At 39.9% G+C, this 72,089-nt stretch overlaps 2 long non-coding RNA genes across 2 annotated transcripts in view; both read left to right on the top strand.

Annotated features, from left to right (window-relative positions):
- Positions 1-25,949: 25,949 nt before the first annotated feature.
- LOC124257528 lies at positions 25,950-37,144 on the top strand. The gene is made up of 3 exons (XR_006893294.1): positions 25,950-25,959; positions 35,823-35,825; positions 37,055-37,144. It is a non-coding gene; the product is annotated as an uncharacterized LOC124257528 (long non-coding RNA).
- Positions 37,145-55,986: 18,842 nt separating this feature from the next.
- The window catches only part of LOC124257522, a 22,724-nt gene continuing 6,621 nt past the window's right edge, over positions 55,987-72,089 (top strand). The window contains exons 1-2 of the long non-coding RNA XR_006893292.1: positions 55,987-55,997; positions 66,412-66,428. This is a non-coding gene — a long non-coding RNA (uncharacterized LOC124257522). The remainder of the gene's footprint in view (positions 55,998-66,411; positions 66,429-72,089) is intronic.

The following is a 72,089-nucleotide window of genomic DNA, read 5'->3' as shown; positions in this document are numbered from 1 at the left end:
CTAGCTTGTTGATGAGCGAGCTCATCCTCTGGTGTTATATGCATGGGGGCAGGGTCCAACAAAGCTTTCCTGAATTTTTCTCTCTTCGTTTTATAAGTACGTGAGAAATGTTTCAGCTGCGTCGTGGCCTCGGTAGATCACGGGCTCTTTTGTTTGTCAGTCGCATCGGACGACCACGTACCCGAACCCGCAAGCTTGATGTTCCTGCATTTTGTACATGAAACTTTGTTCAGTCGTGTTCGATATTTTTTATGAGTGCTTTGAAGTCGGAGTAGATGACTTAGGGCACGGGCATTTGATGTTGATGATGGATAAATTGGAACGTGGCATGTCGAACTTGATTGTGGTCTCTTCCAAGGCTTGGCAGTCCTCTCTGTGCGCTTCCAGCAGGTCTTCCCGACTGTACCTGTGCAGACATCGTTCACATAAATGTTTCTTTTCTCTATGCATCGATTGATCGTACAACAGTTGGCTCAAACTTTTGAACGCCGTGTAGTGATACTTGCCCTCTTTTTCGATCAGGAATAGATTGATCCTGCTCACAGTTTTATCTCTCACAGGGATTATCCTGTGCATGATGACTCTCTTCCCCTCATTTCCGAACACGTTGACGGCTAAATTGTTTTGCTTTTCGAATCTCGTCCAGTAGGAGATGGGTGTGAGGCGTTCTACACCCGTGAAGGCGAACCCAGGTGCCTCCAGCGTGGGTTACCTGGAACGGCTGCACGGATTACGTTTCGGTTCATGCGAGGCAGCTATGACCGCCACCACCGCACAATAATTATTATCATCATCCCCTTTGGTTTCGGGGTTGAGGATGGCGTGTTTATCTCTGAAATGCTTCGGCACCGGGAGGTCCGATCCACCTTTGAATGGCATGTAGTTCGCTATATCCAAATAGATGATGTCGATACTTCCCACCACCCATATGGAGCCCATGTGCGTATATTTTTCTAACGATTCTTGCATTTTTTGTAATGATGTATCGATGGTCCAAGGGATAGAGTCGGATTGGGTGATGACCTCCTGTTTGCCTCTGAAATAAGGTTCGATGAATTCGGTACTACCATCCATCTGCTGTTTGTTGAGCGACATTTTAATGGTGAGCTGATATTTGATACTTTTCAAATTGTCCAACTCCTCGTCGATTTTGCTACCGATCAGGAGTTTAACGTCGTTAACGTCCATGTTTTTGTCGACGGTCATGTGCCACCCTCTCAGATACTTACCCATGGCATGCTTTGTGGGCACAATTCGCAATTCGACTGGCTTGGTGTCTTCCAGCAACGCCAACAATTCTGTTTTCCTCATATGAGAATAATTTTTTAATCCGTGACTATTTGAGCTTTGAGCTCTTTTACGGTGTGGGGTTTAACATTCGGTAACATTCGTTGAGATAATCTTTCTTCTTGCTATAAATAAGTTGGTTTCGAGTCCTGTCTGCCCCGTGGGCTTTGCACAAACGATAATGACATTTGACCCCTATTCCACATACTTTACATGCGTATTTGACATGACCCCTTCTCGCACAGTGGGCATGTATGTGACAATATTCAGTCATACAGCGTTTTCCACATGTCATGGGTTTGGCCAGCAATACCCACTTACAAAAATAAGTTCCCAAGGTCCACATGTTGTATACCATATGCGAATTCAAATGTAAAAACGCCCACGCACATTCCATTCTTAGCCACAGCACTATATACAGGAATGTTTAACCACTGAGCTGACTCGAGTCCACAGAGCATTATAAAGAAAGTAGGTCAAAGATATCGAGGCAGGCTATCGCTTTGCTTGGATTTGCTTGCAGTTTGGCTAGTTTTCCTGGGGAATTCCAAAACCATGGGGAGGAACTAGTTTGCCTAGGTTCTCCCTAGTTCGCACCTAGTTTCTACCTAGTTTGTCTAGTTTTGCCTAGGTTCTGCCTAGTTTGTACCTAGCTTGTACCTAGTTTGCCTAGTTTGCACCTAGTTTCCACCTAGTTTCTACCTAGTTTGTACCTAATTTGCCTAGTTTGTACCTAGTTTGCACCTAGTTTCTACCTAGTTTGTCTAGTTTTACCTAGGTTCTGCCTAGTTTGTACCTGGTTTGTACCTAGTTTGTCTAGTCTGCCTAGGTTCTGCATACAGACAATTTTTGATATAGATATATAGTACAAACAAAATGCCTCCGAAAAGACACCTATCGCAAGACCAAGTGGAAGAGATTCGCAAGATGCATAGAAAAATCTCTGCACAAGAAACGAAACAACGATTTGGATTCTGTTCGACTACGCAAAATATGGAATATAGAAGAAGAAGATATGCAAATAGCTATAAATCCGAACTCCATCACATCCGTATTGCCAACCGCAGAACCGTCTACCAACACCCTCTTGCCTGCTGGCGAGATAGCTCCAAATCCGAAGTCGACCTCCAGCACAATCGTATTGCCTGCTGCAGAACCATCGACCCTCTTGCCCCCTCCAAATCTGACCATCCAGGACATCTACGATCGCCTGGGGAAGATCAAGGCTTGTGTGGAGCAAAACGTGACGATGTTGGTCGACATCTTGTCTAGGCTGGACAAGGACGACAACGACAAAGAACTCCAGGAATAAAAATAGAAAGCGTCGAGGAGGAACATGAAGAGACACGTCTGGATATCAAGAAAGTGCGGCAGATGGTAGATTCGATCCAAAAGTGGACCTACCTTTCGATAGCCGCCATGATTCTCTGGAAGGTCGTCCACAAGATCTGGAAGCACTGCATGCCGGCTAGCACACCGGCCCACATACCGGTCGACGAGAAGACAGAAACGCCCAAACCAGTTTCCACGGTCCATCCCCGGGACCCCTTCCACATGGAGTAGAGAAGATGATGTGTGGAATGCAGCCTATTTGGAAAAAAGTATTGTAGTAGGGCATACCAACCATGCCTTTGGTTTTTTCGTCCTGGCGTGCGCCCTACTTTCCTTACCACGAATTCCATAAAAAAACTGTTGGAATACAACAACTAAACAAGTGTACGACTCCATTCCTCCTTTGCAATCCCAAGCCTGCGATTGTGCAAAAATAAAAGGCAAGCTGTTGGAGGGTCTGTCTAGAAAACTATACAATTGGGGCAAGACTAGACTGTTTGCTGTCGGCTATGGAAACAGTCTGTGGACTTGTACTTCTAGAGGTGGCGTTGTGTTGTAGTCATTAGTATAGAAGGACATCGAACGATTTATTACACATACGGGTGAGGAGATCCCGTGTAATATCTTTTTGATATTTGCACAGTGTGCAATTTAGTGATTCTCGACGTTGATTGGTTGATCGTATATTTGTACATTTTCATTGGATGCCGGAACTACTTTCACACACTACGTTTATTTATAAAGTTTCATCGATTCATTGATAAATTGAACGTGATGTAATCGCACTTATTCGAGATTTAAAAACAGAACAAAAACAACATACAGGATTGCGATTTTGATGCTAATTTAATGTTTTATTTCATACTTCATTAACAATACAGCGTCGTCTACTTAACATGTTTTGTAATAAAAAAATGTCTAAAATTGATAATCATAAAGTCGACTTTGTAAACAAACATGGCTACCCAGTTAACGCCAATCAAAGTCAATTATGACCTGGTCAAGGTGGACGGAGACATTACAGGACGTGTAACAAGAATAACACAACCGCTAAATTCCTTTCATGTGAATGTGATAAACACGGAATATGGAGAAATGGAAGTAGCAAGGTACAGACTGAAAGTGTTGCCGGAAACAATCTCGAGCGAGTCGGCCTCTCACCAAAGTCCCTACCTGCCCCAGAGTGTCATAAATGACTTGCTACAAGATGATTTTATTGCCCCCCCCAATCGAAAACAAAACATTTGACAGGTTTGTTCCTGTTATGACCATGACATTGATAACTTCTTGGCTGCGAACGAAAACGAAAACACAATGAAAAAGACAAAATTGGACATGAATCTTGTTTATAGATTTCTTCGCGAGAGTCTTAATGATCCAAGACAACTTGAAGACATTGCCCCCCATGAACTGAACACTATCCTATGTAAATTTTTCATATCGGCAAGAAAATCTGATGGTTCGGAGTATGAACCGTCTTCCCTCCGGGAATAAAGGGTAGCGTTGAACGCTATTTGAAGCGTAATAGGTACTCACATGTGTTAGCCGAGTCAATGCATTTCATGAAACTGGGGGAGGTTTTGAAATCAAAACTCAAGTCATTAAAAAAACAAGGTAAAGGAAACCTACCATTCCGTGCTGATCCTGTATCCGACACTGAATTAGAGAAACTCCGTGAATGTGGCCAACTAGGCACCAGCACGCCAGATTCCATTTAAAACACATTATGGTGGAACAACACGGTTTATTTTGGCTTGAGATCGGCGACCCCGCACAGGCGTATGCAATGGGGTGATGTAACACTAAAAGTTGATTCCGAGAACCGGGAATATCTCCAGTATATTGAACGGCAGTCAAAAACCCGTCAGGGTGACCAGTCTCGCGATCTTGCTCCTAAAGCATGGGCACAACCTGGGGATCTGTGTTGTCCAGTCGTTGTTTACAAGTCGTACCGTGCCTTGAGACCACTAAACTTCTCCAATGATGATCATCCATTCTATTTGGCAACAAACACCCAGTTTGGGATACCGAACCGGCAATACTTGGTTTAAACGTCAACCGGTCGGCAGAAATAAACTGGGATCACTGATGAAAACAATGGCAAGTAAAGCAGGGCTTTCTAATGACAAACGGTTGACAAACCATAGCGCCAGGAAACGCATGATTCAAACTTTGTCTGACAAAGGTGTTCCAGCTCACCAGATCATGCAAGTGTCAGGGCACAAAAACGTTCAATCCATCAACAGTTATTCCACAATGAATGAAAAACAACACCAAAACATCAACAGACTTCTGTCGTCCAACTGTGATTCCACACCACGTGACACAGGCCTGTCTCTCCCTTGCCTACAAAATGCACCAAAGCCTCAGTCGAATCAGTCCCAATCAGTCATGTTCCAGATGAATTCAGTTTTCCATGATATCCATGCTGTTCATACTCTTTTTTCTGGTCAAAATTACGGTGGAGGATTCAACTTCACTATTTCAAATGATTCTTCTTTCAACCAACCACCTGCACCGAAAAGGCGTATTTTGCCTGTTGTCGACTCGGACTCGGACTAAAGTTGGAGTTATCGTTCCTGACAAGGGCACTGACGCGAGCCAAAACTAGGTCAAAGTCAAAATGTTGACAAACGTTAATAATTGTGAACCGTCTCCTTAGAAAAAAGTTCACCATTCCTGCGATTTATTCTTCTCTTGTAGATTTTCACTGTTGTATCAGTTAACGTTGAAACAAATTGACAGGTTTTTGCTGTTTTGTATCCAACCACAACCACCCACTTTCTGTCACGAGTAGATCTAGGCTACACATTTGCGATCTACGACTAAATATTAAATATGCGAGTGTACTCGTTTAAAATAAACCAAATTTTTATAGGGGTGTGTGGGTAATAAAATCGTCATGAAACGAATTTGGAAACTGATGAATTGTGTTGTTTTTCATTCCGTTTTCTACAGTACTATATATTGGGGTTCGTATGCGATTCCATTAGGCGTGGGCCGTTTGGTTTCCTCTGCGCATCAATACGGATCAGCTGATTACGTTGTAAACACATAACGAGGTGCGGCTTTGAGTTCATAAATATTGGTTTCTCGGTTTAATTACAGAATGGGTAATAAAAAAATAACCCACGAGGTACGAGTGATTACGGGAAATATGTCCAGAGTGAAATTAATCTTCAAGTCCCTCGCTAAAGCTCGAGACAGTAAACATTAATTTCACTTGGGACATATTTCCCGTAATCACTCGTACCTCGTGGGTTATTCTCTAAGTCTCCCGCTAGGGGATCATCATTTTTACTGGGCGCTGGGAGTGGAATTGGACAGAAATAACACCCTAGGAGGACCTGTAATAGAACCTGCAATAATATAATATATATATACTACTAACATGTCTCCTTAAATGTGACTGTTTGTCGTCAGTTCGTCCCTGTCGTTATCCGCGATGAAATACTTATAATTGACAACTAGAGTCTTATTATTCCAATGTTCGTTACCTTTTAACAACTAGTCATAGGTGCCATCCGCGATTAAATACTAATCACTGATAGCTAGACATTAATTGCATTCACACGTCACATTCAGGGTAATATTTGGGTTTTCTCGGCCTTTTCATGATGCTATCTTCGTCATATGTAATTTTATTTTATTCCGCGTAATATACTTTCTTTCCCATTTATCAGTGAAGCCTTTTTCCTTCAAAGTCAATACTTGCCTGTTTATGATTGAAACTTCTGCACCAGAATCTATTAAGCACCCGTATTGCTATTTTCCTAATGTTTGCAACAGGAACTTGTTTAGCCTGATTGACTGGATGTACCTGCTTCCCCTCTTTTCAATCAGTTTCTGTGTGTGCTTGATCCATTGCTCTTATATAGTCCCGTACTGGACTGGTAGACAAGTTTGATTTTGTCCTGGTCAGCGTTAGTTAGTTCTGTGTACCTTCTAACTTATTATTCAGAACAGAACAGAATTTTATTTCAGTAACAGGCCTCCGGCCCAAAATACATGTACATAAATTGATGCTAAGTAGAGCACATATATATTTCATTTAGATTTGTGTTTCTTGTCAACAAAGTATAAAAATAGACATACATCCTTGATAATATTAACATTTTTACTCTGTAATATTGATATAAAATTAATAATTGATGGACATTTACTAAAATATTTTGATATGTACTTATTTCTGATGTGAGAATATGCATCACAGATATAAAACACATGCCATTCATCTTCAACAACAAAGATACCATTTAATTGACAAAACAGGCAATGCCTTTCATTATATGCAACATCAGTGTATCTGCCCATTTCAACTGCTAGTTTAAAATTACAGCACCGAAATCGGGCATATAGTTTTTAAATATTGAGGGATATCATTATTTATCAAGTAGCTCTCAACATTTAACAAAGATTTGAATTGCTTATAGTAAAGACATTTACGGTTACTGTCCAAAGATGAATGCCATGATTGAAATAAATTATCACGTAGTCTCTGTTTAAATGATTCAATAATTATTTTGTGATCACCAATTTCCTGACTTATCCAAACAAATCCAAAGCCAAATTGAAAAAGAATATTTTTAATTCTAGTTGCCCATGAGTTTCGTCCTACCCTGCCTAAAGATAATAGCATAAAATAACATTGTTTTGGTAATCTATAGTCAGGCATGTTTAGAAGTCTGCACCAGTATTTCAATGCATTGGTTGTATAAGTAAACTGTAAAGGCACTCTTCCACATTCACCCAAGACCATATTGTTACAGGTGGATTTCCCAAGTTTCAAGACATATTTACAGAATTTAATATGGACAGATTCAATGGTATTACAGTAGGATGTGCCCCGGATTTCAGACCCATAACAGAGAATGGGTGATATCATACAATCAAAGATTTTAAATAAATCTGTACAATTAATGCTGCCAAGTTTCCTTTGGAAATTTTTAACAGAGAATATTGCCTTACTAGCTTGTGATGCAAGGCAAGATGTAGCTTTACTCCAGGATAATTTAGGAGTGAACATAATTCCAAGGTACTTGTAAAAAGATACAGTGTCAATAACATTGCCATTATAAAACCAATTATCATATGAGCGCAAGGGACCACCATTTCTAAAAACAATAATCTTAGTTTTCTTTAGATTCACGCTCATACCAGTTTGCTCACAAAATTTACCAAGTACATTGCTATACCCTGCAGATGATCACTAAATTCCTGGCCAGCCATTTTGAATAATAGAGAACTGTGAACAAACTTGGTAACTTTCCTGAGTTGGTCCAGCTCTCATTTCAAAGTTTGGCTTCTCCCGTTCTCACTTTGGGAAGGGAATCAGTGATACAGACTACCAGGGGAAGGCGGCGAAGTCGGGCTGACTCGTGGGCAGCAGATGGGTTGGACTTGGTGGTCAGTGTTCGTCCCTCCTTGCCCCTGGTTTGCCTTCTGCTGGTCCGCGTTGGCCAAGTTGCCCTTCCAAGTCCACCCTACAACCTCACCCCCCACCCTCCACCAACGTACCGTAACTAATGCGTGTCGATTTCGGTGATGTTCCTCTCCGTGAACTTACTGACCTCACATATGGCAATACTTTCTATGTGACTCCCACCAAGTATAGTCACAGTGATGCTTACATATAAGTGCTATTGGAAGCCTTGTCAGGGGAAGGACCGCCTGTGTGGTGTAGTGGTTATAGCCTTCGCCCGGAGAGCGGAAGGTCGCGGCTTCGATCCCCGGCGGCGTCATACCAAAAGACGTTAAAATATGGTACTTGTTGCTCGGCATTAATGGGTACAACAAGGACTGGTCGGCTTGGAGTCAGTATAATGTGTCTGAGTGGGGTAGTCATGCTTAACTGCCGCATGGTATCCCAGTGAGCTAGCACTATAAAACCAGCTAAGTCGGGGCTAGTACAAGCAGCCACACGCATGCACGTCGTCATATGAGCGAAATAATCTTAAATACGACGTTAAATCCCATTTCACCTCATGTCACCTCTTCCTGGTGGACGACACCAGGCTTGGACACGAATAGGGGTATTCAAGTTCTGCTCCTCGTTTTATGTTCTCCCAATGACAACATTAATCACACGCTGAAAACAGCGGTCACTAATTCACTCAAACACTGATAGGATTCAATATTCCAGCTATGGACCTGACAATCCACATGAGCATGAGCATCAATCTACCCAAATAGGATACGATGATGAAGAAGACTACCCGATCACATTAGTCACCTCTTACGACAAGCATGGGTGGCTGGAGGCCAATTCGAACCAGGATCTTCACGGGTCAAAGAAACATAGCGTAACTCTTTTACATTTTGGAGAAACATACTGCATTTACATTGACAATTATGAAAATACTGTACAGCACAATAAGATACTCATCTAAAAATTAAAAACACCTTTAGAAGCAAAGTAAAACACACTGAACTACAAACCTCGTTAAGATTGGTAACAGGAACACGTAAATGTTACTAAGGAACGGGTATTTATGAATATTGTACTGTCAATTTACCAGCTCTTGGCACAGGCTTGGCAGCTGCACTTCAATGTGTACTGCACTGACAGCAATGTGACAACAAATCAATACCAGACATTGAAGGGGGTTTGGTCTGAATGTTTCCCCGGTTCATACGTCAGGTGTGATGTACAGAACGCGATCTAGTGTCGTGTGTTGATTCCCAAGCTTGAATACAGTCGAGTAAACTATCAACTCGTATGACAATCCTGTAATCGGTAGTTCTGATACAAGGTCATTCGGCATCTAAACAAGTTCAGCCTGTGTTCTCCTAGCACTATTGTAACCCGACAACACTAGAGTGTTCATTAGTTCATCTTATATCCAATGGTACATATTTGCTCATTCTGATATTTGTAGAAAATACCCAATGATCGTTATATTTTGATTAAATCTCCTGGCAACCGGTAAAGGATGCAATGATTACATGTCTGATGACGTACAGTTTGGATTCGTAAAGAGTAAGTACTTGTATGAAGTGACACTCTGTTTGCAATGGACACCGTCTTGACATCGTTTCATCAAGTACAGTACATACTCATATACCCACGCCAGGACTGACCATTTACATTTTGCATGGCTGCGTTTATTGTCTAGGTTTATAAGTACTGTAGACTAACACGTTTGAGCTAATCATAGACACTTTCATTATATGCAATAATGAATGGAGCATAACCATTTATCAGTTTAAGAAATAAGGAAGCTTCAAAGAGTACCAACTTGCAACTCGCACACACATAAATTTGATTTTTTAATGTTTTTACCCATATTTTCCACAACGGAGGAATAGTAACACGTATTTCCATTCATTTATTTGACTTCATATTTACACTAACAGCTATCCAACATCCAGCTGTATCCCGGAAATAAACGAGGGACCACAGAAGTCTGTATTTGCTCAACAGAGTGATACAAGCTGATATCCTTGTCCCACCGCATGAGTAAAATACTAATGGCTGAATAGCAACCATTTCCGGTATATTAAAAATACAAAATATTCTTGCGGCAACTGGCACATAAGAGACCGTTCATAATTTATGACTAGGGGGTGATGATGGTTTTAAGGAGGGAGGACCCATTTTGTCCTGGGATAGGTAGGGGGGTCATCAGCTTTGTACACATGTACTTGGGGGTGGGGGTTTGGGGTCATTGATTTTGTACATGACATACGGCGGGGGCACTTACTTTTTACATAAATTTTTTTTTGGTTGGGGCACTTAAAACTTTACCACGGTCCTTGGATCCATCTCTGAAAATTGTAGGATGAGTGTCATATTTAGTTCGCAACTGTAAATATCCTGTTGACATATTATTGGGAGAGATTGTTTAAACTTAGTGAGAGAAAGGACAACTTCAGGCCTGACTAACTGCCATGGTGGAGTTGAAACTGCTGGTATGGAGAGCTTATATCTTAGTCGATATCAGCGTTTGTTATATGTTTCTTGATCCAAATCCCGAAAAAGGCGTTACGAGTTTCGAAAAGAGGATGAAAGACAATTATGATCTGGATTGGATGGGTTTCGACGTAACTTGGTTCTATACTGAAGGGATATTTTAAACGCCGTTGTTTGAGGAAAGGATCTTCAGCCTCTACGTACAAACTGGAGAAGTTCTAAAAGCACTAATACAAGGCCTCAGACCTTGATGATGAAGCTTCTCCCATATATATTGTTTTGCTACATATATTCACAACATACTTGTTCCCACATGGCGACAAAAGCTGACTGTACCTGCTCTAAGTGATTATGCTAGCATTGAGCATTAAACCATTGGATTTGTTATTAATATATGACTGATCTATCGCCGCCCATAATCACATACCCGTTTACCAAGGCGTCTCTCCAAACATCATCACACTACATTCCATACAACGAGTATATTATATTTTCATATTTGGACATGTTTCTACAACTAAAAGTGACCAAAGTGATGACTGGGGAATCATGCAGGAGGCCAAAGCTCTGTAAGTCCCCATGATCCCCAGTAAGGTGGTCTAGCTTTGATTGCTGGTGGTCTATAGCTCGTATTTTGATGTAATGTTGATCTTTGTGGTGAGTAGAATATCTGAATAATTAAAACGGTTAGGTTTTAAACTCAAATTGCGATATCTTGCTAATGTATCACTATCCTTTGTGACAAATATTGCTTAAATAGTTAACGTAACTCTTCCCGTCACTATATGGCTGAAATATTGCCGATGTGACGTTAACCTTTATCTCACTCACACTCACATGTGACACTAACGTTTATTACCAGAGATGAACAGTTAACGCAAAGAACTGGGGATCCCCGACAGTTATCAGGCTGAAGCCTGTTGACGGTATTGGGACAAGCTTTTAATCCGACATTCAAGGGTGAATCTTCCTGTTTGTTGTTTAATGCCGCACACAGCAATATTCCAGCCAAGTCAGCGAACCCGACGATCCGATCCCGTTAGTCACCAGCATGGGTTGCTGAAGACCAATTCTAGCCCGGATCTTCACAGGTGAGTTTCCTTCAAAGAGGCGAAAGTTTTTCTGTTGGAGTACATACGGCTTCTGTTTATGACATTTTGGGGAAACACTTATTAATGATTGATTACTCAGACATCGATTTGATCAAGTGCTTCTGCAATGTACAAGTTAGTCCCAAATGTTAATTAATGTCGACAACATTTACCTCCCTTTGACAGAAACTTTATGAAAGTTCCAAGTTAAGATGATGCAAGGAATTGAACATGGATTTGGAGTTCTGCTACAAAAACAAAAAAAGATTAACAGGCAACAATGTATGAGGCAACAAAAAAGAGTAAAAATCATATTTTGGGCCATTACACCCTACTTTTTCAGAAAAGGATAAAACGTGCTGTCAAGGTTCATTTTGTCGTCAACGATCATATTGAGGTATTAATGGGCAAGCTAAACGTTTTGACGACTCTCATTCCTGTCACATATCCGTTTAATCCAAAATGATAATTTTTGTGTGTATATTGATATATGATTACACACGTGTTTTCGTCAAATATATGAAATTATGTACTAGTGCATGTAATCTTAGAGGATTTTTATGTTGGATGTTCTTTAATGAGTTGACTACGAATCTGTCAAGTTAAAACATATCTTCCACGGTACAAGATATTCATTTGGAGACTCAAGATACCAGCAAGTGAAATGCGCTTCCATATTATGTTGCAGGGATGAGTTTGAAGTTCTTGGATCATGATCCCCCATTGGCCTTGTTTTTATCTTTGGTTCTTGGTTGATCAACACCATTTTCCCGTTCCTGGGTTCCAGCATATTGGTAAACACAAAACACCAACATCTCTGGTTTGCTTTCCTCCATGTGATGTAACTGTCTCGGCTTACTCCGAAAGTGTGGGTTTACTCAGAAAGTGTAATCCCAAATATAACATATGTTACATTTGACCACTGTCTTCATGGCATTGTGTATTCGCTGCTTCGGCTAGTGGATCCGTACCAATTTACGCATGTCAGAAATGAAGTGAGATGATCACTAAGTAACACTGTTTCTGTGTTATCCCTGAGTGTAAATTCAGATGAAGGTATTCGTCACGATATGGCTGAAATATTGCCGATGTGACGTTAAATAATAACTCACTCACTCACTCAGATGAAGGTAAACTCTGCTACCAGTATAACCCTTAAAACCTGAATTCCCCCCGAGGATTGTCAGAATGGCGTAATCAAATCTATTTAAGAGTTTGTGAAAGTCCTTAACCCAGCTTGCCTAACTGACAAATATTAATTAATCACGAATGAGTGTATGCAACCTCTTTATTACAATGAACGTGACTCTCTCTGTGTTATATATATAGACAAGTGATTTCTCCAGGTACATAAGCAATAAATATAAAACAGATATCCTTGCTTGCCAATGCTTCTTTATAAACACAAGATATTTCGCCGTACAACGGTTCATCACATACACACAATTATTGTCTGTTCATGATTATGTAATTCAATGAACACCGTTCGTTTTTTTAGATGTAAAAACATTGTAACTAGACATGTAATATTCATAACAGACTGAGTGAGTGCGTGACTGGTCTGGTTGCGGAAAAGCCATAAAAATTGGTCCATATCAGGAAACGGCTTGTTCAATGTGACGATATGACACCACACAATGTTTAGTCTCACCAATGAACAGTTTTTCTCTTGTACAATGCCGACCCATGTGCAGCTACAAACGGTGGCAATGTTTCCGTTGGCAATGAATGAGTGAGTGAGTGAGTGAGTGAGTATGATTTTACGCAGCTTTTAACAATATTCCAGCAATATCACGGCGGGGACACCAGAAATGGGCACGACACGTTGTACCCATGATGGGCATCGACCCGTGTCTTCGGCGTGAAGAGCAAACGCTTTAACCACAAGACCAGGAGGTTTACTTCAATCGGCAAATCATCACGTTAATGATGCAACTTGTAAATAGCGCTGTCATCGTGAACAACTATTTTCGTAGCTTCGGTGACCAGTGACTGAGAGCTGGTGGGGTAGCCTCGAGGTTAAAGCGATCATTCGTCATGCCGAAGTCCCGGGTTCGATTCCCCACATGGGTACAATGTGTGAAGCCCATTTCTGGTGTCCCCAACCGCGATTTTGCTGGAATATTGCTGAAAGCGGCGTAAGACCTAACACACTCACTCACCCAGTGACTAAAGAAGGTCAAGTTCAGCCAAATCAAAGTTTTCAATGTGAGTGAATCTTAACTCACTCACTAACTCTGTGTATGTATTTCTGTTACCGGCTAGTTGTTTCAAGCCAGCTGGTACATAATTAAATCTTCAAAATGACATCAATTATTAAAGAAGTTATTAAAAAAAATACATTAGCTCAATGGCAATTTTGTCAATCTTCCTACAACCAGTCACCCCTACCACGGAACATGTGATATTGATTTTCAAGAAATAACTTTGCATCCAAGCAATGCAAGTATGCATCAGTTTAGACACCTATTATATACACCTGGAAAAAAGATAAGCACCCCTAAATATGTTGATCGCTAACAGTGTGAATGGTGGAATGTGTCTCCCTAACACACCTTGTGGGGCATGTCCAGAAGCAAACCGACAAATTGCAGCTTGTGCACGTGCCTGATGTCAGTATTTAATCTGCATGTGTTTCAATGTTCAATCATCTTTCTGCCACAGTGGAACCAAGAAGATTGTCTGATGGTCAGAGAAGAGTAATTATTGGTATGCATAAATCCGGTATGTGCTTTAAAACAATTGGTCGGGAATTGAATGTTCACTTCAAAGTTGTAAGTTGTGTGGTCAGTGTTTCCAGGAAGTGCTGGATCCAGTTGTTGTTCCCCATATTGATAACCAACCTCTTGCTACAATACCTGTATTTATGGATGTCAACGCTAGACTACACTGTTCTCGTGTAGTGACAGCTTTCATTCAGAATAATGCAGTGATTCATCTTAAGTGGTCCGCCACGATCCCCGACCTTAAGCCTGAATCACATTTGGGACTTTATCGGGCGAAGGATACAAGCAAGTGTGCAACGTGTTCAAAGTCTTGTAGCGGCTTTGCAACAAGAATGGCGACAGTTCCCTTTGCATCGGATACGACGACAGCTGTAGGGTACAGAGAGTCGTCCAAGTACAACGCTAGGAAGGTACACTAGATATTGATTGTACAACGTTCCAAGGTTACAAATATCCCAGGTTGTCTTATCACATACACGCCATATTGCCCGATCCTCTCTCTACCCCATACTTGTAACACGTGTGATTTGGAGCAAAAACAAGGGGGTGGGGTAGCCTAGTGGTTAAAGTGTTCGCTTGTCATGCCGAAGACCCGGGTTCGATTGACCACATAGGTACATTGTGTGAGGCCCATTTTGGGGGTTTCCCCGCCGTGATATTGCTGGAATATTGTTAAAAGCGGCGTAAAACCAAACCACCCACTCACTCACTTTGAGCCAAAACAGATGCTCTATGCATTGTGCCTAATCCATTATGAAAACGTTGAAGGAAAGTGTCGTTTTTGTGTTTTCTTTTAATCAAGACAAGATCGTACAGAAAAGCATGCAGCTTTACCAACGTACTGTGCGTGCACACCAATGATGTCACTCCACACAAACAACTTTGTAAAAAATGCCTGGAGTGCCTAATCCTTTTCCAGGTGTACATGTAGCTATAGGTGGTTATTTTGTCAATTCCTTTGGAATAATTATTGGAACCATTATTGTAATCCAGAATGCTCGTTCCACAACAATCTGGAAACGTACATGCATCCCTATTACAAATAATATTCGCAGAAAAAGTAATACCAGTGATTACAAGGTGCATCATGTTGACCCGTGCTGTCCAAGGCCATGCAGTCCTGTCCCCTGGTAGCCCCGTTTGGCTGACCTGGTGACCAGTCAATGAAGGGCATTGGCCGGCTGGTCCCTTCCTCCCAGTAGGCCCACTCTCCTGTTGCAGGGATCCGGTCTCCTCGGATGTAGGCTGTAATGGTGGAAAACTGAATTAACATTTTTCGATTATGATTTAAAATAGTGCACTTCTATCTCTGTTTTCCGACACGTGTTTTTACTTAGTAAGAACTGTACTTATTAGTACAAATATCAACAATGTAACGTCAATAACACGTTCCAATAATAATTTCTTTTTTTATGCTGATAGATGATATTTCGGGGGTAGATTGGATATTCGGTCTCAGAAGGAAGTGCTTCCCTTCTAGCGGAAAAGCTTCTTTACTCATAAGAATTTCTGCATGGATTGGCGTTGTCAAAACATCCGTGATCTGCTATATGATATATATTCAATAACCATCAAACAGCCTATTCCCTTCCGCTGATTTACCAACATGAAACAGAAGAGGCAAGTGAGATCGCCTCACCTGTTTCAATTTTATACCTGGTCATGTGTGAGTGAGTGAGTGAGTGAGTGAGTTAGTGAGTGAGTGAGTGGAGTGAGTGAGTGAGTGAGTGTGAGTGGTGAGTGAGTGTGGGTTTTTACCAACATGAAACAGAAGAGGCAGGGTGAGAGATCGCCTCACCTGTTTCAATTTATACCTGGTCATGTGTGAAGCACTATTCCACCAATATCACGGCGGGTGACACCAGAAATGGGTTTTCACACGGTGTACCCTTGTGGTGACGCTTTTACCACTGGGCCATCCCACCGCCCCCATAAAGATTCAGACACTAAACACACTCAACAACTCTCAAACAGTATGAACCACACGGATGACATGACCTTCCAAACCTTCTCTGTAACTCGAACAATGGTCTTGCAGCTACAGCATCTGGTGTTGACATTTCGCAACATTTGAGGTACAATCGATAAAAACGATTGCAAAGAGCGACTCTTGCTCTGAAAGGTTCTGATCAAGTTTACAAGGTAACACGGGCCTCAGTAAAGCTTTCAGATAGTTTAGACACGATGGTTAGTGACAAGAACGATATCAGATGCAACTCCTTATCTTAACCTATACATTATGTTCCTGTACTATTTGCCAGGTGAACAATTGACCAGCCTTTGCTTGTGTTTATGACGGGTGCCACCGGTGGGTGAGGATACGTCCACCTTATTGTGAACACCTGGTATCATCGTTATTTTATAGTGATTTATAAACACATGCTCATAAAGAAGTCGAAATCGTACAATCGATTCCTAAATTTCTTATTGAATTTTCTTCGCGTTTTCTTTCAATAAATGACAGTTCACTCAATGGACATCATCAGATTCTGATGAATAATACATTCAATTCAAAATGGTTATGAAAACAATGGAAATTAAAGCAAGTTTCGAAAACAGGAAAGAATATTCATGTATAACTGGTACATTTGCAAACAAATCGATTTATCATCACAAACTGGCTTCCACAGGAGAGATCACTTGATATTTCCCAAGAGACAGCAGTGCAATACAAATTTACTACAAAGCTTTGTAGACAACTGTGACCTGTTCGGTTACCTTGACGTTAAAATCGATAAAAGGTTAATGGAGATAAAAAACGTAATTTCCCTGCCACTGATGTGGTATGTTATACCCTTAATACTATTACAGTTTCAAATTTAGCTGGAACAGTTGGAAGATTATTTGGAATGGTAATAGAATATCACAGTCTGTTGATAGCAGTTGCTTCTACGCGAATAGAAAAGATTCATCGAAAGACTCAGTCTGTAAAAACCAAGTCATGTAAAATTCTCCATGTATATAACCCATGTTATATTTGGGATTACACTTCCTCAGTAAAGTACAGATTCTAGTATCTTTGTTAGGTGAGTCTCATGCGGGATTCGAACCCACACCCTCAGCGTCAGGCACTAAGAAAGTGTAATCCCAAATATAACATATGTTACATTTGACCACTTTCTAAAATGGCATTGTGTATTGCATAGCTTTCGGCCGTGGGAGCCGTGCCAATTAACATTTATCAGATTTATTAGTCAGGCACCTAATCGCCAGCACACAAAGTCAGCCGCCTAACCCGCCTCCATGTATAGTTTCAAATAATTGATCAATGCGACTTTTCTAGTCACCCGATGACGTCACATTGCTGCCAATGGGGCTGAAAATAAACAATAAACATTTACTGGATGGTAGGAACCAAAAATGTTATAATTACTATAGTCGGTTCCAGGAATCTTAGGTCCGAAGAAGTCCTGCTTTTCCTGTGTGTCAACCGTCAGAAGATCAGAACCTCCTTCCTGGATACAAGTATCCTTGCCCGATCGGTTGGTTGAGTAGAGGCGTTTGTAACATATGTTAAAGGTGAGTTCATAGCTGTAACCGCTGCTTATAGGACAGACCCGAAATGCTACAAATAAACAAATTTGATCATGCTTAGACACAGGTTTCAAATCTGAAATCAACGAATTGTGTTGCAAGGACATACTATGCATCATCATATTTAATAGTATTCACGCTATTTCCTTTACCCGTGAAGATCTAAGAATTGTTTTTCAGCAACCCAAGTTTGCTGAAAGAGGAAACTAGCGGGATCAGGCCAGGTATTCAGGCTCGTGACTTGATGCACGTCAGCGTATCCTAATTACATAGATCGATGTTCAATATATCATTCACTAGATTGTCTGGTCCAAGACCACTGTCATTCAGCTGGAATATTGCCCCTGAGTGGAGCTAAACAGCACACACACGGTCACTTTCATTCTTTAACATAGAACTGAAGGCGTTTAGCTGTTGCTTCAGCTAATTGGACCACCTGGAGCTGCTTTATACTCAACACAAAAAGAAAGTATACGTTTCAAACTTGGCCTTTTCTTTGCTGTCTTCTGTTTGGTGTTTCATTGGGTGGAACTATTCATTAAACACAACAAAGCACACAAGATGTGCAAAACATGCTTGATGCATCGGTTTGGTCCGGAGTAGGAAAATACGAGAAAACAACGAAAACATATATCAAATACCATACACGGGATGTTCAGTGAACACTTTAAGGAACCAAATGCATGTAGATAGATAGATAGATAGATAGATAGATAGATAGATAGATAGATAGATAGATAGATAGATAGATAGATAGATAGATAGATAGATAGATAGATAGATATATAGATAGATAGATAGATATTTATAGATATATAGATATTTATTCGTATTAAGGCCATGCGACCCATTGTACATATTCATGAAAACATTCAAAGCAATTTAACAGTAAGTTAGAGTTTACAGTTCTCGTTGTTGGAAAATATATTTAGCTAAATTTTCAATGGTTTCGGAGTTTCGAGAATTGAAGAGTGAATAAATAGATATGTAATGTCCATCGTTTTTCTTTGGAATGAGTTCTTTTCTTATATGGACCGCCTCCGTGGTGTAGTGGTAACAGCGTCCGCCCGGAGAGCGGAAGTTTGCGGGTTCGATCCCCGACCGCGTCATACCAAAAGACGTTAAAATATGGTACTTGTTGGTCCCTGCCTGGCGCTCGGCATTAATGGGTCCAACAAGGACTGGTCGGCTCGGAGTCAGTATACTGTGTCTGAGTGGGGTATTCATGCTTCACTGCGGCATGGTATCTCAGTGAGCTAGCACTATAAAACCAGCTTAAGTCTGGGCTAGTACAAGCAGCCGCACATACACATACACATACACGCATGCACGTCGTCATATGAGCGAAATATTCTCAAGCACGACGTTAAACCCAATTTTACCTCACCTCACCTCTTTTCTTATATCTGTAAATATGGTGCAGTCGTACAATATATGGCTCTCATCTTCAAGGGATAAACAGGTCCTACACAATATATCGATGTCATTTACGGTGCTTTGTCCTCTTCTTAGTTTCATCACTCCAATGTTCACATTGCCACTTCGAAATTTAGTTAAGATCCGTCTTTGAATAGGTGATGTTACTACAGATAAATAAAGTTCACACTCTAATAGAGATTTAAAAGAAGAGTAAAATGTGAGAGAATTACTGTCAAGGCGTTCATGCCACACAAGTTGAGTTGAGGTTGTTTGAATATGTTCATGAATAGTTCCTCATTACTAACTTCTTGACAAAACCATACATGCCCGAATCCGTACCTAAATAGAAGATTCCGTATGTTGTTTGTCCAATTGTTACGTTTCCGGGCTGATATCAATAAAAGCATATTATAACACTGGTATGGGTATCTGTTCGGGGGCAGTGTTATCAAACGGAGCCAATACTTTACACATTTGCACCAATATTGCATATATATCAAATGCATGTGTGGCAATAAAACAACCATACAAGGACAGGAATTTTACTCTAAAGAAGGTGCCATGACCATTACAAAATCAACGTAAACTTAAGGGCTGTTGGACAGGAATCTGACAGTAAATATGTGCCATGGCTATTACAAAATCAACGTAAATGGGCTGTTGTACAGGAATCCGACACTAAAAAGTGCCATGGTTATTGCATAAATTTACGTAAAAGGGTTGTTGTTGTAAGATTGACCGTATTTCATCGTTGCCAAAGCAACCATTCAGTGCCTTATGAGGTGAGGTGAAATGGAGTTAAACGTCGTACTTAGGAATATTTTGCTCATATAACGACGTGCATACGTGTGTATGTGCGGCTGCTTGTACTAGCCCAGACTTAAGCTGATTTTATAGTGCTAGCTCACTGAGATACGATGCCGCATGAATACTCCACTCAGACACATCATACTGACTCCGAGCCAGTCCTTGTTTTACCCATTAATGCCGAGAGCCAGGCAGGGAACAACAAGTACCATATTTTAACGTCTTTTGGTATGACCAGTGCCTTATGAATCACCACAACAACACTGTTTTGAGTGTCAATATATTGTTTCTGGGAATGAATGTCTTTCGGTAGACGATGTGAAACATTCATTGACGCCAGAGTACGTCCTGCTGATCTGTTTCATCAGGTTTCAGAATGGTGCCATTGAGTACATGTGTTCTTCTCAGGGAGCACTCGTTTGACGGCACGTCGTTTTGACCGTGACACATGTAAACTGAACACACTATTTCATTGCAACAAAATCTAGAGTATATTTTATACATTGGCATTTCCAGTGCAATATACTGATTGCCAATGGTGTATAATTTCTTTTGTCATCAGCATCCCCATGTGTGTCGTAGGAGGCTACTAACGGGATCGGGTGGTCAGGCTTGCTGACTTGGTTGACACATGTCATCGCATCCCAATTAAATAGATCGGTGTTCATGCTGTTGATCGCTGGATTCTTTGGTCCAGATTCGATTATTTACAGACCGCTGTCACATAGCGTCCGGCGTTAGACAGTAAACAAACAAATAGTTTTGTTGAGTTTTGTTACAGGAAATGACCTTCATACGAAGGTACAAACTTCTTGCATTCAAGAACTTAATACCTATATATACCATTCCATACCAACAAGAAAAGTTTACTAAATGAATTTGACCTGATATTGCAACAATTGATTACCAGGTAAGTGATGGAGAACTAAATAATCTGCCATCGCCCAAAAATGTTATGAAAAACACGGAACAGGCATAATGAAACGAAAAGTATTACTGTTTCATGGAGCAGTACAACAGTTTACCATTAATAAAGCGCTACTCGGTTAACCAGGGCCCCGTTCCACGAAACTGTCGTAAGCCTATGTTAAAGTATGAGAGATACGATAAAGTTAGCTTAAATGTACAGTGTAACACCCTCTGTTTGTTAGAATTACGCACACGCACACACACACGCGCACACACACCAAGAGTATCGGCCAAGTACACACACAGGTATGGTACAAATATTTCTTGCTTTAAAATGTAATACAGATTTCATAGTTTTCCCCAACGGCAATGTAATAATGGTACTGTAAACTCACCAGGTCCAGGAACGGATCCGATAGGTCCACTGCACTCAGTACCTCTGTTCAAGTTATATTTCAACATCTCCATATCCACCGGAGCGGATGGATCCGACTGAAAGGTTTCCTGGTATATATAACACATCAAATACAGAACATTGAAGGCCATGGCCTCGCACGTTGCCTGCCGCATACACACATGGGTGCAGTCAGCTAAACTACCAACTTTCATCACCGTCATGAAGTTAGTAGGAAGGGTGTTAATCTGTACCAGGTGAAACGTCATTTCAAACGTTGCCATGTTTAACGTGAAGTGTCAGTTCTGTGTACAGCGAATCAAATATTAGATTATCCTTCCACAAGCATCGTCATAATAATGTGGATGTTCCGCGACTGCCAGGGAAAGCAACCAGTCAACTGATTACTTGATTAATGAACACCGTAGAAAACGCCCCTCCCAGAGCGACTTCTAAACGATGCATTGATTTCAGATCTATATTGTCAACAATGGCTTTACTTTAGCGGGCGATATTTTGAAACCATCGTTCCGTGTGTCCAGGATACACAAATAAATATTTTGTCAGTTTTGTCATCTCTCGAAGGAAATCACTTCAAGTGTACTTCAGCTTCACTATATCTGTCTTCATGTACAAAATGTTATGTACAACATTGTGTGTCGAGATGTTGTCCATAAAATGTTTTAGCAGCTCTGTAAGTTACTATTCTGTTTGATCTTTAGTAAGTAGGATGAAAATATATTTTTTTAAAGTTGTCTAGAATGAGGTTTTGCAATGATATTGCAATAATAGAGTCCAATAAGTAGGTCACGACACTTCGCAAGACTTTGGTACTTCCGGTGACAAACAACGTTTCATACCTTTTCGAATGGTCTCATGGTTGTCAGTTGACACTAAGGAACTGATAATCCTTGCAGGAATAACAAATTTCCGATCAAACCATCCCTAAATTAGCCAACTATTACGACGGTCAACAGCAGTGACAGCCAAGCGTGGTTGTACACTTTGTCCGGTGCAGTAAGGTCATATTTGTCGGTCGCGCAATTTGGAACCAGTACTGGGTCTTGAATATACGCTTGTCACCGGAAATCTGGTACCGGAAGTAAGCTGGACCCCGTCTCACATATCGCAAGATGGTGTGCGCAAAGGGAGCCGGGGACCAGTTCAGTACCGGAAGGAGCGCCTCGCGAGACTCCCAGGTCATATAAGCTTTATGAATGAATGTCATAACATGTTGTTGATAATTCTACGTTCCACGTTCTTTTATGAAATTACCCAAATAGAACTATTTAACGAAGAATGAAGGCACAAGATAGAAAACATTATTTAGGTTTTTACATAATTACAAAAGATATTCCATCTCATAAAGGAAATGGTCCATTCCATAAACTATAAATCTGTTCGTGTATGTACCATTAATTTATTGTTTTATAATTGTGAGTAATAGTATTGTAGCACATATTTTAAATCGTAAATAACATCATTTCAGTCCATATTGTTTAGTGTTTAAAATGTCATTAACATTGAAATGTTAAAATATTTTGTGTTTATAATGGAATTCTGTATTTGTGTCTTAATCTTGTTGCTACTTGGCTTAACTAAAGCTAATGTTGTAAAGCTTATAAGTTGCAAACCACTCATTCTATGATGGGAATGAGAAATGAGAGGGACATTTGCGAATTCTAGGCATTTAGTAACGTTAAGGATGTCCGATGCAATTCCCTGCTTAGACCTGAGCCATCATATTTATGTTCCCCTGTATTTAAGATCATTAACTGTCTTTTCCCTGTTCGTGTCGCCCGTGTGTGGGGAAACGTTCACCTTTCGCGAACACCTGGTATCATCACTATATGATGTGTTGTGTTGGTTTGTTGTTTAACGCCTTACATCTTACATTCAGCTATATGGCTACGGTCTGTAAATAATCGAGTCTGGACCAGACAATCCAGTGATGTACAACATGAGCATCGATCTGCACAATTTGGATAGAATGATTTGTGTCAACCAGGTCAGCGAACCTGACCATCGTAATCATATAACTGGAATACTGTCCAGTGAGTGAGTTTAGTTTTACGCCGCACTCAGCAATATTCCAGCTATATGGCAGCGGTCTGTAAATAATGGATTCTAGCCCAGGCAATCCAGGGATCAACAGCATGAACATCGATCTACACCATTGGGATATGATGACATGTGTCAACCAGGTCAGCGAGCCTGACCATCCGATCCTGTTAGTCGCCTATTACGACAAGCATTAGTTACTGAAGATCAATTTTAACCCGGATCTTCACGGGTAAGGAATATTGTTCAGAGCGATCACTTAACGGTTTTGGGTTTTGATGCTTGTGCAACTGTGTCTTTTCTTTCACCCCCAAAAATAAAAAAAAAAAAAAAAATGTGAAAATACAAGTTGACCAATTGAAACGTGTTTATTTCTCAAGACATCAAGATATATACTCAAATACAATTAACATTATATTCCATAGCATGGACACGAAGAGCGTGAACATAAATATAGGCAGTGTAGGAAAGATGTAGAAAATCTAGCCTGTCCACAGGACTGGCAGGTCAATATATTTACCAGTCCTGCCAAAATCTAGCCTGTCCTCCAAATATAAATAAAACACCTTCGGCAGTAAATATTCAAAAAGGTTATAATCATTATATATATGTCATTGGTTTGCTAAAATTGACCCGACATGAGGACGGACTAGATATTTTTTTAACCCGTCCTCCACAAAATTCACCCGTCTCGGACGATGGGACGGGCTATCTTTCCTACACTGATATAGGTCACTTCAAAGCCATTATATTACATACTGTAATCTGTCGATCGATAACTACTGTGTCAGTCAATGAACAAAGCTTCTTTCAATCCTGAGTAAAAGACTTCTTTCACTGGTATTCTAAAAGTTTAGGAGACGAAGAATGAGGGCAATGTTTATGGATATGCAACTTCTTATTCTGTATGAATGTGGATGAATTTGAAACATACAAAATCCTGAATCCAGGATCAGGATTCCATTTGTTACTATCTGCATTGTACACCAGGAGGATTGCAACAAGTACCTGTTTATGAATTTTGTAAGTGGCGTTTATTACCGGAAGAGCAAGACCTGTTTGTCCTTTTTTCGAGAGCACATAAGAATTGCCCTGTGTTTTCAGTTCATTAAAGTATGAATCGACAATTCGATAACCTAGCGGATTCTTGAAATGGTTTGCATATCGGGTTTTTTCCATTCATACCCAATTAAACCGTAAAAATACAGTCAAGCCTTATAATTAAATTCGACAAAAATATATCTACCATCTTTGATGTTTTCATAAAAACGCAAATTAAAGTAATATTAAAGTAATTAATTAATTTAATTAAAGTAAACAGAAATTACGAGATTGATAAACATTCAAAGTGAAATAATACATAAAGTGACAAAATACTTTTTCCGAAGTATTTTTTCCAATACAACTGAAGAAGGTGCGAGACAGAGATTATAATATACATAGCAATAATATCTCAACAAAGAACTAATCCCCAATTCCAAAGAACATGTATACACATGCTTAGTTCAAAAGAATTTCGCAAAGAAATCTATCAAATTGACCGCAGGGTGCATCATGTTGACCTGTACTGTCCAAAGCCAAGCAGTCCTGTTTCGTGGTCGCCCCGTTTGGCTGACCTGGTGACCAGTCAATAAAGGGCATTGGCCGGCTGGTCCCTTCCTCCCAGTAGACCCACTCTCCTGTAGCAGGGATCCGGTCTCCTCGGATGTAGGCTGTAATGGTGGAAACCTGGATTGACATTTTCCGGTTATGATTTAAAATAGTCAGTGCATTTTTGGTCTCTCTGTTCTGATACACATCACCTCATATACATGTAGATATCACGATCATAGATGGTTTGAGAAAAGCAAGCCTTATTTCATTTTAACGTATCGATGCAAAATTTTAAAGTCGCTTTTAGACATACTTTGCAACAACATCAACGACCAGACAAACCCCCCCCACACACACACACACCGAAAAACCCAAACCATCCCCCCACTTCTCCCCCCAAAAACAAACAACAACAACAACAAACAAACAAACAAAAACCAAACAAGGTGCAACTTAAATAACAAACAAACAAAATACATGACCCTCCACGGTAATTAGATGAATTTAAACTTGAGAAATATAGTATCGATGTGTAATTTGCACATCAATATGACAGCTGGCAACCTTCTGCGGATACACTTTTTGTCGGAATTGTGGCTGTGTGGGTAGCCCTACGGTTAAAGTGTTCGCTTGTCACGTGGAAGAAGGTTCGAATGTAGTTTTGCTATGCCCTGATATTGCTTGTGTATTGCTAAAAGTAGTATCAAAACATATTCTTCCACTCTTAATATCTTTGATATATGCTTTTTAAAAAAAGAAACTATACATAAGTAAAAATTTAATTTTAGGACGGGAATAGCTGTAATATTGCTGAAACCGCTGTATTACATTTCATCATCCACAAGAAGATAGAGGTAGGATATACCAGTGTGAAAACGGTGCGCCTTAAGTGATGTTTGCACTAATCTACATACGATCGCGACTTGTATATCTTATTACCCACATGTTATTTAACGATATACAATAGGAAACGCACGCCTGACACTACTGAAACATGGTAGATAAATGTGATAACATCCAATTACAGAAAAAGACCAAAGCTTCACACTCAATATACCATGCATGCGATAATTGATGTGATTAAAGAACCGGAAATGCCATATTTACTGTATTGTTCTCTTGGAATTAGTTTCATGAAGAAGTCTTGCTTTTCCTGATTGTCAATCGTCAGCAGACCAGAAGCTCCTATCTGGAAACACGCATCCTTGCCTGATGGGTTGTTTGAGTAGAGGCGTTTGTAACAGACGTTGAGGGATGGTTCATAGCTGTAATCGCTTCCAAGCGGACAAACTCGATACACTTAACAAGAAAAAGACCTATATAGCTAAATACTTATGTAATCGTCCATAGCAATATATACACTGTAAAGTCATTTGTTTTAATACAGATCTGGTTTGTTTCCTAACCAAACTGTAATGTTACGCTCATTTTGTCCTTTGTGGACAGGTATTTACTTATGATGACTCTTTCTCCATCTCAATATTGCTGCAGTGTAAACTTTTATCTTACGTGTGGTTCTGCTATAAAATAGAAAGCGTTCATGTTCGTATTCCTGTAAAGGAGACAGACAAACAGACAGACAGGCCTATAGTACATACAATGTAACAATTAAACAATGTTGACCAAAAGGGCTTGCATGTTTTGTACAAAAGTAACCTTTACAAGAAGGCTTACTTGTTTATAATAGTTATTATAGTATTACTTGAAATAGACACACAGCTTATGACGATAAAGGGTTGTTTCTCATGATTTGTAAATGACACAAAAAAACGTCCAATGAACAACAACATATCAAAATGTTCACTTGACATAGCCTGAATGAAATTATCTTGTGTATTGATTTTAATACATGTAGTAGGAAGCATAATTTCATGTTACACTGCTTCATACCGCTTACGTATCAACAGTACATGGAATTCGTCTTCAACAAAGGACATATCATCATGGGTACAATAATAAAACCTCCGACCATCCTATTTCTTCCTATGTCTCAGCCAATCTAAAGTTATAACATCTAAACTGTGACAAGAAGTTTGCACTATATAATGCTATCTTGAGTAAGACAGTCTTTGCTTTAAAAATGATATGAAGACATTTACATGTCCAATATCTTTGGAAAGCCATGTAACACCAAATCCATACTGACATAAAATATTTCATGTTGCCGAAGTAGTCCTTGCAACATCATCCAGACATTTTACCATTGACGAGGCAATCTATAGGTATGTAACTACAGCCGTCTGCACACGTACGTGACACACTTTGGCATGTACTTATATTGCAATGGGACCCTTCCGCACTCTCAAGTGCCTTCAGAAACCTTTTATAAAAATGTGTTCGAAAATTTTCAATTAAGTTACAATTGGCTGTGCCCCAAATCTCAGACCCATAATAGAGTAGAGGTACACTAGGTTTTAAACATATCTGTACATGAGATGGCTCCAAATTTCTGTTGATAGATATATATATTCACATACACTGGGCAAAAAAAGAAACGCAACAGGGTAACATCAAGGAATGTTTATGTTTAATTCAAAATCAATTTACTCAATACATATTGAATGCACAAATATAGCATTTCACAGGAATATAAGCAAATGTATCATGAGTCATGCAGAGGAATTTCAGAGGAGGAGTTTCTTGGACGTTTGAATCTGTTACAACATCATCTCAAAGTCAGTATCTCGTATGTGTCCCACCAGCAGCAATCACATCTCTGCATCTCCTGGTCATAGACTGTATCAGTGTCCTTATTTGAAGCTGTGTAAGCTCCATTCCTTATCCAGTGCTTGGCGTAACTGTTGAAGTGTCTGAAGTTGAGGTCGCCGTAGTCGTACACGTCTATCGAGCTGGTCCCATATATGTTCGATAGGGTTGAGATCGGGTGATTTTGAGGGCCATGGGAGCACGTTTACGCTGTTGTTGGCAAGGAAATTCATTGTAGCATGTGCGACGTTTGGTCGTGCTTTGTCCTGTTGGAACATATCACGTCGGACGTCGATTGAAGAAAGAAGATTGCGTTGAAGAACTTCGTCACGGTAACGAAGTGCAGTTAAATTTCCCTGTATGTTCACGAGATTTGTCCTCCCATCAGCGGATATGGCTCCCCACACCATGACACCTCCTCCCCCGAATCTGTCACTCTCAAGAACGCAGGGACGACTGTAACGTTTATTCCGCCCCCGGTAAACACGTATCCTTCCATCATGACGAAACATGAGAGAACCATGAAATGTGACTCGTCACTGAACCAAATCCTCCTCCATTGTACGCAGGTCCATGGTCGAACGTTTCGACTCCATCGCAGTCGTGCACGACGACGGTGGTGTCGTAGAATAGGTCCTGTAAAGGGCCTCATCGGTCTGATACCGATTCCTGACGGTCTGTGCGTCGCTCTACGGAGTCCAGGAATGGTGTGAGCTGTGTACGCTGCAGTGACAGTTCGATTCCGCAGACCCGTGAAGGTCCGGGTTAGAATGAGCCTTCAGTAACCCATGCTTGTCGTAAGAGGCGACTAACGGGGTCGGGTGGTCAGGCTCGCTGACTTGGTTGACACATGTCATCGGTTCCCAATTGCGCAGATCGATGCTCATGCTGTTGATCACTGGATTGTCTGGTCCAGATTCGATTATTTACAGACCGCCCCATATAGCTGGAATATTGCTGAGTGTGGCGTAAAACTAAACTCACTCATTCACTCACTCGATTCCACAGATGGAATATCTTGATGAAGAGGTCCTGAGCAGGAGTTGTCACCCTTGGTCTGCCACTTCTTGGTCGGTCTCTTGTCGAATTAAAGCGTCTGTAACGCTGCCAAAGTCTTGAAAACGTACTTTTAATGGACATTCAGGAGTCGGGCTAATGATGACTGTGTTTCTCCGGCCTCTAAACGTCCAATGGCTCTGTTCCGAGCATCTTCATTCAATCTTGGCATGTTGTTGTTGGCGTATTCCGAATAAATGTGTATATTTCAAAAGCACGGGACTGCCAGTTGTTATAGCCACACATATCAACCACAAGCAGCCACACTTTCACGTGCACCATGCTTTCAGATTTTTCTCCACACATATCATGACATTATTTTTTCCAGTTCCAGTATTTTGGCGAAAAATACGCAACTGTTGTGTTTTTGTGTTAGAAGTCATCGTAGAGACAATAGGTAAACTTATCCATAACATTAATATCGATTTCACAAAAACAGTGTATAAAAGTTTTTGTTTTAAAGATCACACTTGGTCTTGCGTTTTTTGGGGTCCAGTGTACATGCCATCTGAGCCGTAAAACAACACTGTTCCTCTTGTAGTGTCATTAATTCATACTGACGAAAATGTCCACCTTTACAGAATACCATTATTTTTGTTGTACTCAAGTATATATTCATACTAGTACTTACATAAACGTGTTCATGCATATGAATCTATTTTGTAAAAAAGCAGCGTATCAGATACAAGTGAAACATCATCTGCAAAGAAAGCAACTGTAACTCTCGGAAATTCAATTAAAATAGATATACGTTTCCCACCATTATTATCAAACATTGGTTTAGGTTTATGAAAATGAAAATATTTACGGACTGATTATGCATCCCTGACTGGTACCAGTGTCACACATAAATTACTTTGTCAGGTTAAAATTACCTCTAATACCAATGTCAATTAAACTCTGGAACAAAAAGACATTTAACACTATCAAATGCTCTTTTAAAATCAACGAATATAAAAACCTTAAATAAAACAAATATTTCTGTTTTATCATGTGTAGGCAGAATAGCTGGTCTTTAGTAGAATACTTTTAAATAAGTTCTTGAAGTCGTTCTGAACCCTCTATAAATTTCAAAGTTATTTCCCAAAGTTCTATTTTGTCTCAAAGCTGCCATGTTTCTCAGTTTAAGGCCGCCAGTCATATGTTCACATGTATGTTCCATACATACCTGATCCAAGGTTGGCATGATTGTCGAGATACATAGTCCTTATCATGGGTATATCATTCACTGCTTGCACATTTGTGATCATCAAGTTTCCTTGTACAGGCAAGTGGAAAATGACAAGAGTAATCCCTTTCAAAATATTTATAATCTGTGAAATATTGGAATAAGCCATCAGAGGTAAGCATATGTGTACATAGTACTGTTAACTCACAAGGTCCTGGAACTGATCCATCATTTCCGCTGCAACCGGTTGCCCTATTAAAGTTGTATGCCAAAACCCCCACGCCACCAGAGGCTCCAGGATCTGCCTGAATGTCTCCTTGGTATATACAACAGACCAAATATAATGTGCTGAATACCATAGCATCACATGTTGACTGCCGCATACATTCATTAGCGCAGTCTAGTACACTGTCGACTTTCAGTACCATCGTGAAATCAGTAGGGAAGGTGCTGATCGGTACAAGATCAAACGTCATCTGAACAGTTACCATGTTGAGTCGAAGTTTGAGTTCTGCAAAACGTTGAATCCGAACTGAGATTAATCTTTATGGTCCGGGACGTTATGAACACTCTGCAATGTAACATGTATCCATTGCCAGAACACAGCAATATGAACATTGATTTCATCTTCATGTTTTCAAGAGCATCTCTTCTAATATTGGTGTAATGCCATCTCGTGTATAATACCACTTGTACACCAAGAACAACAATCTTTAAAATATCTATTTTAAAAATGTGTTTTTACAGTACCCACATCAAAGTTTGATGTATACTGAGATAAACAAATATAGGAACACAGGAAAATTCAAGTGTTCCTTCAATACTTTCCAGTTTTTATCACCAGCTGTGGGAGGAAATCTGCCACACTGAACACTGCCATGAAGTGGTGTTCCCTTATTTGTTTCCCTCAGTATATAATAATTGATTACTATCCAGAACATTGCTTCGTGGATTGGTTGGAAGTCATTACAGTTGACATAGGTCGGTGTGATAAATAATGAGGTTTGGAAGAAATAGTACCAGGTAATACGATAATCTTGGTATTTCTGACTTCCAGATTGTAATGCTATGATTGTTGTCATGGTAACCGTTTTGGGTGTCACATCACAATAGTATACTATCAAAAAATGAAACGCATTGGCGTTTTGTATTTTAACAAAATTTATTAATTACCTATCTTGTTCAAACAATCGTCAAAATATGTAACAAAAGTGTTGTTGAGATGATTATACACAATTGCACAAGGCAAAACATCGACTTTACCTGAAAATGTTGATTTTTATGAGCTTTCTTACAAGGATTAAGAAAGCATCTCTACAACGCAACAAAAATCACCCTCCGACGTCACCATCGCGCTCAACGTCTCCGTAATAAAAAATGATCCACTTGGTTGTATAGACATTTCCTTCTTCTAAACTGATGTAAACATTCACGTACTAAAGTCTGTTGGTAGACGAGTTATATATGTTTGAAAATACAGCATTTTCGAAACAGATTTCTGGCCTATGTGTTTCTTTTTTGTTAAAGTATAAAACACATGACAGATCCAAAAGTCACCAAATGCATTTTTATTGATTTAGTGATATCTAAAGCACATCTTCGCTTGAGCAAAGATACAATATACTTCAAAAGGGACATGTATAAATATATGTGCATAATAGTTTATCATGGATGCGAACGTGGTGTATATTACCCGTGGAGTCGAGCACCGGACCACACAGTATTACTTTCACGACACATCTGATGTCATATGTCAATCAGCAGCGCAGCAACTCGTGTGTTGATGTCAGTAATCGCCTCTAATAATTAACGTCAAAGTCTATGATGAATAGTATGATATACTATTTAAGCAGTACGAGAATCGTATGATTTTTAAGCACTACCAGAATTGCATGACATATAAGCACTACCAGAATCGTATGACTGAGCACATGTATATGACACACATACATATACGAATATATAAACTTACAGCATCAATGACTGAGCACATTACAATTCTACAATGTTATTGCAATAAACTACTACAAAGAAATTATCAAAATTATTATATATTAATATGTGAAGCCACGATTGTTCCTTAACGTCTTTTGAGTTGTACACCTTCCCTGTAATTTGCCAAAAGATGAATACATGAATATACTACTCCAATGCAGAATATCGCCATTATAATTACAGCTGAGGAAGGATTCGAATACAAGAGCTGTGGGATTTTACAATGGTAGCCACATAATACATCGTACCGCTGACTGATGCTCTTGCTATCGACCTCTATTTTAGTGGGCAAAACGTGCGTGAAGTCAGGTAATATTTATGAAGTAATAAGTAACATAGCTGACAGTCGCGAGACAACACTCAACGTGGTCAGAATAAAGAATTGGGACGACGACTACACACCAGCGTTTCTTGCAGTAGGTCAGTTTTTTCCATTTATAACATATATTATATTTGGGATTACACTTTCTTAGTAAAGTACAGATTCTAGTACTTTTGGGGTTGAGTCCCAGCACACAAAGTCAGACGCCTAGACCGCTCAGCCACCGCAGCTTCCACAAAAATGGAAGTCGGGCAACTGGTAGTCTAGACTGCGGACTTGTGTACCCCTATGATAAATGTTAATTGGCACGGCTCCAACGGCCGAAAGCTATGAAATACACAATGCCATTTTAGGAAGTGGTCAAATGTAACATATGTTATATTTGGGATTACACTTTCTTAGTGCCTGACGCTGAGGGTGTGGGTTCGAATCCCGGATGGGACTCAACCCAAAAAGTACTAGAATCTGTACTTTACTAAGAAAGTGTAATCCCAAATATGACATATGTTACATTTGACCACTTTCTAAAATGGCATTGTGTATTTCACAGTTTTTTACATTACTTGTGATACATGACTGATATTTTAAATAGTCTATGATATCATACTGATACAATTGGTTTTCAATTAGTCATTGATATTAACTGTTCCTCTAGGCGAATAGCTGGAAGAGTGCTGGCGAGGCGTAAAACAATATTCATTCGTTCTTGCAGTACATGTTGAGTCGCTGAATTCTTCAGACGAGGTTTCATAAGCCCCAAACAACCGTTCAACAGGTCAACGCGTGTACTGTCTAATACAAGAAGTCGATACATGTATAAAATGTGTGTAATGTTATGACATGTTATCTGACTGTAGGCTGACGCACGGAAGGACGATTTCTATTGTGTCTGTTTTCATTTCATGCCTTTATAGTCCCTAGTTGCCAAGGTACTATCACAATGACAACAACAGCAGTTGCCCTTACGTTTCATATCTATTGGAACACAATCAGCCATGCTGTTTATACATGGATTTCAAAGAGCATCAACCGTCTCTTCCTTACAAAAACGTGTTTGTTAAGGTTACAGCATTCAGGGTCTTTGGAAATGTTTCAAAGAATTTCATGGTAGATAGGAATAATTGACGCATCAGTGACAAAAACGTTGCACGATGTCATGGTGTAATTTCACCCACATCTTCTCATGGCATTAATAATGAAAACTTCGCTTGTTTTGGTTTTTGACGGGTGGCAACAGGAGAGCTGACATCATCGTCAGTTGACTGAAGGACAGACACCTATGGTATATAGTGGGAATCGTTCTTTGTCATAATGCTAATGAAAGGGTTTTGTCGCTTTTATTTACGCAATGCTTGTCGCCAAAATACACAACAAAATTATACACTTGACAACCACATTGTTGGTAATAATTGTAATTAAACTTCTTATGCCAAACAGCCGGGACAGACATGTAAGTTTGGCGACCGACGTGAAAAACATGGTCATTCAGCGTGGAAAAACCCGGAAACACGACAATCATGTGCAGCGAGTCTTGTCATCATCTAAGCGATCCATCGTACATTACGATGCAAGAACACAGACAGTACTGAATAGATTTAAAACATTGAAATTGCAAGTTTAACATAAAATCTAGCCTGTCGCGACTCACAAATGAGCATGGTGAGCGGGCGACGGGTCGGCTTCATGATTGGCTCTCTGTTGTAGCAGCTGCATGAGAACTGGGCCGTAGTTGTCACACAGTACACAGTCTCACGATCCGCGGCCATCAGATGGGCACCGTTGCAGATCGCATGAACAAACCAGGTTACGTCATCTTCGCAAAAGATTTCCCGACCATCGGGTATCGAATAGAGTATCATATACAGGACCTATCTTGACGCAATTTCATCGTGCTCAGCGTTTACGATTGGTCCATAGGCATCCAAGATTCAACCAGAGACAATGGAACAGGATTGTCTTCAGAGACAAGTCACGCTTCACGTTGCGCTTTGCCCACAGTAGGGTATGGGTGTGGCACAGGATAGGTGTGTTATTTCTAAAATAAAGAAGTCAGCTGGACAAGGGTATTCATGATATCGTACGGGAAACTTTTCCTGACCGACTCTGTACGCAAGTCACACTTTCCCTAACGTCTATACAAGCAGTTAGGTTGATTCATTCGAATTTCGCAGATACGATAAAAGTCTACATCACACGTTGCATCGTGTTCTCCCTCAAAGTTCAAACACAAACAATATTGAAATCTATCGAGGCCATTGGGCTGACCTTCCTTCCAGCCGATATATGGTATATCTACCGCAATTCCGTCTTCGTCGTACACCCATCGTCCATCTACGTAACGTCCACTTATGTATGCTGAAACACACGGAAAGGAATATCAGAAAACACATGAACACCTTTGTCGGATCATTTACTCGTTTAAACTCAGAATTCGTTTGGTGTGGGTTAAATTGTAGTGATGATTTTCCATTGTAGTCAATCCATTATAGTGAGTGAGTATGGTTTTACGCCGCTTTTGGCAATATTCCAGCAATATCACGGCGGGGACACCAGAAATGAGCTTCAGATATTGTACAAATGTGGGGAATCGAACCCGGGTCTTCAGCGTGTCGAGCGGAGTATTTCAGCTATTTCATTACGCGTGATCAAACCTCCGTATCATTCTTAGTTGGTAATTAACAAACTATATGAATGTGTAAATGTTATTTGTGAAAGTGCTTATACACAGGATGTTTATAACATGTCATCAACAGACACCCAAACGTGCAGCCATCTTGGCATGTGTAGGCGGTATTCAGACATAACCTTCAAACTTATCTAAGCTTTACGTTTCAAACATGTTTTCTCCTTTATATATCTTGCTCTTCAAAAACGTGAGTACCAGACTGTTACTATAGCAACCGGCGCTCACGAATACGTTATACAAGCATTAAGGGAAGTTACTAAATATGACACATTCCTTGTCAACATGATGCTGAATGCAATCAATAATATTAACTTTATACATTTCTGACGCCATCTTACTCTAAAGGAACGTCCTATGTTAAATTTGTGTGCAATCTACACCTGTTGTTGCGAACACCTGGTGTCATTACTGAATTTCAGCGATGTATTCTCACATTTTAACCACCGTTTTGCAGTCTATGCCCTGTAAAATTTCAGCTGATTTTCAATAATATTCCATAGCTCTGAATTTTGAATTATATTCACACTGAAGATGGGATAGGGACGTTATGTCTGCTTCGGTTTCACGTAAACATGACAATTGTTTTGTTTAGTCTCGTCGTATACAATTTGCTGACCACATTCGGCCATAAGCGGGCTATAATTTATTAAATGGGTCTCAAAGCACACGAATATTGTGATATGAGGCGCACCATATTTGTTACAAGGCATGATGGACATAAAGAAGTCTCTCTTGTCTTTTGTGTCAATCTTCAGAAGGCCGGAAGGAACATCCCTTGTGCAAGCATCCTTGGCAACCTGTTGGTGTGCGTACACGGTGTGGAGCTTGTAACAGACGTTTATCTCGGAGTTGTATTCATATCCGTCACTCCCAGTCGGACAGACAGGACACTTCAGCTCTAGACCAAGACAAGGAAGATAAAAGGGCTTTACGACACATGATATGTGAGTGTGCTTAATATACAATCAAACACGGTTATGTCGAACTTTGATATGTCGAACAATGGTTGTATCTGATCTCGAATAATTTACTTAGGTCCCATTTACTTCGATACAACGGTGCTTGACTATACATGGCATTGTAGATTAGTTGGTCTAGGGTTTAAGTTTTGTAGTATAACATATACATCACGAAAATAGTCCATTTAATTTCCACATTCAATGTTGAAGTATAATCCATTTGCTTCTGGACTAAAATCAAGTTATTTCAAAAGGCGATCTATAGAGTTTCAGAGCAAATGAATTTGTGTCGTACTTGACATAAGCCATTGGTCTGTCAGGACACACTTACCTTTTCGCGAAATCTTAAGCATAGTCACTATTTCATAGTGATTCATACAAATATATACTACATGTAAATTACCGGGCAAAAGAAAGTTATCACTTTTAAAGTAATTGTATCAAAAACAAATACGCAAGTACAGGTTTGGATCCAAGCAGAAAACAGTCGCCAAAACGCAACATGGTTCCCGATAACAACGCAGCTGTACGAATCTTGCATTTTTCAAAACTTGAATAACGTGAATAACGTAATTGTGGGACATTGGTCAAAATGCATGTGCATAAACACCACGAATATGCCAAGACTTACGCAAGCTCAACGAGACAGGGCGATCGGCATTGCATTGCCGATGTGGGCTTCACAACGTCAGCTGGTAGCAACGTTCAACTGCAGCTAGGCCACCATCAACAAATTGATAAACAGCTACCAGTCAACAGGCCAGACCCAAGACCGCCCAAGATCGGGAGTACCAAGGGTGACGACACCGGCCGACGACCGCTACATCCATCAAATCCACCTCCAGAACAGATTCGTGACGACTTAGTCAGCGGCGGCGACAACACTAGGACACGCCTTCAGCAGACGAACAGTCTTTCGTTGACTTAGTGTGGCTGGTATACGAGCCATACTCGTGGAATGGCCTTGACCCGTCTACACCGTCAACGCAGACTGCAATGGGTACAAACTGTACGTCAGAGAGAGAGTGCCCTTTACTAAAGTCGAGTCAGTATGTTCAGAAACGATGGCGCCAAACTGGCGCAAAACTACGTTCAAGAACTTGTTTGAGTGGTATTTAGGAGTTGGTGTGATGAACAACGAGGAGAGTTCTATGGATATACAACGGAGACTCCAACCGGCCATGAACAGAGACCAAGGATATTACATCCCCACTGCCTACAACCAACTCATCACCAAGCAACCTTAATCCAAATAATCCCCCCATAGCTTATGTGTTTGTGTAACAATTGCCTTCTTGTGTGAACATCCTCCAACCTTGTACATCAACCTCATTAATTGTGCAAACATCAATCACTTACTGTTCAACTTTACTATGTATATATATATATACCTTGCCTCTAGTTTTGTACATCATTTGCTTGATAAGGGTGTTAGTAGCTACACCGAAACGTCGCTCATATTGTATTAAAGAAGTTGAATATCCAAAGAACTCTCCTCGTTGCGTTCAAGAAGTTCATTCTTTCGATGGAGAAGGCGTCATGGTATGGGTCGACATTTGTGGTCAGAGAACAACAAGACCGGGTATAATCCGAGGAAATCTGAATGACCAGCGATATAGGGATGAAGTGTTGATACCTTTTGTGGTGCCTTTTATTCGACAACAGCCAAGAGGAGTCTTTTTTGCAGTACTACAACGCAAGACCTCACACCGTCAGAAACTGTTTCGGTCGGTAATATTTTATAAATCATACTTAGAGAGTTATATAAAACATTCAATAACCAGTATGATTGTCAGTGTCCTGTATCGCGACTAGTTATTAATACGACCAGCGGGATCCTGGTGGTGAGACTCGCTGACTTGGTTGATGTGTTATGATGTCCAGTTACGCAGATCGATGCTTATGACGTTAATCATCGGAACGTCTGGTATAGACTTCACTATTTACAAAGCGGCGCAATATAGCTGGGATATTCCCGAGTGCGACGTAACCCCCCCCAAAACAACAAAAACCAACAACAAAGAAACAAAAACACAAAAAAAACACAAAAAAACAACAACAAAAACCAAATAAACCCCAAATCTTTTGACTTATATACTTACCAATCACTGGCATTTTTCCATTGGTGCCACTGCATTCTGGTTTTCTCTCAGAATTGTACATTAACAGCTCAGTGTTGACAGTGTCGGATGGAATCGCCTGTAAAGACTCTGAGTAAATGTAACACGCTTGATGGACGGTGTTAAATACCATTGCGTTACACGAAGGACTGGCCACACACTGGTGAGAGCAGTCCAGAGAAGAGTCCACCTTGACCACCTTCACGTGATTGGGAGGAAGGGTGCTTATTAGCACAAGATCAAAAACCATTCTCACAGAAGCCATGCCCAAGCAGTAAATCGAGTTCCCTAACTTGCAGAGAAAGAACTTTAAACTACTTGTTTCAGAGACAAATGCACGATAACGTCCAGTCGTTTTAACATGATAAGCCTGTTCATCTTGTGTCATCTGACAGCTCTCGCGCATGTATATAGTCCTATGCATATATTTACGTAACTGAAATCTATTGTAAAAATCCTTTAAAAAAAACACACTGCAGATCTTATCCCTATGTCATTCTGACAAACAAATTGTTGACAATAAATAAAGAATCTTTAAAGCGTTTGCATAGGGCATTTTGAGCACTCCCGCGAGGCATGGACAAATATTTTAGGTTTTAGTTCATGTTTCTGTTGGCTATGGAAGCGTTTTAGTACCACAGTCTAAAAAGACTTTCATCATTTACTTTGATGGTACTTTCGTCTACGTGGAAGATACTTACATCTACGTAGATGATGCTTTTCGCCTCCCTCGCTGATACCTCAGTATAGACATGTAGGTTGAATGTAAAAGAAACCAGCTAGAGGCTATCGCTTGTTGTCCAACGCCTTCTCCGCATTTTTCGAGCTAAGCGGCGACGGTCTGGTCGGGACCAATCCGGTGATGGACATCATGAGCATTAGCCAGGTCAGCGGACAACGATTATTATGGGTAGCCCAGTTGAACCCCGGGTATTCACCGAACAACCACAGGTTTCATAATACAGACACGGAACTATACTCGATTATTAATGCTTCCTTCCCCTAAGTCGATTATAATATCATATACGCAAACATAAGTAGCATCTACCTAGACGTAAAACACCATCTACGTAGATGAAATACCTTCAGACTGTGGCCCTTATAGGTTTCCATAGTTTGCCAATTTTGTAGAAACAAATATTATTTTGTTGGAATAGTTGCGTTTAGAGAGGATTACTATCTTCATGCCTGTATAGAATAACGGAAAAGTTTGAAAACGATTTTTACATCAGAGTGGATTATGGATTTTAACACACGCTCAGTAAAAGCCATATTTACACCTTAAGAATTAATCACGTTCTGATGTAGTTGTTCATATCTGGATTTCTGCTATGGATTTAGAAATTACTCGATGCTCAGAAATCAGATTAACATACCCGTAGATTTAACCACTCCAGATTTATTCTGAATAGAACAACATGATGTTTCAGACCCTACAGTTAGAGTATCACCGTCGTGTACAGAAAATACCAAATTGTACGTTTGTCATAGCCATAACTTAAAATACATTCTCCTTGTAGATTTCCTTTGTGTTTTCTACACGGATATACTGCCCTTTGAAAGGGGAGATTTGTAAAACCTATTGTATTACGTACAGGCGTTAATATGATGCTTCAATCGGGCGTGGAACAGGGGTGGGAGAAGTCTTATGAGATCTGAGATTTGATAACCTCTATCAGAATCGAGTTCCTGGTAGAATGGTTGATCAACGGCATCAACATTGAACAAGTCTAGCTGATGATGGTATCATTGATCAGCTGATATTGATGGGAATGTAATGTTTTCTTGACAATGTCAGTTCCCAACTGTTGCATGCACACTCATCTTGTCCACTTCGCGTAGGACTTTCGCCCAGATTTTGGCAAACACCAGGCATTTTCTCTATTCCATAGTGATTCGTGAAGCCATGCCATGCCACAAACTGCCATGCCTATTTCATATGAGACCCGTGAAGATCTGGGTTAGGATTGGTCTTCAGTAACCCATGCTTGTCGTAAGAGGCGGCTAACAGGATCGGGTGGTCAGGCTCGCTGACTTGGTTGACATATGTCATAGAATCCCAGTTGCGTATATTAATGTTCATGCTGTTGATTACTGGCTTGTCTGGTCCAGACTCGATTATTTGTAGACCGCCGCCATGTAGCTGGAATATTGCTGAGTGCGGCGTAAAACTAAACTAATTCACTCACTGTTATATTTGCGAGTAAACTATGCCTGAAAATACTGGACTCCATATCACAGTGTGTCTAGCTCATTATGTTGTGAGAATCATAGCTTGAGATGCCTCAGGCGCTTTATGTACACGGTGCAGAATTCCAGGATTCTGATCGTTTAGTTGTGAGTGTGTGGGGTTCATAAACATAATATCAAGTTCGTCTCTACGTTCATTTTCCGCCATGTTCAATTGGGTTTTCTCCCTGTGAAGTAATTAAAGTTCACTTCAAAGTTTGCTGGAGTAGCAGTAGCAGCACTGGAACCCTTACCTCGAAACATTCTCAGAAATATACATGTAAATGGTCGATAAACTAAAGCAAATATTTATTGGTGCTTCCAACAAAATCAATGACATTTTGTTCAAACATAAAAACACACATGCTGCACATTAACAATTGATGAGAACAATATAAGTCCTTGAAAAATACTGACGTTCCAACATATAAGTAATACTTAATTGGCAAATTAGTCAAACTGAGATGGCACAGCATGGAATTGCTTTGAGTTATTTATTATTAATTACCAGTAACTGTTCAAAACAAGCATGGCGAGAATTGATTCATAATTGATTTGAAGTCGACAGTCTTCAGAATCATTTGCCATACTCATGACTGCAAGCCAGATCAAACGTTGCTGTTCAACTCTACTGCGAAACTGAGTTTTGAAGTTTCCGTCTTGAAACTGAACGTTCTCTTGCTCAGTTGGTCACTGACTTGTCACAGATTGCCACTATTTTACTTTACAATGCAGTTTCACAATTGTCCTGAAATAACGTGTGGTGTTTGATGATAAGATGCTCATATCCATATACAAGGTCATCACAATCAATGTCTTCAGGACACAGATTAGCCAGATGTTCACACCTTTTGTTTAGTTCATCAGAACCAATTGTGTTTAATTGACCGATGAAAGAAACCATATTTCCAATCAACGAATAAGCTTCTGCATGTTTTGTTACTTAATAGATTAAAAAGTCCAGAACAGGAAGGCATTTTCCGCCTTGAAATGTTCACTTCTACGGAGAATTATCTCTTCTCCGATGAGTCATATCTAGTAAGACTGATCTGGATTCCAACTCCAGGTTTTTATTTCGTACTATTTGTTCCTAATTTCCTGAAGGAAATGTGCTGTTTTCGTTCACTCTTTCAAGAATGCCATTCCAAAGAATTGTTGCAGTTTCCCCATTTACTTACTCGGTCATTCTGCCTCTGACATCTGGCAGGCGCTTCACCACAACACATTTTCCTCTCGATGATGCCAGAACATTCCATAGCTGTTTACAAGCAGTGAAGACCGCCTCTGTGGTGTAGTGGTTAGAGCGTCCGCCCCGAGAGCGGAAGGTCGCGGGTTCGATCCCCGACCGCGTCATACAAAAAGACGTTAAAATATGGTACGTGCTGGTCCCTGCCTGGCGCTCGGCATTAATGGGTACAAGGACTGTCGGCTCGGAGTCAGTATAATGTGTCTGAGTGGGGTATTCATGCTTCACTGCGGCATGGTATCTCAGTGGGCTAGCACTATAAAACCAGCTTCAGTCTGGGCTAGTACAAGCAGCCGCACATACACATACAGACGCATGCACGTCGTCATATGAGCGAAATATTCTCAAGCACGACGTTAAACCCCATTTTACCTCACCTCACCTCACAAGCAGTGAAACGGGAACACAGACGAAAAAGTCAAAGTATAACACTCTCCTGCTTTTACTCCCGTCAAATTCAGGCTGTGTCTGGTACAGGTGACATAGATGGCGAGCCTAGTGAAACGCTCCATCCTTGAATGAACGGATAATAAATGTAGCTGATCAGTGACATATCTCGAGTGTATTTCCAGTTACTTTAAATATGGAATTGCGATGCTCTTCTCCGTTTTCAAGATCTACAAAACATTGCTGTGTTTTCCAGTCATCGAGGCATGTTGAAGCAATGTCCCCAGCAGCTGAGGAATGTCGCCAGCAACAGGAACAGGTAATGATACTATCTGTACGTCTCCTGGAACTGGACAAATGGATGTAGCTGTAGGTGTGGATGTTATATTTGAAGGCGCAGTACTAGTGACCGACGTTGTACCTGGTTGAATCAAGATGTTAAATTTGGAAGTTTACCCATTTTCTCCTTCTTCTCTGAAGCCCTATTCCTCTTCTGTGCTCCACGCACAGGTTATCTGTCATTTCTGCGTAAAGGAATATTCACCTGGACAAAATTGATTCACCCATTTAACTATAGAAAAGACCCCCATCTTTTCGTCCTTTTCTTCGACATTTAGCTGACAAGCTATATATTATTGGAATACTGTTCAAAGTGACGACAAGTCCAACTACATGTGATAAAACAGCCCATTGTGAGCTCCACGAATCCAACTGCACCTATGTAAATATTGGCCTAGGACAATTAGCCATTGGGGACATGGGCACAAATTGTGCTCAGCTCCTTGCTGATCTGTCTTTTGACGCAACTAATTAAAATCGATAAAGAGAACTTGGGCGAAAAACGTTGAACTTCAATTTTAGGTACATCATTGATCGTATATCCTTCAATAAAAATCAAAGGATCAATTCGTGTTTCTGACTTACCAACCTCAACAGGACGGACTCATGCTTTTCATTATACGATCTATGCATAACTATTCAAAGACTTAGACCTTCCCTTTATGTCGATCAATATCTTAGACCACGAAGTCTACAGTTTACAACCTTCGTGGTGTAATCAAGCACAGTCCATTTCGAACTATTTCAAACTGCTTTATGAGACTCATTCTTGGAATTCTTTCGATTAGGTTTGGCAGTTAAATGACTTACTAGGGCAGTCAATGAGTATTAGCGTGGACGCTTTTCCAAATTTAACGCATCAATGCCTGATGTCCGATGTTATTTTATTTCCTTTCTGACTTTAACCATATAAACCAGTGTTAATTCTGGTACACATTTGACGTGTGTTTGCATGTATTTGTGACGGGTGGGTCAGGATACGCTGACCTTTTCGCAAACATCTGATATCATCACTATAGTTTTTTATTGACTCAAAAACATATGCTCGTGATACACAGCTGAGTTTCAAGAAAGAATTTATTGTCGCTTTTATTTGTTATTTTCCAAACAGACAAGTAGCAAAAAGAACGAGGCTTAATCCTTGTTCACATCAATACATCCAGCTACTGGCAACGACGATGATCATTCCTGAGTTCTGCAGATGTAATGGACAATTGCCATACCTTATCATTTTGAAGTATTCCAAAATTACAAGATCAAAGATACGTATAGATGCCGAAAAATACATCTTGAAACATCGTCAAACAAAACGTCATTCTTGTCCTTTTTTAATATGCATCTATCTGAAGAAGTGTTCATTTCTTCAGAACGAATCATCTCACACTACCCGTTGCAACTGTGTTATACTGTTTGAAAACAACACTTGACGAATCCATATTAGGCCATAAGTAGATAAGGTATTGACGTCAAACAACGTGGACGAGATTTGACATTTCCATCGACCTCACCAAGACAATATTTGTCTTCTCGGAAACAGATCGTGAGTGGTAGTACCAGTGTATTGCAACACTCAGGGCAGTTCATATATCGACCACACACCTCTAAAACATGGATGTACCAGACACGGGCTGTTTGTACAAGGATCGAGATCTACACTGAGGGTTGATGATGTCGTACATCACGCCTGTAGATGAAGTAGCGTGATCACTATTATTCTAATATTGATACCTCCATCGTTTAAAACCCTTTCGCTCAGAAAGTTTTGAATGTTTCAGATCCCCTGATGGGAAAGTGTTCAATCGCTGAACACATCCGACCCTCTGAGTGAGTGAGTGAGTTACGTTTTAAAACGCAATATTCCAGCAATATCACGGCGGGGGACACCAGAAATGGGTTTCACATATTGTACCCATGTGGGGAATCGAACCCGGGTCTTCGGCTTGACGAGCGAACGCTTTAACTACAAGGCTACCCCACCGCCCCTCCCGACCCTCTGAAACTGATACTTCAGTATTCCAACTGAGGAATGTCATAAAGTTAGTTCCTTTTTCCCGTTTGTCGACCAAGTCAGCGTCTTCACCACTGAATCTTACCTGTGAAGATCCGGGTTCGAATATTGATCTTCAGTAACCCATGCTTGCCGTAAGAGGCGACTAACATGATCGGGTGGTCAGGCTCGATGACTTGGTTGTCACATGTCATCGGTTCCCAATTGCAAAGATCGATGCTCATGCTGTTGATCACTGGATTGTCTGGTCCAGACTCGATTATTTACAGACCGCCGCCATATAGCTGGAATATTGCTGAGTGCGGCGTAAACTTAAACTCACTCACTCACCGCTGAATCTGATACCCCTATTCTTATAAATATGAAACTGCTTTTAAAACTTGTTCACACGTGACTTAAAGCTGAATCTATGCCAATGCGACGAACGTTACATCTGATATCATTACCAGCCTTACCTTATATGTAATTGATGCCCTCTCAGAGTTCCAACCTATGACAAACGTGGACACTGTGGTATGCTGGAAGTGACATATCTATTTTTAACATAATTAACCGTTACTTGGTGCTATGATAATATAGGTGAGTGACTATTAACCCTGTTATAACATCTTAGAATATTGATTGATTCAGTCAACTGTTATTTATCAATATGTCTGTGTAAAAGGTCAATTCGAGTGCACGGCACCACATCTTGGATAAAAATAAGTCGAGGGACATGTATGTGTATCGTGAATATAGATGCATCAAAATTCTTTCATCCTAAGGCTGGTGTGAGGTGCCGATGAAAGACACAAATTTAGTCCTTCTCAATTCAAACAGAAGCACGACATATACCTATGAATTATGCCTTAGACTGCTTCATGTGCGCTAATACGTTATAAAGTGAAAACTAGTTTTTCCGACGATTTGGAATATTGCTTCCAGGTATTACTAGAATAGCAAAGGGCGTCATTTATGACTTGTCGATTTTCTGAGATGAACGTTTTGAAAACTTTGATTAGTTCTTGAAAGATTTAACTCTGATCGAACGCCGAAAGTAGTTTGAAGAGCTTTGAAACTATCTAGTTTTCCAAAGTATTTCCAAGGGGTTTGATGTTTGATTAGAGACATATATACCTGAAGTTATGCTTTTCTGTGTAATTTCCTTTGTTATTTTTTGTCAGTGGGAGAAGAAGAAGAAGAAGCCGAAGAAGAAGAAAGAAACAGATAAGCAATGAGAGAGAGAGAGAGAGAGAGAGAGAGAGAGAGAGAGAGAGAGAGAGAGAGATTGAGATTTAAAATATTACCTGTGTTTATACTGTGTTACCTATATCTGTGTTCATATTTTAAATATTACCTGTGTTTATAGTGTGTAACTTATACCTGTGTTCATATTTTAAATATTACCTGTGTTTATACTGTGTTACCTATACATGTGTTCATATTTTAAATATTACCTGTGGGTATACTGTTACCTGTGCCTGTGTTCATATTTTAAATATTACCTGTGTTTATACTGTGTTACCTATACCTGTGTTCATATTTTAAATATTACCTGTGTTTATACAGTGTTTCCTATACCTGTATTCATATTTTAAATATTACCTGTGGGTATACTGTGTTACATGTACCTGTGTTCATATTTTAAATATTACCTGTGGGTATACTGTGTTACCAGCGTTAGCAAAAGTCTAAAAATCGACTTGTACAAATAAGCGATGTCGTCAAAGCAACTTGTGACATGTTGAGGTGTTGAGGGAAAAGTATACGAAATCAATGACTTTGTAGAATTGTCATGTTCCACACTGTGGCAGAGTGAGCAATTGATGGTCACAATAGCAAACCTGTACAGCGATCCGTGGAGTATTGACATCCCCATGGTCAGTAACACGTGCGTTGCTCAAATGCATTTCTCTTTGAAGTAATGGGTTAAGAAAGAATCATATCTTTGGTCTAAAATCGTCACCATGAGAATGGGTACTCGCTGTTTACGCTGTTTAAGTAACGCCATGGACAGAGGTTTAGTAAGAAAAGCAAGAGCTGAACGTCTCATACATTGTTCACTCTGAGCCATCCATTGAAATAAATGCGACAAAACCTTTTCCACACCCATAAGAAGATTACCATGTTTCCCTGTCCGGTTATATATAATGGTAAGGTTTCCGATAATGGTCAGTTTTTCTTACACGTTGTGTATTGTATGCAATATAGACCGTCAGTGCAAAAGAAAAACAGTCTTGACTCTGTTCAGAAACAAGTTCCTTTCCATGTAAAGGGAAAAACAGCTGTGGAAATTATATGAATGGATCACTGAAAATCAGATCCCCAAAATTGTAAGCATGTCCTGTTCTAACATTAGCACCCACCATTCATAAAATTTGCCTCAGCTAATAGAAGATTAAACTACCCTGTTTTCAATTGTGCGGTCCTTTATTGTTGATTTAAGACCGCTAAATGTAATTTAAGAACCAAACGCGTCAATCTGTCACTTTAATTAGCGGTCTTAAACTACCATTTAAGTACGGTTTTGAAGAGCTCTCAGCCAATCAGAATCGAGTATCACACGATGTCGTGCTAGAAGTCGTATGCTTTATTATATTACGCTTGACGCTGCACAGAAGTGATCGTGCCGTGCGACAGTGCACGTGGCCTGTAACAAACCAGACTATCAAGTGATCGATGAATCAGACAATCCAGTTAGATGATTTGGAATTACGACTGCTGTGTAGAAGTACAGAGATTCCGATGCTTATAAGTATATATACCATGTGGGAAATATATCTATTTTAGAACACATTGTGGTCAGTTATAATGTCTCGCGATCGGACATTCAGTGGTGGTCGTTAATGCACATGATCATACACTAGTATGTATTCCCTGGAACACTAACACTGGAGGCAAGAACGATCCACGTCAACCCATGTTTGTCACAAGAAGCGACTATTGCTACTGATGAAACAGTAATGTAGCCATGACGGTTTAAAAGAACTCAGCGTGAATCCAACAAACAAGAAAGACATTTGATTGAATTGAAATTGTATTCTAAACGCAACTAAGTTTACAATCAATAGTGAGTGAGTTAGCAATATTCCAGCTACATCACGGCGGGGGACACCAGAAATGGGCTCCACACGTCGTATCCATGTGGGGAATCGAACCCGGGTCTTTGGCATGGCGAGCGAACGCCTTAACGACTGCGCAACCACACCGCCCCTACAATCAATAGGTATCATTACTAGCAGTACACAATACAGTACCGTTTCAGTGGTAATATAAAACAGATATCACAGCAATAAAGCCAGTGATAGTAATGTTCACCTCGATTAGAAAAGTGATCAAGCTTCAAAATAGGCTTGAGTATTCAAGGTGAAAAGTGCTGTTCACACAACCGCTGGTCTTCTTGTAACGTGGGGCCCGTGAAGGTCCGGGTTAGAATGAGCCTTCAGTAACCCATGCTTGTCGTAAGAGGCGACTAACGGGATAGGGGTGGCCAGGCTCGCTGGCTTGGTTGACACATGTCATCGGTTGCCATTTGCGCAGATCGATGCTCATGCTGTTGATCACTAGAATGTCTGGTCCAGACTCGATTATTTACAGACCGCCACCATATAGCTGGAATATTGCTGAGTGCGGCGTAAAACTAAACTTGCTCACTCACTCTTGTAATGTGGGATAGTTAGCTCCCTTTATTAACATTTAAAGGTCACGGAACTCTCTTGCTCAATCTACATTGGAATAGGCCTAGAAATGTCCTAACCAGGCTTGTCTCCAAGTTCCAAATAGTAAGCAGCTCACGACTGCTCTCTACAATCAACAGTAACCCTGTAATACAAAATACGATCCTGTGCTACCATGAACACCACTGCCACACAACACTATGCTATGGAGATCAGGTGGCCAGGCTCGCTGACTTGGTTGATGCATCGTCGCCTAACTGCGTACATGGATGCTCATTATATCAATCACGGGAATGTTTGCACCAGACTATATATATCCTGACTCTCTCTCTTCCCTCTCTCTCTCCACACACACACACACACACACACAACACACACACACACACACACAAACACACACGCACGCAGCGTGAATATTGCGTACAGGTGGATTATTGTGTGTCGTTAAACATGAAATAAAAGACCGACAAACAGGTTTTATGAGAACTACACTCATTGTTTTTGGCAAACATATTTCTGTAAGGCACAGATTGTGTTCGGTACGAAACTTAATGCAAAACTTGGCATCGAAGGGGTTAGGGTTAGGCAACAGGAAGAGTATATCCTACCGCAAGTCCCCATGACAACGTCTTCGGCGAAAGCCAAACCTTTATTGAACTTGATGCATAGATTTCCCGATCAAGTTAATGACTTATGACTGTTTGGCAACGTCGCAGCTGCCATTAATAGATCTTTACTTGAAATAATTTATAAGTCTTTTGTGCATAAAGTCGAAATCATTTACCAGCATCGATTTGACACCATAAATGACTATTGATTCCCTACTGTAAGATTTTATCGGCAAATAGAATTTGCTGAAAACATTTTTTATGTTGTGATTATACTGACGACAATAAGTAAGGCAACGGGTGTTAAAATTTGCTATACAATTTTAATGTATCCCCTAACATCACCCAAATGTTACTCAATAGCGAACATACATCAGCGGCTTAACGTATTGTTTTACATAAACTATTCACATGCAAATTTTGCAGGCTGCTAAAACAACTTGAAACATGTTCTCTGTGTATGCATAAGTCAGTAATACGTGGCTAGTGTGGAATTAGGTAAACCCGGGAACAGTAGAAACGACACTGTTCAGTGAGACATAATTGCAAATTATAAGGCCATCACGACGTCTTTGTATAATGGCGCCTCAGATCACCCGAGGTGATGCTTTTACATATATACGAATGGAAATCATTTTCCAAGGACTCCAAGGACAGTCATGTTGAGGGAAATCCGTCTGAGGATTACCTCAGCTCACTTTAGCTCACTTGGATATAAGCTAACAAATAAAAACGTCAGAAAAGACTAAACAATGAGACGACAACTAAACAATGCTGCTTTGACCATATTTCAATTACAATTCTTCAGCATGAAACATAGTTGACACTAAACTGTAAATATTTGAAGACAAAATGAGGTAATCACTGGAAGAAGAATAAATGCCAAAGTTCAACAAACTTAGTATGGCGTTATAACAATTGAAGAAATTGAGAGCATGAACAAAATAAATAGGTTTAACTTGAACGGTATCGCAACAGACGATCTGTGCTCAGAGCTACTGCAACACAAATGCCAAATTTAGGAACTAAAATAGCTGCGTAATAGTCATAAATAGCATTCGAACCGCTTGACAAGCAGGTTAAGGCATTAGCTCATATGCTCAATTTGACATTCAGATTACTTGTAATTCAATGCAAATAACAAATTTGGAACTATATTATGTTAATATTCAGGCTTAAAATTCAGACGTCGAGACGAGGGAATCACGGACAAAACAGGCCTACCAAAGAAAAAACCGACTTGCGAGGAAAAGCATAGAAATGTACGCGTTTTGAATCAAGAATATTATGTATTTTCACAGATCTTTTACAATATTTGGGGCTTGCCTTTACACTTTGAGAGTGTATTTCAAAGGCAAGGCTTATAATGGAGCTGTTGTCATGCCACAAAAATAATTGTCTAAGCACCTAAAATATGAGGATGGTAAACTTAACAATATAAAGTAATATGGGCATGATATTGTTATAAAGCTAAATTTAATAACCACGTTGACGCAATTAGTAAAAAATGATGATGTGAATTTCATTCTGAAATTGTTAATATTTGTGTATGTATTCTAGATAATGAAATCAACCCCTGGCTCAAAGAGGAAAGCTTCACCAGTACAGTCCAGTTCGGATAAGAAAAGAGTTCGTCCTTTGCACAGTACACCCAGAAGGATAGGAGGAAGAGTCTTATTTCCAACAGCTTCCCAAGTGAACAATACAAGAGAATGTGAAGAAGGCACTAGTGTTTCCATTGATATGTGAAGTCAAGTCCCTACATGCTTGTGAACCATACATGGACTATCAAATATCAAAGCAAAGATTAACATAAAATTCCACTTCATGAACAGGTGAATGAAATCTGTGAAGAAAGTTTGCTTATCATCCGCAAACAATTCCAAGCTTCAAGACACAAAGCTACGGAAGTTGTTACTTTTGTGGCAGGTGACTTAGACATTTCGAGGAAAAGTATTGAACCAGTGTTAAATGTTGAAATTCCATCTAAAAGTAAAACCTTAAGCCTAATTTTACAGTGATTTAAAAACAAACATAGCCTCATAAAGATTATTTATGACCAGCTAAAATATGCAGTTTTTTACATATATTAAATAAAGATATTACATATCAACTAGGTAAAAAAAACAACGAAACACATATGCAAATTAATTTCTAACAAAAATAATTTTGAAAAGACAGTATATAGCCTATCAATATGCAAAAAGTAATGGTCACTTGATATAATTTCCATACACTTACATGTTAATTTAGTGAAGCATTAATAATTTTCATTGAGATAATTTCTCACAAACATGAAACATATTTGACTATGATCTCAAAGTTAAATTCATGAAAATTGTTTAATTAATTAGTCAATGAAAATTACTTGAAGTGACGAATACTTATGGCAACGACACGCATCTATAATTATATTCGAAATATAATTTACATATTTCTACCATGAAATATATACGTTGGATTAGACTTTTGTCAAATTATATATTGAAAATATACAGTCAGTTATTCATTCGGTTCCCAGTTTTGGCCGTGTAAAACCGTACTATCATGCTCCACTAAACCCTAAGAATCAGAATCGGTTGGTTGTGGCAAGCCATCTGTCAACGTAAAACTTTAAACCTGATCAGTCAAAACAATTTAGAGCTTCGTTTATTATAGAACCAGTGAATCTGGCGTCACCACGCCTTGACAACCATTTCTTCAGTTCTCCAGGCACGTACATTAGGGGCCGAATGTTTGATGATCCAAGAATACCACGGTCAGTTAGTTCCTCGCCGAGATGTGGGGTTCCATGTAGATGTGTTCGTGTTTTCCTTATCTGATTTTTAAATGTCACATGTTTTCCCCAATTATGGATCCGCCATAACCGATTAGCACAGACTGTACTACAACAAATATGTCAATCAATGCAAACCGACACACGACGTCAATAAGTAAATCGATGAACAATTATTGCTTGAATTTCAACAATATGGACATGGACAGTCTTTCTGATAACACACAAACTAGGTGGTTTTTTTATATATTTGTTTATTTATATATTAATTCTAAAGCAGAAGTGAAGAATAGCAGATATCTCAAAGTATACGTACCTGTACTTTGTCATTGCTCGTTAACAAGAGGGCGGTAATAATTAAATGTGGTCTAATTAAATGATGGGGAATAATATAAGTGTGTTTAGTTTTCCAGCTATATGGCGGCGGTCTGTATATAGTCGAGTCTGGACCCGACAATCCAGTGATCACAGCATGAGCATCGATCTGTGCAATTGGGGACCGATGACATGTGTCAACCAAGTCAGCGAGCCTGACCACCCGATCCCGTTAGTCGCCTCTTACGACAAGCATGGGTTACTGAAGATCAAGATTCTAAGCTCGACCTTCACGGGTCAGTCTTTAGGTAGCTTCAATTTAGTTCAGACAGACATACAGACAGACAGATTTTATTCAGTAATATTGGCCATATAAATAAATATGGAGACCATAGATATCATACATCGCTCTCTTTAAAGTTTCATGGAAACTGTCAAAACTGAATGCAGCTGTCAATATAGTCCAGAGAGAAAACACGTGCAATGCTTGATTCCCTTTAATGAGGGCATGAGAGTAACTTAAGATCGTTTATTCCAATTTCCAAAAGCCGACAGTTATCTCACTAAACAATAGGTTCTGAAACTTCATTACATCCAAATGTAAAACATTTTTTTTGGTGCTAAGGATTTGTATTAAAAACAAGACTGTAGTCTGTACTTTATGGAATCCTGCAAGGGACATTGTCGCGTTGTCCCATTGTCGCCCTCTCAAACACAAGCAAAATTAGGGGAAATTAACCAAAGCGCGACAATGCGACAAAGCGACATTTCGGCCATTTGTCGCATTGTCGCGATGTCGCATGTCGCGTTTTGAATATTATTTTATTCCACCAAAGGGCGACAACGCGACATAGCGACAATTTTCAAGGTCAAAATATGTCGCATAATTTCATTGTCGCCCCATCTAAGATGTGTAAAAAAAACCTAAAAATGAGCGACAATGCGACAATGCGACAAATGAATGTGTTGCATTGTCGCGTTGTCGCCCTTTTCGATTTACCGGTGCGCATGTGTACAAAGTCAATTAGTCTACGCATGCGCAGAAAATGTTGTCGCATTGTCGCGTTTGTAGTCAATTCGTTATAATGCATACTATTCTGAGGGAAAAAAACAAGGGGTCACATGAAAGGGCAGGTGTTCCTTTATTTCTTTCCAGGTATCTTCACAAGCTTTGTATCACATATGCTTTCATGTGATCTGACGCGTTGTCACATTGTCGCGTTTTATTAGTTACTGCGGAATTTAAAAACTATCGCAAGCATGAAGGGTTAAGGGTGGGTTAAGGGTCATTGGTTAATGGAATGGATGTATTCAAACTGGCCATTTTGATGAAAATTATTATGATTGTATAGGCCTATATTTGAAAGGTATCGCTGGGTAAAGTATCGTCTGAAAAAATTATCGATGTATTGTGAATCCTGGCATGTCCGGGATTAATTGTATAGGATTCAAAGAGAACAGAAAAACAGACTTCACAACACATTATTGTGATGAAATAGCTTGCTAATTTACCAAACTCGCTAAGCCTTGAATGAATGAGTGAGTGAGTGAGTGAGTGAGTGAGTATGGGTACTCCAAGGGTACGCAACTCTGCCAAGCGATTCCATCATTTTTTTATATCATAATGATAACAGTCCATTTGTATGGCGTTTTTCCAAGAAGAATATCAAATTCAAAGCCAACCTAAACTGTCTTTGAGGTGCGGGAGGGTTAAGTCATATTACCATCTCATTCTACCTGGTATCAATCCAGTGCTGGCTGAACAGAGGCAGATCTCGGACAAATTCATCAGCGTGGGACAGGACTGTCCCAAGAAACTCTGTCAGGAGCTTAACTGTCGAACATAATCACCCATTCGAGGACTCACTTGATGTTTATGCCGATGTGGCCTGAATTTTACAATATTTCAGTCTTTCACAACCTGTCAGCTTGATATTGGTGAAATGTCCAAAGTGATGAATGTGTATGGTGCTGGGATTCGAACCTATGATCATAGTTTTCTGGTGCGACTAAGAGACGCAACCCTACACAGCGAATTGCTAGAAACGCTTAGAATGACAGGACCACCGTGTGCCGTCATTACAATGAAACGTAGCGCTAATAATTTGTCTTGCTGTTAAAGCACATTTCACTGGCTAAATACATTTACAATATATGAAATAATTTTCAAAGCAACAATGAAAGATTTGCATTAAGTTCAAGAAAAGCAGCCCCCATAGCCATTACGAGTACTACTTCATTTTAAAAACCATTGGTGGTAACAAAAGACCAGTGAAGTCTGAAATAGAGTATAACATATTCTGCGCATGCGTAGACTAATTGACTTTCTACCCAGGCGCACCGGTAATCGAAAAGGGCGACAACGCGACATGGCCGAAATGTCGCATTGTCGCAGTGCCGCGCTTTGGTTAATTTTGCCTCAAGTTGTTTTTGAGAGGGTGACAACGCGACAATGCGACAATGTCCCTTCCAAGGGGGTTGATTGTATAGCACTAGGTACTTTGCTTTTTCACTAAAGGAATATTTTAGAACATGCTGATGGGTGCAGTAGGAGCCCTAGGGCCGTGAACAATGACACACGCTTCTCATTATCTGTTTAGCAAAGATTTTAAATGATTATGGAAATACCTTTTGTCGCTTCATTCATCAGCGGTGTGAACTTCAGAGTTAAATATCTGAAGACATTCACCTAAACTCATGAACATAAGGTTCCCGGTACTGGCTTTAACTACTGGTCTAACGCATACACCGACAGGTGCCACATGGGGTAAACTTTAAGCCGATGGGAGGTGCGTTTACAGTTTGCGAATGTCGTCTTCTTTAAATTTGAAATGTCGGGTCGGAGTGCGCCTATATATATACTACCCATCAAAAGTTTAGACTCACTTAAAACATTCACTATATGTTATGTATGTATATGTCAGGGTAGAGACTGCGATCTGGTAGAATCGGAGATTCTACCAGTAGAGATTGCGATCGGAGTCTCTACCAGTAGAGACTGCGATCGGAGTCTCTACTGGTAGAATCTCCGATCCTACTAGTAGAGATTGCGATCGTAGTCTCTACTGGTTGAATCGGAGATTCTACCAGTACATTTTCCAATTCAACTGGTAGAAACTCCAATCCTACTAGTAGAGGCTGCAATCGTCTTCAACTGGTAGAAACTCCGCGTGATCTGTGGGTAAACAACAAAGACACTTTTTCTGAACAGTACTATGCATTTTATTCAGATATAACACTAGACTGTTTCCACTTCTACAGATATATTAAGGACTAAAAATACAAATGTGACTTGAGAGATCATATAACAATATACATATATTTTACAAAACTGATTACAAGCAAGATCAATTGCATAATCAGTGTTTGCCCTAGGCATAAAAATTTAGAAGTCATCATGAGAGGGAGTCATGGACATTTTTGGGGGAGTCAACTTCTTTCATCAAGAGATCAACTGTTATCAGGGTTCGAAATACCCCATATATTAGTGTGCCATGGCACGGTCATTATTGAAATGGCACGGCTAAAAAATGTTTCCGGTGCCCTTTTGACACCCCTGATTTTTCAGAGACATAACTCACATTTAGTCATTTAATCCCCAAAACAATTATTTTTTTTCCAAATTAAATAATACCATACATATGTGAATGCTCATAAACCCATTTCTTTATTTAACAATAAATTTCAAAAGATCATCATCATTGTCATTTATTCAGAAACATGTGGGCATACTCAATTTCTGAAAGGCACACCTAAAATAATCAAAAGTACTAAACTTTATTTTGGCACACGTTAGTTGTTGATGGGTGGCACTTTGTTGAGCATTTCATTCCTTGTTTTTTGCACCTACATCTTCCACAGCTTTCTCATATGTTTCTCGGGTGATGCAAAATGTTTCTTGTTTCTTCTTGTCAAGCTGTGCAATGTGGTCATCCAGCAGTTTGTAAAACTCGGCCTTCTGTTCCTCCATTGTCGACTGGTGTGTGGTGATCTCTATGGCCTTAACTGAATACTGGTTCATGCTCAAATCTATTCACCTTATATAACCATAAACAGTGTGAGTAACACCTCTGACATCTGACGTAGCTTCAGCCCAGTATCCATACACTTAGTTAAAACAACAAAATGATTTCACCTTTGACTAATTGATCCATGAGAGTAAGGGGTGAACAACACAAAGATAAGCTGGATTAACAGTTTGAGATTAACAGATTAAGACTGACTGAAACTGAGTTAACGATTATATTAATTAACTTAAGATTGGTTTGTTTAAACATATTATATTTCGAAAGAAAACTGAATTGTTAAACAAGCATGTTGGCTTATTGTAACACTGCTCCAGGAAATACAGAATTGGTTTGTTGTTATAAGCTATAGGTGTATTGGCATGTCGGCATTTTGGGAGGATAGGTGTAGGGCAATTCCCCACCAGGTCATTACCCCATCTGCCATATCCCCACCTGGTCATTTCCCCACCTCTTTGGAAAGCAGTGTTTTTATAACAATTACTGATCATAAGTTTTGAAATACATCTGAATGAACTTCCTACTTTTAACTGAGACTTTGATAACAAACATTTAACACCTCACTGTAAACAATATCAAAATAAAAATTAAAAATGGTTTGTAACACTGTATTTACATCATGAGACTTAGCTGCTAAATTTGGAATCCACTCAAAAACAAAAACAAAATACCTTACTCCAAAACAGACTTAACAAATAAAGTTAACAAGATATTATAACAATAAATAAGTTCAATTATAACTGGCAAATAATAGGAAAACATTATCCCCACTTATTATACTTGCTTGCATAAGCTTGCACTTGCTTGCACAGGTTATTCCATATAATCGTAGTCTCTACCAGTAGAGACTACGATTGCAATCTCTACTAGTAGGATCGGAGATTCTACCAGTAGAGACTCCGATCGCATAGGTTATTCCATATAATCGTAGTCTCTACCAGTAGAGACTACGATCGCAATCTCTACTAGTAGGATCGGAGATTCTACCAGTAGAGACTCCGATCGCAGTCTCTACTGGTAGAGACTCCGATCGCAATCTCTACTGGTAGAATCTCCGATTCTACCAGATCGCAGTCTCTACCCTGACATATATATGGTTACAGCGAAGATGAATTTCTCCACTAACTTGGGGTAAACAACTGCAAACCATATGCAGATTAATTGCACGAGGATCATGCATCAAACTGCTGAAAAATATATATGCAAATATCGTGCATGTGAACAGCTGCGTTTTGGTGTGAAGTTTTGATAAGAAATTCGCCATTTTTAACCGAGTTTCATCATTTATTGAACACATGACAATAATCTTTTCAACGTTATGAATTTGTTTTACAATACATCAGTTCCTGTATAAACAGCACCCTTAAACAGTATGGAGTATTTTGCCAAAATTAGTTTAAAACAGTTGCCTGAAGTAAGTGACTACATGTACACTAGTGAGTCTAAACGTTGGGGAGTATATATGAAGCATTCGTCATCACTCGCCCCCTTCCGTGGCCTCCAAGATCACTTGTCCTCCGATCGACAAAATTCATATTCGAAAATACGACAAACCAATCAGAGTTCTCACTTAAATATCCACAGTGAAGTGAAATGTAAGCACGGTGATATACAGTATATATAATATTTTTAAACTCGTACCTATGTTTCATATTAGATAGAAATGTCGTTAAGCGCACGTAAAATACCCAAAGCTAATTCCATTGTTATTATTGTAGCAGATAATATCTATTTTCCCCCGTCTGAAGCAATATTATTTTGTTTTTAAATCCCAGACACCCTACAGTCACTAAAGGAACTGCAATCACATTTCAAAAAAATAATTCTTAGGGACTGGTCATATATTTATAGGGGTGACTTTGCTGGCTGGAACTGTATCACATTTTGCTGACAAATAGTATTTTCGTTAAATGATATGGTCTATTTTAAAATTTATCTTGATCTCAAGCGGTCCCTCTGTTTCGCTTGATTCTTCTTCATCTTCACTGAAAGATTGTCTTGACATCCATTTCAGAAATGACTGACTGACTGACTGACTGACTGAGTTTGCTTTTACGCCGCTTTTAGCAATATTCCAGCAACATCACGGCGGGGAACACCAGAAATGGGCTTCACACATTGTACCCTTGTGGGGATTCGAACCCGGGTCTTCGGCGTGACGAGCCAACGCTTTAACTACTAGGCTACTCCACCGCCCCATTTCAGAAATGACATCTTTTACTGCTTCAGAATCCATGGACACTGTTAAGTTGTGAGGCAAAATCAAAGAGGAAGCCATCAGCAACAGGCACATATGACGTCATGTCACGTGATATCCCCTCTGCTCATTAACTGTCGGGTGTTTTTATTGCTATTTTACAAACTTTTTGTTCACTTTTAATCACGGAAGGTGACTTTTAGAATATCCTTTACAATATATCAAAAGTTTTGTTTTCGTTCGTATCCTCCTTTAATATATCCTTTGAATATCTCAACTGGATACACGATAGCGGTTACAAAGGCATTATGTGTATTTGAATCTCTCACCGCTCGTGGCCCTATATTTATTAAAAACAAATTAGGCATTTGTAATTTCAAATGTCCACATATATAATTCACGTTGTTTCAAACATTCACATAATGCCATAACCGATTAAAGTACTCAGGATTATCTTTATTGCCTACCCTAATCCTTGCGCGCATTACGATTGGTTAGTCGTATTTTTGCACATAACCATTCATCGATAGGAGGAGGGAGAGACCGAGTTTTCTTGGAGGTTACGGAAAGGGGCAACTGGTGACGAATTGTCCAGGATCGTCCTGTCGGTCAGATTAATAAATGTTAATGAAGTTAAACCCAAAGTGTTCATTTTAGACGCCCCTCAGTTTCAAGAAGTAATGTTTTATTTGTATGTGGTGATACGGAATTGGAAACAGCAGATTGTTATAATTATCAAGGTTTACTTTTAACAGAGCATTTAGATTATTTACGTATGGCAAAATCTGTAGCTAATTCCTCTAGTTGGGCCCTTGGGTTGTTAATTACTGAGTATAAATTATTAGACGGTATGTTGTTTTATTCTATAGTTTGGTCTACCAATAATTACGGTGTATCGATATGGGGCACTTATAGGCCTCGCTCTTATAGACGTGCTTTAGTACTGTTTAGATGTGGTGTTGCTCCTCTAAGAGTTGAAACTGGACGTTATAATTGTACTCCTCTAAAGGAAAGAACATGGTTTTACTGTAAAGATTTTATTGAAGATGAATGTCATGTTTTACTGCACTGTCTACTGTATTCTTTTGAAAGAGATGTCCTTTTTAGTAAATGTGAGTAGCTTACTGTTAGTTTTATGCCATTTAGTGACCTTGATAAGGTTAGTTTTGTACTGTCCAATCCACAAGTGTCTTTTAATACACCCCAACCCTGCCTTCTTATCTAACGGCGGCGACATGCCCTTTTATGCTCTTAACTTGGTACTGTAAATATGTATGATATATCCTGTATTCATTTAGATTTGTATTTTATATGTTATATAGTCTCTCATAAGCCTGTAAAGATTGGCTCAACGTTTTATTATTTAGTTCTATGTACATATGTGTGATGTTTGGGTGAGACTCAAATAAATGATCTGTGTGTCTGTCTGTCTGTCTGTCTGTCTGTTTCTGTTATGTTGGCGAGGTGCATTCAGTAGTATTAATCTTATATAGGAATATAGGCAGGAGGGTGCTTGTGACTGATAAGTGCTAAACTTGACACGCGATTAAAGATATTATTTTCTTCGCAAATGAACCTTAAAGCGACAATTACTGCACCACTCGATGTGTGATCCTAATATTTCTCCAGCAATATATGCTCACTGGTGATAAAGAATCAGATATATTATACGGTAAATAGCATGAAATATATAAAGAGTTTAGTAGTTGTTATAATTTTGGGAAGTTATGTTGCTAGTGGGGCCCAGTACAAGAAAGCATCGCGTCATGATACCGAAGCAGATAGAGACGGGTTTTTTTTGCGCGACTTAGCAGAAATCAAAATATAAAACTATTCTTATAATGTATAATTTTTTTACAGTACCGACGTCACACCGCTATAGGGTAATTACATAAACGTCATAGAGAACAACAGAAGTCTATCAGCAAGACAAAGGGAGGCCACTCTATTCACCTTATGTGCTTCACTCAGGCAACCAGATATGATCAACTTCCATTGTTCCAATAAGCGGTGAACACAAGAGAGAGAGAGAGAGAGAGAGAGAGAGAGAGAGAGAGAGAGAGAGAGAGAGAGAGAGAGAGAGAGAGAGAGAGAGAGAGAGAGAGAGAGAGAGAGAGAGAGAGAGAGAGAGAGAGAGAGAGAGAGATGCAACTTGTGGCATATGTTTAGGGGAAAGTATACGAAATCAATGACTTTGCAGATTTGTCATGTTCCACTCGGTGGCAGAGTGGGCAATTGATGGTCACAATAGTAAACCTGTATAGCGATCCGTGGAGTATTGACATCCCCATGCTCAGTTACACGTGTGTTGCTCAAACGCATTTTTTAAACGTTTTGGATAAGTTATAAGAGAGAATCATATCTTTGTTCTAAAAGTGTCACCATGAGAATGGGTACTCGCTGTTTACGCTGTTTAAGTAACGCCATGGAAAGAGGTTTAGTAAGAAAAGCCACAGTTGAACGTCTCATACATTGTTCACTCTGAGCCATCCATTGAAATAAATGCGACAAAACCTTTTCCACACCCATAAGAAATCTCTGCTTAAAGCATAGTCGCCTGTACAATACCGACTAGAGAGAGGGTGTCAGTGACATCAGTAGTAGCAGTACTTGTTGCCGTTATTGTTAGTGGGTGGTGATAGTAAATACAGTAATGGCGGTGGTAGTTGTGAAAGTGCACTACATGAGACCTATGTTGTGGCAGTAGAGACTTGGGTGTATTATATTGACAATTCAGCAAATATTCCTCCCCATATTTTCTGATTGCTGTTTGTCATAGGTACAGTACAGTGAAAACCTCATTACTGCATCTTTGTCTTAAGAGAGTTAGCAAATGTCGTGGAGAGACATGGGTGTTTACATTAACTAAATGGTTACCATTAGTTACAGATAACTTTCATGACAAACGAGAAGACGTTAAAGGAAAACAGCATGAAAGGCTCAGGCTCCATGCACGTTGCATTATGTGTCTGTATCTACAATCAATATGCAGTTACGTGAGCTGACGGATACTTGTGTGACTATATGATCGAAATGAGTTTTCCGCAAGTTAAGGCAGAATACGCAATTCGGTCAATATTCATTTTCTGATACCCTCGTAGGGGAACGTTAGTATTAAATAACCTTACTTGTGAGTGTTTAAATATCGAATGATGGGTCCGAACTGTATATAACCCAAGCTTACTTGCTGTTCCAAGGAAAGAGACAGACATGCGTGTAATTAAACGTACATTTACAGAGCATAACGTCATATGATTGCGGGGATTAATACAAATTATATCACATTTAAAACGGTATTGATATATTACCGCACAATCTGTAATATTTATGTCAAAATAATATAGTCTTGAATTATTCATATTCGTGTTACGTGTAGGTGAACCCACATTTTTCAGTTAGGGTAGCACAGTTGAAGTATTGAGGCGTTACACTTTAGATCTAGGTTCGAATCTCAACACATGCGAACGCAAATGTGAGTGTCACTTCAATGATTTTGTTCAACAAGTGTAAGAAGCTCCGTAAACCCTACGTACACATTTACTTATAAACAAATATTTCAGCGACTTCTGCAGCTATATATACTGAGTCAAAAAAGAAACTTCACATTCTAACTTCAGGGCACTATAAAAGAACAAGAGATGGTAAGATGGTTAAATTGTTATTATTTCGTTGCTGAGATCTGTGTGATGTAGTCGATACACTGACAGTGCCATAATCAGTTCCATTAGGCTACACCGCCGTTCCAAAACATGGGTATACAGAATGTCAAGTCACGAGAATAAAAATCCGAAATTTCTCAGTTCAATATCGTGTATGGCTGCCCCGCGCGTTCACCACTGCCAAACACCATCTCCTCATCGACTGCCTGATGCTTGTGAACACGTGGTTGGGGATCCTGCGCCATTGCTCTTGCAAGGCAGCGCCAAGTTCCTGCAAATTCTGAGGTTGGTTCCTAAGACCACGAAGCCTTCTCCCAAGTGCATCCCAAACGTGCTCTATTGGATTAAGGTCAAGGGACCTCGATGGCCAGTCCATGACGTTGATTCCAGCGTTTTGAAGGAAATTTCGTGTCAACATCGCGGTATGCGGCCGAGCATTATCATGCTGGAACTGTAGACCTGGGCCATGAGCCGCCATGAAAGGAACGAGTTCAGGGGTGAGCACCTGGTCGCGGTAAGCTGCAGCTGTGAGGTTTCCACGGATGACCAGAAGTCGGGAACGGTTGTTCCAACAGAAAGCACCCCACACCATGCAACTTCCGCCCCCGAATCTGTCGACTTCCTGTACACAACATTGGGCATACCGTTCACGACGTCGTCTCCAGACTCTATGCCTGCCGTCCGCGAATCTGAGGGTAAACCTGGATTCATCGCTAAAGACGACTCGATTCCAGTCTCTCTGGGTCCATCGGAGGTGACGTTGGGCCAACAGCAGACGTTGACGTTGATGAAACGGCGTCAATATTGGCCCACGATATGGACGTCGAGAATGGAGATTGGCAGCCCGCAACCGATTTCGAATGGTCTGTGAGGACAGTCGACCTCTAAACATCTCAGCCCTGGTTCGTGTAGCCGGCAGAAATCTGTCACGTAGGTGACGTAGGACGATTTGACCTTGGGCGATCAGAAGTGGTGCCAGTTTGTTGAAGACGACCTCGCAAGTCATACACAGTACGACGGCTGCATCCCATTGATCTTGCGACGTCAATAACTAATCTTCCCGCTTGCAACATGCCAACGGCACGTTCACGTTGCACATTTGACAATCGTGGCATTTCAAGTACCGTTAGAACTGTGGTTTAAAAGTGTTTTTTCAGTTCTTGAGGCCAATGCAAACACGTGCATATGAAGAAAACTTCGATGCGAAGATCACGTGATCGACTGCACGTGCAAAACCTGATTTGGCACTGACGTCAGTTGCACGACGTATGGATGGGTTTGAGTGGGTTTTGCTAACGTTTTTCTAGAGTCGAAAGATAGGGATCCCATTTCGGATACATAGATGTATCATCAGAAAAAAATTATTCATTATTTTTCAAATTACATTTTGTGAAGTTTCTTTTTTGACTCAGTATATCACGGGTTAAAATCAAATGCCTTTATGAAACAACTGAACCAAGTTAACAACAAAGCACCCAGTAGGTTGCAATTGAATATGAGCGCGTGCACGAGGTGGGTGGGTGTTGCGTGCGTGCACGTGTGTGTGTGTGTGTGTGTGTGTGTGTGTGTGTGTGTGTGTGTGTGTTCCTACGCGGGTGTGTGTGGGTGCGTTTGTCCGTATGTAACCCAAGACAAGTAGTGGCATAAAAAAGGGCGCAGTTAACTTTTAGCGTGTCTGTATCCACCGACAGAGCAGCAGATTTTCAAACGGGATTGGGTGGTCAGGCTCGCTGACTTGGTTGACACATGTCATCGTATCCCAGTTGCCTAGATCGATGGTCATGACGCTGATCACTGGATTGTCTGGTCCAGACTCGATGTTTACAGACTGCGGCCATATAACTCGAATAGTGCTGAGTGCGGCGTGAAACAACCAACCAAATAATGTCAATTTCATTACAAGAGCCTTGTTTTTTCTGTCATACTAACACAGGGAGTACACAGTGACATGTACATAATACCTACATGTACTCTCCGCCATGAGTGTTGCAGCTGCGCTCTCTTGTCAGCCGATCTACACACAATGTAAGTATGTAATCGATACCAGTACTGATGGTAGGTGGAGCTCATGAAATATACATCGATAATATTGATTAGGACTTTAGAAATGTACAATGTTTATAGCCGGAGGATAACACTATTCAGCTTGTCGATTTCTGGTGACAGGTGCCCTGACATAAGATGAAATCGATTTGAGTGAAATGAGCTACAGTGTCGATGTATTTAATATACAGCCAGATATTGTATTGGAAGTATCATCGTGGGCAGTTTTAATATGTTCATCACGACTGATTAGAATATGCGTTGTTTGCATATCAAGCGGAGATGAGCATGTATATATGAAACACGTGCTCTCTGTCAACTGTCTTGCGTATACGTGATGAAACTGGCATGCAAATTAAAAACAAACAAATTAGAGGATATTATAGATAATTAAAAAAATATATATATTAGTACAATAATTACACATTATAGATTTTGTATCAGGAAATGGCGTACCGAGATGTCGTTTACATCAACACACTGTCTATACAATCAATGTAAACAACCAATATATTTTCGCGAATGCGTTATTTCGTTCTTGACAGGCATTTTTCGTATTCAAATATTAATGATATTATTCAAATATTGTCAGGACCCTCAACGTAAGTTTATTCAATGAAACTGACGCCTATATGGGCTTATAGAATGTTTGTTTGAAAGAGCTAGTTCACACTTGTAAAGCTATACAAAAACAATTTTGAACTATTGACTAAACCTGGCTAATCCTTTGGTGGGATTCACCCTTTTTTCATATCCTTGATGGGTACAATGACAAATTTTCACTAGCCTTGCATCTGCGCTTTTATACATTACGATGTAAGCATTTACTGAAATGTCGTACACGATGACAAATGACTACTTGTACATAGCAATCGTAACGGTAATATACTACTTGAACTTTGATAGGGGTAATTACATACGTAGATTTAAGTCTACACATTAGGGATCCCTTTTTTTTGTATCATGAACGTTGAGCAGTGTATCTCCCTATGCTAGCGTTTAGTCACGGTTAGGTGCGTTCTGGGGCGGTGGTGTAGATGAAATGATAGAACAGGGCGTATGGCTGACGTATTCATATGTCTGAATTGTATCTCTATGATTCCCGGATACTTTATGCATGCAGAGTTGCACACCTTAGCTATGTTAGGATACGCTAACAGTGGGCTGAGAGGCCAGAATAGCCGCGATTACTTGTCCTGGTGTGTCAGCCTTGCCTTCTTTTGTTCGTTTAATTTGTTGTTTTACGCCGCACTCAGCAAAATTCCAGCTGTATGGCGGCGGTCTGTAAATAATCGAGTATTGACCAGACGATCCAGTGATCATTAGCATGAACATTGATCTACGTAATTAGGATACGATGACATGTGTCAACCAAGTCAGCGAGCCTGACCGGCCGATCTCATGGGTTGCATGGGTTGCTGCAGACCAATTCTAACCCGAATCTTCACGGGTGCCTTGCCTTGTAGGTGTCAACAAAATGATAAATATACTTCCCATCAAAAGTTTAGACCCACTAGTGTAAACATAACCACTTACTTCAGGCAACTGTTCTAAACTACAGTTTGCAAAATATTTCACACTGTTTAAAGGTACTGTTCACACATGAACTGATGTATTGTAAAACAAATTCGTAACGTTGAAAATATTATTGTCATGAGTTCAATATGTGATAAAAAATCGTGAAAATTGGCGAATTCATAACAAAGCTTTGCACCAAAACGCAGCTGTTCACATGCATGATATTAGCACATGCAATTTGATGCATGATCCTCGTGCAATTCATCTGCATAAGCTTTAGTGGAGAAATCAATCTTTGATGTAACCATATAACATATAGTGACTGGTTTCAGTGAGTCTAAACTTGTGATGAGAAGAATAGTATATATGATAAGCCAGAAACCAAACCCCTGATCCGTTAGGCATGCACATCTCTTAGTGGCTGTAGGCGGCGTCCATGAACAAGTGGGTAGAGCAGAAAAGATAAACTGGCGGATACATTTTTTAAATCAACGAGGTTAAAAAAAGACAGAAATATAGGTGCATGAAGTATAATATATTGAAAAGAAGAAAGCTTTAACGAAAAAATAATTTGAAATGACAGTCACATACAGCAACCGATACTGACATGACATATTGACCTAAATTGAGCTAGGTTAGCCAAAACAAGCTTTCATCGTGGCCCTATCTGTATCATACACAGGGTCCAATACTGTTGAATGGGTGACAGTCGTGGTATTTCAGGGATTCACTTTTATCAGTTTGAGTGTCTCGCATACTGTCCGTGTCACGAATACCGAAACTCCTCATTGTACTTATCGTTTCGGCACGTGTTTTTTACATTTTCTTATTTTCTACAAAAAATACGACCCGTAGATGTGCATTACTTTCTGGGGATAGTTTTGTTGTGCTTTGATGATTTGTTTTGCTATGATTTGTTGTTAATTTTAAAGGTTTATTGAATTACCGGTGCACTCAACATGTACAACCTTCGCAGTTTTGTCCAGAACTATTTTAAGCCACTCCTTGTGTGGTACGACCTGTAGAGACTGAGTCAGACAGTGCTAATGATCGTTTCACTACCAAGTTGATCGGTATAAGACACAGTACTATTAAACATGCATCAAACACGACACCTCGAATCTATTTAAAACGCCGGCCCTATATGTAATTATCTCTGTGGGTAAATTTAGCTTCAGGGATTCTAAAATGGTATGTTCATCTAAATATTGCAGTTCTCCTGACCACCTCGCTCCTTCAGTCATCACTGTGCTTGGCCACGCTTGGAGTTTGAATTATGTCCACAGAAATCTATTTACTTGCCAGATACCACTAAATGCATGGGCTAGTCAGGCTCGGTGACTTGGTTGAGAGCGTGTCATCCCGATGGTATCATTGGTGACCATGGTCATACAAATGACATAACAGTTAGTTTCACTCTAGACACGCATTCTAATGTCTGCAAACTGTAGGAATTGGAAGAATGGGTGTGGACGATAAACAGATAAACAGTGCCTCGTGATATGATATGCATCAACACAAGTAGATAAAAGTTCATAACACTAATTCCAGTAATGAGATATTATGAGATATCCAGTAATGACATTCACTGACTTGTAATTATATAAATATTCAGCATAAGACTCTCAGGTGAGGTTTTCCACATATGAAATATTTAACAAGACACACGTACATAATAATATGCCATCAGAATATTGATATTCACAAATATCTGTTAGTCTGTCATACAGACACTGAAGCAAATATTCCCAATGAAGCCCAAGAATGTGTTAGGATTGCCAGTTCTGAAAATGAGGACAGTCTTTGGTCCCCAGACTGGGAATATAATGATTTAGGAACATATTTGTCTGTAAAATATAATATTATTCTTTTCCGGACAAGATATATTAGTCTTATAGCTTGTCTACAGAAACGTCTAACCTTGCCATACGCCGAACAAAGCATGTTGGTATCAGCCTTCTGGGTCCTATACTAAACACTGCATTCCTCGACATTCGATATCATAGAGGCTCTGTGTTCACGGAGCCCTATATAATACCACACCTTGAACATGTGTCCAGTCACCGTCCATCAGGCACTCACAATGAAGCTTGTAACATAAGAACACAACTCGCGAGGTACTTTGTGCCAGATATGTTTTGGAATACAACAAACCTGTCATTTATCCTTTTGGTGTAACCTTTCTGTCTTGTGTGTACTGGTGTAGGTGACACTTGGCAAACATGACAGGATACTTTTTGACAAACGAATTTTAGAGATAATGTCTTGAAATATGTTAACTCTGTTTAATAATGTTCAGCCGCTTGCCGTTATAATACGATACGATACGATACGATACGACACGACACGACACGACACGACACGACACGACACGACACGACACGACACGATACGATACGAGTGAGTGAGTGAGTGAGTGAGTTCAGTTTTACGCCGCTTTTAACCATATTCCAGCTAAATCACGGCGGGGGACACCACAAATGGGCTTCACACATTGTACCCATGTGGGGAATCGAACCCAGGTCTTCGGCGTGACAAGCGAACGCTTTAACCACTAGGCTATCCCACCGCCCCCGATAGGATACGATACAACACAATATAATAATAATATATTTTAATATATTCTACTGGAATAAAATAACTGTGCAGTATTTGATGTTATGCCATTTTGTAATGAAAGAAGATCATGACATGATTTGACACTAGGCATCGTAACACGCCATTGAAGAGATGTGGTGTCAAAGGTCAGTTCCCAAATTCATTCTCATGTGTGTCCACCATTGATGCAGGCACGACAACGACGACGCATAGTCGACACTTAGCGATTGAAGAAAGCTTAGGGAAAGTTGTTCCATGTCTGAACCAACGTTTGTCCCAATTCAGCTGACGTCAATGGCTGATTCTGGGCTTGACGTAAACGTCGCTCCATTTCATCTCAAGCGTGCTCGATAGGGGACAGGTCCGGAATGTTCTGCTGTATCAGGAAATCTGACAATGACAAGTTGCATGCGACCATGAAATGTGATGTCGCCCCATACCATAACGCTCTCGCAACCAAACTGTCGACGTTGAACAACGCCGGGGCCGGTGTTGTGCCCCCTCATTCGGTTCCTTACAGTCCTGGAACTGAATGGATGTAAGCCAGGAATGATCCGAGCAGTCAAACTGGCTGTCTGGAATTTATTCAGGATTATTTTATTTCAAACAACGTTTATTTCATGCAATTTTATGTTATGCACACTCAGTTATTTTTCCGTTTTCATGTAACCAGATAAGCACATTGACCCATAACCTCAAACGTTGATGTCATTCTGTGTGCCCTTCACCTCAGTGTAGACTCAGTGTCTATAACAATCATGACGTGTCAGCGAATCTATTTCATATGTGTCCTATATCCACGTGTTTGTTGAAGTTCAATTTCACGGAAACGATCGATCATTATCGGTATTGATTGTTCATTTGTCAGCGTCCAATTTTCACATAGTATTTGTTATGTGTGAGTGAATGGTTGGGTGAGTGAGGCTGGTTTGAGGATGTGATATTAAGAGGGATGTGTACATAACCTAGCTCAAACTTTTAACCAGACTAGAACATGATGCTCAATGGATCACAAAATGATGAACACTGGATCATAACATGATGAAACACTGGATCATAGTAATCCTTGTAGGAGAACATATTTCGTAATATGTAGAAGATTATGTATAAACGTTGAAACTTTGCAATGCTGATAAACGTTATGGATAACAATTTCATTTCTTTCGTGAGTGCAACGTTTCTGTACAGATTCTTGCACCGTTGCCAAGCAGGACACAAATTGAGAAGAATCTGTATCGCACTCATGAAATAAAAGAAGTTGTTATCCATAAAGTCTGTAAATATTGTACTTCCCAACTTCTCATTTTTTTTCTAAAACTTTGACTTTAAAATGTTTTAGCATTTTTGCAGAGCGTAACCTGCATCTGTTCACACCGTGTAACAGGTCTGTATAATTCTTGTGTGGATGTAGATATATGACTTACAATATACCCAAGCTCCACGGCCACGTTCTCGCAGCCACTAGATCTATTTGTTGCTGTTAGGTTTGGCGATATATTGAACTAAATGAAGTCTTCATTATTCCACGCTTTGAAACGCCAACAAATACTTCAGTGCACTTTCTTAAGCTTTTATTACATTCTCGATAGATTCCTATTTGGATCGAAGAGCCCATGAGCTATTAAACATCCCACTATGAACATTAGATGGTGCGATATCGGCACCTGTTGCCAAATTGACTCTGATATAAAAGTAATTACCTACCCGTAGTTTCAGTCACTTAGGGGATTGCCACAGCGGACTGTCCATTTGTACATATTTGTATTTGCTGGCGATTACTGAGAGAAAAGAAACCGGACAATGAGACTGACCATCGCTTTAGTGCTGCTGTCCATTGTGGCAGTGGCATTCGCGGTTGACGCTCCAGCCCAGGTACGTTACTGTCAGGGGCCATTCCTCTTTTCGCTGTACAAGCTGGTCATGAGTATTCAATTTTTATAAATATATTTCAAACAATGGAATCGTTTATCATTCATTATATCTAAAATGTATAACTTTCTAATTCCAATATTTTATGCTTTGAACTTCATGTTTCTATCTTAAAGTATAGGCTTTGTATAATCTGTGACCTTTCACATATATGCATGGAACGTTTTAACACGTAAATGTCTTCTTCGTATCAAAGTATACTTCCCATCAAAAGTTTAGACTCACTAGTGTAAATATAGCCACTTACTTCAGGCAACTGTTCTAAACAAAATTTTGCAAAATATTCCATACTGTTTAAAGGTACTGTTTACACATGAACTGATGTATTGTAAAACAAATGCGTAACGTTGAAAAGATTATTGTCATGAATTCAGTAAGTGATAAAAATCAGTGAAAATTAGCGAATTCTTAAGAAAACTTTACACCAAAACGCATCTGTTTACATGCACGATATTTGCACATGCAATTTGATGCATGATCCTCGTGCAATTCATCTGCATAAGGTTTGCAGTTGGTTCTCCAATATAGTGAGTGCTTAAGTGAGTCTAAACTTTTGATGGGAATACATAAAAAACCCAATAAAATACTTAACTGAAATCAGGGAATGTACGTGTCCCCGACTGAATTCTGCTATTTGACAGATGATTTTCCCTGGGTTTCCGATGCAAAACACGACAACTACGTTTAAAAAATTCTAATTCTGCAATTTGCAGAACTAACAAATATTATTATGTTCATACAGACTGTTATTTGTTAAGTACTGGAATCAGGACGTTTGTCACTCATTTAATTCATGTCTCCAAACACATGGTGTGTTCTTTCTTGAAGCGATTACTTTGTTACGACTCTTCATGAAACGCCATGACATTTGATTAAATTGTGTTATCAATCTTATATACTCATGCCAATAATGGTTGTCACCCCTCCCCACCCCAACCCCCTCCCCACCCCACACCCTCCAATTAAAAAAATTGAAGGGGGTGACAACCTTTATTGGCATGAGTATAGTAGTGACATATATTAGTGTTACGTTGTCAAATGGGTGATTATCAGCTGTCGGGTATACTGGTGGTGTGTACAAAAAGAAACCAGATACGTGTTTAACATCGCAATCAGCACTATTCCATCAGACAACACAGTGGTTGATATGGTGAGTATTGATCCTCCGTATAGATATGAACTCAGCCAAAGTCACAGAGCATGAACACCCCATCCATCCATGCCTCTCATTCATCAAGCATCGGCTGAGCCACCAATGTACTTCCTGGAATCCCCACCTGACTCGTGACGTCACGACGTTTGGTTTGGATGTTGTTTAACGCCGCATTCAGCAATATTCCAGCTGTATGGCGGCGGTCAGTAATCGAGTCTGGACCAGACAATTCAGTGATCAGCAGTATGAGCATCGATCTACAGAACTGGGATACGATGACATGTGTCAACCAAGTCAGCAGCCGGACCACCTGATCCCGTCAGCCGCCTCTTACGACAAGCATGGGTTACTGAAGATCAATTCTAACCCGGATCCTCACGGGTCGACGTCACAACGATGGATAATGGTTGTTATCATGCCGCTAGAAACTGGTCCAGGACAAGAAATGGTCTCTGGGTCGTGATTTGGGGAAACGTAATCTAATAAATGTTCATTACGTATCAGCAGATCACTATTGTAATCTGTGTGAAAGCACATCGTAAGATTAATTATGACTCTTAGATCATATGTTAGTGTATGTGGATATTGGAACATATAGGAAAGAGATAGCCGAAAGGTTGATGGAACAGTATCATGGTCAGTGACCACGAACAAAAATAGAAGATAACATGATGGATACTGGATCATAACATCATGCACTCTGGATCACAAGAGGCTCACTGGATCATAACATGATGCTCACTGGATCATAACATGATGGCTACTGGATCATAACATGATGACTACTGGATCATAACATGATAGTAGTGGATCATAACATGGTGGTTACTTGATCATAACATGATGAATACTGGATCATAACATGAATGATACTGGATCATAAAGTGATGCTCACTGGATCACACCAAGAGGCTCACTGGATCATAACATGATAGAAACTGGATTATAACATGATGCTCACTGGATCATAACATGATGGACACTTGATCATAACATGGTGCTCACTGGATCATAGCATGATGGAAACTGGATTATAACATGATGCTCACTGGATCATAACATGATGAACACTGGATCATAACATGATGGACACTGGATTATACTAATGAGAGGATCAGTGTAAGACCACTGCTCCAGGCATTCAGTGAATATTCAAATGGACATACTGGCTCGAACTGGTCGTGATCATACATCTTTATGACCATGATGTTTTAGCCGTGCCAGGATGTGCTGCTTTTTGCTTCTCTTCAAGTACCGACTACATTGGTAAACACCACTTTCCTGTTGATGAATTTACCAGGGTATTTGGACTTTCGATCAACGTTA

This window comes from Haliotis rubra, unplaced genomic scaffold, assembly GCF_003918875.1.
Source record: "Haliotis rubra isolate DU_JTF1 unplaced genomic scaffold, ASM391887v1 Scf664, whole genome shotgun sequence".
NCBI lineage: Eukaryota > Metazoa > Mollusca > Gastropoda > Lepetellida > Haliotidae > Haliotis > Haliotis rubra.
This window is presented reverse-complemented; position numbering and strand designations above follow the sequence as displayed.